The following is a 60,948-nucleotide window of genomic DNA, read 5'->3' as shown; positions in this document are numbered from 1 at the left end:
CGGCGCCGTTCTGTCCTCTTGTTCTCCCTCAACTAGATGTCTCCGCTCCAGGACGGTGTGGCAATCTCCCCCTACAAACTGGCAGGGTGTGCACCGGAAATGCGAACGCCGATTGGAGCTTGTTCACCTTGGTTGAGCCTGGCCCTCCGGTCCGTATTTGGGGAGGGGGCTGATCCCGGACGAGCCCCCAAAGAAATGAAGCCTTATTTACCTAGGGATCCATTAGCCACGCCATCCCCTGGACCTCGGAGGGAACAAAAGTACCAGGAAAGCAGAATCTTCTTTGGAGAAAAAGAGTTTATTGAGATCTGAGCACAGAGTCAAGGTCTGTACTCAGAGACAGCCTGCTGGTTAGTTCCTAGAAATACACTGGCTGTAAAGCAAGACACTTCAGCAGACTTTCTTATACCCCCAGACTTCCCCAATCGGCTAGCAAATATTGCTTGCTTAACACATTTTATTGCTTGCTAAATATTCCTGTCTTTCTGCTAAGCCAAGCACTCCCTCCCACCTCCTTGTACACGTGTTCGCTAGCTAAGCATTCCCTTCGTATCTCTTCTTATCTAAAGCAGAAGTAAAGCAGGAAACATCTTGCTAGTGGTTTTTAGTTGACAGCAGTTTTTGGCTAGGCAGGAAACGACCTTCTGACCTGTAACTAGCATCAGCAGTTTCAGATAGCTGGTTAGACAGGAAACGGCCTCCTGACCTGTCTGATTTAGACTTTGCAAATAACTGCATTTTTGGGTTTGAGCTTGTGTAACCATCCTAGCAGAGTGCCGGAATTTACTATGTGTAGATAATATTTGAGAGCAACAGAATAAAATATTGAGAGAAACCTTTCCCATCTCCCTTTACTACTTTGCATGCATTTAATTTGTGCAATGTCAGCTGACCTGCTGGCAAGTAGAAGAAGAAGAAGAGTTTGGATTTGATATCCCGCCTTTCACTCCCTTTAAGGAGTCTCAAAGCGGCTAACATTCTCCTTTCCCTTCCTCCCCCACAACAAACACTCTGTGAGGTGAGTGGGGCTGAGAGACTTCAAAGAAGTGTGACTGGCCCAAGGTCACCCAGCAGCTGCATGTGGAGGAGTGGAGACGCGAACCCGGTTCCCCAGATTACGAGACTACCGCTCTTAACCACTACACCACATGGCTCTCAATCAAGTAGGCGATCAATCGCGAAAATTAAATGCGCACAAGATGTGAGTTGACTGTAGTTGTAATTATAAGTATTCCAAAACCTCCTGAAGGACACAGGTTAGCCTCCTCTGATCTATAGGATTACTGTGTTACCTCCGCTTGCGGATAGGATCCGTTCCAGAGGTCCAGCCGTATCCCAAAGTTTCCGCAACTGAAGGCGCTGCTTCTGCAGCCTTTACCTTTTTATGATATCTATTAATTTCAATAAAAGATTTTAAGGGGGGGGGAGAAAAAGAAAACCCCAGAAAAGTATGCCACAGCAAAAAATGAAAATGAAATCTGTCACTATTTTATGTGCAGCAGCAAAATAGTAAGCTGTCCTGGAAGAGATGGGTGCGCTCTGATCTGAAAGCGGCAAATGAAGCATCAAGTGCATATGATCAACCAGGGAATTTCCTAAAGAAATAGTTCAGTAAACATTAAAAGCGTGTCACGAGAAAAAGAGCAAGAACTCTTGACTCCACCTGCCATCTGACCCACCCATCTCAGCCACCAATGGGTGCAGTTGGATAAGTCAGGCCCAGTGGCGTAGCGTGGGGGGTGCAGGGGGGCCGGCCGCACCGGGCGCAACATCTGGGGGGGGGCGCGCTCGCACTCTCAGCTCTCTGCCCCTACCTGGCTCACTCACTCTCTCTCACTGCAGTGTTGGCTGTGCGAATCCGATCCGAGCCGCCGGGTCGCCGCCCACGGTGGAGGGGAGGGTGCCAGGCGTGCGGTGCGGTGCAGAGAGAGAGCGAGGGACTATCTGGGGGAGGGACAGTGCAGCGGGGGGGGGGCGCAAAATACTTGCCTTGCCCCGGGTGCTGACAACCCACGCTATGCCACTGGTCAGTCCCACTGCCTCCTTGCTCTTTGGCTGTTTGCCTGAGCCAAAAAGTGGAACCAACAAGGAGGACATTGCAACACACCTGACAAAGAGGTCCGGGAACAAGACCCATCGTGTGAGAATCCCAGGGAGAGTGCTTGACCCAAGAGCACTCCGAAACCTGGAATACTGCATAGCGCCTGCTCTCCTGTAGCGCCGAGTGCATCCAAGATAATAATATAATAATAATACTATAATAATTTATTATTTGTACCCCACCCATCTGGCTGGGTTTCCCCAGCCACTCTGGGTGCCTTCCAACAAATATTAAAAATACATTAAAATGTCACACATTAAAAACTTCCCTGAACAGGGCTGCCTTCAGATGTCTTCTAAATGTCAGGTACAGTGGTACCTCTGGTTACGTACTTAATTCGTTCCAGATGTCCGCTCTTAACCTGAAACTGTTCTTAACCTGAGGTACCACTTTAGCTAATGGGGCCTGCCGCTGCACTGCCGCCGCCGCCCGATATCTGTTCTCATCCTGAAGCAAAGTTCTAAACCCGTGGTACTATTTCTGAGTTTGTAACCTGAAGCGTATGTAACCTGAAGCATATGTAACCCGAGGTACACTGTAGTTTATCTCTTTGACATCTGATGGGAGGGTGTTCCACAGGGCGGGTGCCACTACCGAGAAGGCCCTCTGCCTGGTTCCCTGTAGCTTTGCTTCTCACAATGAGGGAACTGCCAGAAGGCCCTCGGAGCTGGACCTCAGCGTCCGGGCAGAACGATGGGGGTGGAGACGCTTCTTCAGGTATACTGGGCCGAGGCCGTTAAAGATGGTGCTTTAATTCTCCTTTTGCTTGCCACACTTCAGTCCATCCTAGACCAGAGACGAGCAACCGTCCGCTGGCTTAGAGGTCACTATAACAATGGCCACACAAGGAGTTTGGGTAGAGCTGTCCACTCTCTGCCAAGCTCATCCGCAGAGCGTTAGCCAGTTGTGAAAACCACTTCCTCCTCCTCCACAGCAAGAGCAAAGCTGTGTCACACCTTGACAAGAAAATGTGGCTTCCTGGATGAGTAGTCCTCACACCTGAGAAGGCCAGTTTCGCCTATTCTTAGACAAGGAGGGGGGTGGATGGGGGAGAGTCAGAGAGCAACGCTGATCAGACTTGAGACAACGAGCATATAAATATGTTATCAAGTCCCTTTCCTCTGGCTCTGCACTAGAGAGGCGTGCCGGCTCGCATTCAGTCAGTGGAAAACCTCCTGCCACCTTCAGAACCAGCTTACAGCTGGAGAAGAGATGGGTGGCTTTTACACTGGACTGGGGCTGCTTCTCATATGGGGGATTTTCCAACCCACCACTTTGGCTGCCACTGATGGTAAGTAGCAAACCGCTGAAGCTATCCTCTGGCTGTCCTAACTGTATGGGTTCAACTTGATGAATTACACCACAATCCTTACCAGTTTTAGGTAAAGGTAAAGGGACCCCTGACCGTTAGGTCCAGTCGTGGACGACTCTGGGGTTGCGGTGCTCATCTCGCTTTATTGGCCGAGGGAGCCGGCGTACAGCTTCCGGGTCATGTGGCCAGCATGACTAAGCCACTTCTGGCGAACCAGAACAGCGCACGGAAATGCCGTTTACCTTCCCGCTGCAGTGGTACCTATTTATCAACTTGCACTGGCATGCTTTCGAACTGCTAGGTTGGCAGGAGCAGGGACCGAGCAACGGGAACTCACCCCATCACAGGGATTCGAACCGCCGACCTTCTGATCAGTAAGGCTCTGTGGTTTAGACCACAGTGCTACCCGCATCCCTGTTACCAGTTTTACTCAGAAGTAAATAAGGTAAATAAATAAGGTCTGTAATAGGACTTACCAGTTTTACTCTGAAATAAATAAGTCCTATTACAGACCCTCCAAGTGTCCCTATTTTCCAGGGACAGTCCCAGATTTACAGAAGTCGTTCCGGTTTCTGATTTGATCCTAGAATGTCCTGCTTTTCCTTAGGCCGTTCCAACTGGAGAATTGTTGGAGGGTTTGGAGTTATGTGTCACCCCGAGCCAAGGAGATAAGTAGCTGTAACAACCTTTAGAAGATATTTGAAGGCAGCCCTGTATAGGGAAGTTTTTTTAAAATGTTTTATCATGTTTTTATATGTGTCTGTTGGAAGCTGCCCAGAGTGGCTGGGACAACCCAGTCAGATGGGTGGCATACAAATAATAAAATTGTTTTTAATTTTATAAAAAATATGGGGTGTAAATAATAAAATTATTGTTGTTGTTGTGGAAAAAAGTAAAGGTACCCCTGCCCGTACGGGCCAGTCTTGACAGACTCTAGGGTTGTGCGCCCATCTCACTCAAAGAGGCCGCTGTCCGGAGACACTTCCAGGTCACGTGGCCAGCGTGACATCGCTGCTCTGGCGAGCCAGAGCCGCACACGGAAACGCCGTTTACCTTCCCATTAGTAAGCGGTCCCTATTTATCTACTTGCACCCGGGAGTGCTTTCGAACTGCTAGGTTGGCAGGCGCTGGGACCGAACAACGGGAGCGCACCCCCCCCCCCCGTGGGGATTCGAACTGCCGACCTTTCGATCGGCAAGCCCTAGGCGCTGAGGCTTTTACCCACAGCGCTACCCGCGTCCCGTTTGTTGTGGAAAAGGGTGTCCCTATTTTCAGTGGGGAAACGTTGGAGGGTATGCTAATAATTAAGTGGGACTTTCTCCCAAGTAATTGGGCTTAGGAGGTCAGCCTTGATGGATTAAATGTGGACATAAGTAAAAACAGTTTGAGAAACATAGAAATTTGCCTTCATCGGGTGCCGGTAACACAAGGAAGCTAGCTCAGACTGAGGCAGATCTTTGGTCCCTCTAGGATAGCATTGTCTACAGTGTCTAATGGGATTCAGGCATGGGGCAGTCCCAGCCCTCCTTGCAGGTTCCAGGAATTGAACCCGATACCTTCTGCCTGCAGTGCGCATGTTGTGCCACTGAGCTTCCCAAATAATGCGCTCCAGAATGGGCATGCACTCCAGGAAAGGGCCACCTAACCCAATGGCTGATCATCTGCCTTGCTCTGAGGTTAAATCCCTGGCTTCTCTAGCTGGGACAAAGAGAGACCCAATGAGTGCGGACAACACTGAGCAAAATGGACCAATGGTCTGTCTCCATATAACACAGTCTATTTTTTTTTATTTTTCCAATATAATTTTTATTCAGTTTACAAATTAATACAATTCATACAGTTTTTTAAATCCATTCTCTTTTTTGACTTCCCTCAACTTGGCTGGTACTCCTTCCCTTCTTATTTTCCTACACATTTCTGAAGTCTCGTCTAATTTGTAAATTAAATCTTGTTTCATTCCAATTCTAATCTTTCTTTTTTACAAAGCTTCATTAAAAGTTACAAGCGTTATTTGTTTTTCACTTAGATTATGCATATATTCTGAGAACTTTTCCCATTCTTCAGTAAATCTCTGATCTCGTCAATTTCGAATTCTTCCTGTCAATCTGTCGAGTTCTGCAAAGTCCATCATCTTCATTCTCCATTCTTCCAGTGTTGGTAGAACACAGTCTATTTTTAAGGGATGTCATCCATTATACGCTGAAAGGAAGTGAAACACATAGAATATGTTTTCCAGAACAGAAGGAAAGCTTCCCTTAAGTGTTATAGATGATAGATGATAGATGATAGATAGATAGATAAATAGATAGATAGATAAATAGATAGATAGATAGATAGATAGATGATGGATAGATAGATACACATGCATATATACAGAGGTGTGTTTTGGCTTTTGGATGGCCAGTACAACAAAGTCCCATACACAGACATAATTTGTATTAGTGGTCAACCTGAGGCGGAAGGCATCATAGCCTGCCCCTTATATACTCAAGAAATTGCTTTCTGAAACCTCTGTTCACACAAGCAAGCAGCTACACCCAGGTAAAAATGGTCCTCATTCTTTTGAGTGCCAATAATAGCTTCATAACACAGAGAGTGGACCTCTATTCTGCTGGCTTCAAGGGGAGGAAATCAGGAAAAAGGAGTTAGGTAAAATCGCTGGAAATCATTGCGGTGAGTTGGTGGTTTAATTTGAAATCAAGCTGGATTTCAGTCTGTTGGTGTCCTTCGTAACCTCTCTTACATTGCAGATGTTGGCTCAAATTATGGGTGTATGATCTCAATTACTTTATTGGTACCACTGCTGCAGGTTTCTCATAGACTTTGGCTAGAACAATAAACTTATATTGAATTGAATATATTAGGGAAAACGTTCTGACAGTAAGAGCTGTTTGACAGTGGAATGGACTGTGGAATGCAGACTCTCCTGCCTTTGAGGTTTTTAAGCAGAGGTTGGATGGCCAACTGTCAAGGAGGCTTTAGCTGAGATTCCCGCATTGCACGGGGTTGGACTAGATGGCCCCAGGGAATCCCTTCCAACTCTACAATTCCATGATTCTGTCAGGCCCAGCTCTACGATGAGGCAAAGTGAGGCAACTGCTTCAGGCTTGGGTCCGCCCTGTATCCCCTAAGCTAGAATCCAGTGGAAGACATTGTCCTTTGAAGTGTACTCGGAGTCAAGAGTGGATTTCATGCTCTTTCTTCAGCTCATAGTGGTGAGGAGGAATGGAAGTTCCCCCAGAATGTCTGCTTTGTATACATTATTTACACAATGGGCCCCACGTGATTGGCTAATTCCGGGATTCTCCTGTAGGCCAATCAGGTTGCAGATTCACTTCACCTGGAGCTGGATTGGGTGGCTCCTGTGGACCAATCAGACTGCTGCATTCTGGATCCTATTGTTCTAGGACCAATCAGACTGCTGCATTCTGAATCCTATTGGTCTAGGACCAATCAGACTGCTGCATTCTGGATCCTATTGTTCTAGGACCAATCAGACTACTGCATTCTGAATCCTATTGTTCTAGGGCCAATCAGACTGCTGAATTTTGGATCCTATTCAACTCAGTACATAGCATCCTTTCCACCCGTATTGGAGTAAGACACAACTACCAGTCCAACTGGCTTCTGTATGTACCTTGGGGGAGGGTGCCATCTTGTCCTTCACCTCAGGCTGCAAAAAGTCTTGAGCCGGCCCCGAATCCTATGGTTAAAATGACTAATAGGCGCCCTGAACCATTTGCTGGTCCTCAGCCAAAACAATATGTCTGCGCATGTGCTTTGCGTGTGTATAAGATGAACGGTTTTGAGGTCCCCTCCCCTTCTCTAACCTAGTAGTAGGCTGTGGTTCTCCTGCAGGACTGATGATCGGAAGAGAGAGAGAGAGAGAGAGAGAGATTAACCACACACCTCAGCCACATATTCTGAAACGAAAGCAGGCTTATCAAATAAAAAAGTCTCCGCAAGCTACTTCCTCATAAAGGGGTGACACATTTCTGCTAAGGCTTCAAACGGTTCTTTGAAAGCAGCGGGCAGCCTGGGATTTCCATTTTTCATCTGTTTTTGACGCTTATCTTTCGTTCATTCCCCCCTTTGCCCCAAAACTGCCTATTCTAAAGGGCACTCTTGATTAAATGAGTCACAAGAGAGTCATAGCGGAGTTGCAGGGTGAAGCTCAAAGCCATCTCTAAAGGGCATTTACAGGAAAATCCTAACACGTGTCTACTAAGACTGTTTATGTTGAGATAATTGCATTGTAATGGGTTGGGTTAGAAGTTTGGGACTACAATTCCCATCATCCTTGACCACTGGTCCTGCTAGCTAGGGATCATGGGAGTTGTAGGCCAAAAACATCTGGAGGGCCGAGGTTGATGAAGCTTGTTCTAAAGCCACAGTCACCACACCAATAACTATGACACTACTTCAAATAGCCATAACTTCCCCCAGAGAATTCTGGGAGCTGTAGTTTGTTAAGGGTGCTGAGAGTTGTTTGTCCCCTGCCAGAACTACAATTCCCAGAGTTCTCTGGGACAAGGGATTGTTACACCACCCTGGGAATTGTACTTCTGTGAGGGGGATGGGGGCCTCCTGATAACTCAGGATAGGCAAACTCCGACCCTCCAGATGCTTGGGACTACAATTCCCATCATCCCTAGCTAACAGGACCAGTGGTCAGGGATGATGGGAATTGTAGTCCCTAACTTCTGGAGGGCCGGAGTTTACCTATGCCTGTGATAACTTAACAAACTACAGCTCTCATAATCGTTTGGTGGGGAAAGCCATAACTGTTTAAAGTGGTATCGTAGTGCTTTGTATGCACGGCGTGTGAATGTGGCCTCAGTTTCTCATCCTTCCAATCTTCAGTTCAGTTCCTCAGAATTCCACACCCGTTTACAATTTATTAATTTTTAAGTCCTCGTGAAAACATGTCAGCATCTTAATGCAAATTTCCCCAGATGTACACATTTGCTGTAGTGATCAGGTGGGATTGCTATGAGGAATTATAACAAATATAGAGTAAGCCATCTGTGTCAGCAATGAAAGCGTTGCGTTGACTGGGTTGAAACTATTTTGATATGATTCTTGATCAATCCACACCTCTGCATCCCTGTTCCATTTCTCTTTCTTGACCAGTCACGTACACAGCCCAGTTGCTTCGCCAGGCAGGCATCCGGGGTCATCAAAGACAGTGGGCAGTTTCTTTGATGTAGTTTTTCTGATATGTTAATCTTAGGATGTTAATCTTAGGGCCAGGAAACAGATCTCACATGAAGGTGATAATGATCGCTGTCCTCCTGGCCACCCTTCTTCTTCTTCTTTTCTTCCAAAGCAGCTCTTTATTTTGTAAGCTGGAACAGAACTGAACTGAGGAGCTCAGTCAGCCTGCTTATATAGAGCTCCAGAACAATGTAACTGTTGCCATTTTCTAAAACTATCCAATCACTAAACGTCACTTTCGATCCTTCATTTGCATAACTATCTACAGTATCCCCCTGCTGGCCCAGGGTGAGAACTTCAGTACATAACAGGAAGAGAATGCCAGGACATGAAACTGTAAACCTAATGTGCTCAGAAGGCAGCAAAAAATAAAATAAAAAATCCACTTGTTGGAAATCTTTGTTTCCCTTGGAGCAAATAATTTTTGTACTCAAAGGTCTAGAAATGTTTGTGTGTCTGTGTGTGTTTAAATTGGCTTCACAGGTAACTTCCTATGACTGCTATCTTACACGCACAGAGTTTTAAATTGCAAGCTTGCTTCAAAATATTAGTTTAAAGAAGCCGTGTTGGGCCTGATCAACCTTAAACATGGCAAATATTGGGGGGGGGGGGAGTGTCCTTCTTTTTTGCACTTGGGCAAAAAAAATGAGAGGCACAAATACAAGATGGGTGACACCTGGTTTGACAGCAGTACATGTGAAAAGGATCTAGGAGTCTTGGTTGACCACAAACTTGACATGAGCCAACAGTGTGACGCGGCAGCTAAAAAAGCCAATGCAATTCTGGGCTGCATCAATAGGAGTATAGCATCTAGATCAAGGGAAGTAATAGTGCCACTGTATTCTGCTCTGGTCAGACCTCACCTGGAGTACTGTGTCCAGTTCTGGGCACCACAGTTCAAGAAGGACACTGACAAACTGGAACGTGTCCAGTGGAGGGCAACCAAAATGGTCAAAGGCCTGGAAACGATGCCTTATGAGGAACGGCTAAGGGAGCTGGGCATGTTTAGCCTGGAGAAGAGGAGGTTAAGGGGTGATATGATAGCCATGTTCAAATATATAAAAGGATGTCACATAGAGGAGGGAGAAAGGTTGTTTTCTGCTGCTCCAGAGAAGCGGACACGGAGCAATGGATCCAAACTACAAGAAAGAAGATTCCACCTAAACATTAGGAAGAACTTCCTGACAGTAAGAGCTGTTTGACAGTGGAATTTGCTGCCAAGGAGTGTGGTGGAGTCTCCTTCTTTGGAGGTCTTTAAGCAGAGGCTTGCCAACCATATGTCAGGAGTGCTCTGATGGTGTTTCCTGCTTGGCAGGGGGTTGGACTCGATGGCCCTTGTGGTCTCTTCCAACTCTATGATTCTATGATTCTTGAACTGTGGTGCCCAGAACTGGACACAGTACTCCAGGTGAGGTCTGACCAGAGCAGAATACAGTGGCACTATTACTTCCCTTGATCAAGTTTGTGGTCAACCAAGACTCCTAGATCCTTTTCACATGTACTGCTCTCAAGCCAGGTGTCACCCATCTTGTATTTGTGCCTCTCTCTTTTTTTGCCCAAGTGCAATACTTTACATTTCTCCCTTTTAAAATTCATCTTGTTTGTTTTTGCCCAGTTCTCTAATCTGTCAAGATCGTTTTGAAGTGTGATCCTGTCCTCTGGGGTGTTAACCACCCCTCCTAGTTTGGTGTCATCTGCAAATTTGATCAGGATGCCCTTGAGTCCATCATCCAAGTCGTTGATAAAGATGTTGAATAAGACCGGGCCCAAGACAGAACCCTGTGGCACCCCACTAGTCACTCTTCATTTACCCCATGCTTAATTAGTTTTAGTAGTTTAACTTTGTCCCCACGTGGGGTCTGTTGAAATGCTCAGAAGAAATCTGATTGGTTCTTACAAACACTCTGTAAAAGTTCTTTTGTGAATACAACGACCTGGGGACCTGGGCCGAGGGGTGGAGGCAGAGAGAGATTATTATACGCACCCTTCCCAGAGTCTTGCTGGTTCAAGCCTCTGTGTGCATTCTTATTAATCAGAGTTCAATCCTTCCTTTACTTGGTGAACGCCTCAATTTGCGTGTGCAGTTTTGCCCGTTATACACATTTTTCCCAAAGCAATTTCACCCAATATAATGTCTTTTCATACGCTGTTTTCGGCAATGAGTGCGCACTTACCCCAACGTTATACATTAACTGGCTGGAGGACTGCACTGTGCAACTTGGAGAAGTGTGAATTTCGAAGGATGGCTGTGTTTCGATTTGCATGTTGGTTTAGAAAGTGTGAATTAGGTAATTTCCCCTTTAAATGCAACTGAGTTGAATCTCTCTCCCATCCCTCAAGTTGTGATTTGTTGACTTAAACCCCAGTAATATTTCCTAGGGGAGCAGCAAAAGCGGGAGGAGCGATGGATGTATATGTATTATTGTCACACACAGACAGAGGCAAGCAAGAGCATTTTCAGAGTTCAGGGACGCATTCAGGCTAGACCAGGGGTCTGCAACCCACGGCTCCGGAGCCGCATGTGGCTCTTTTACACCTTTGCCGCGGCTCCGGGGCGGATGCTAGCGAGGGGAGGAGGCGCATTGTGCGCCCTGACACTCCCCACTGTGGCGGGCGCTGTACTGGCTGTGACGTCACATGGGGGCGGTGCGTGCGTTAGTCACGCACCGTCCCGACGTCACTTTCCTGCCCGCCCGCCCGCTACATTGTAAGGGGCATGTACGCTGGTCACTGCATTGAAAGGGGGCATGTAGGCTGGTCACTGTTTTGAAGGGGAGTGAAGAACACATACACACAAAAAGGTAACTTGTTAATTTAACGTTTATTTCTATGAGGAGGAGTAATTCTGAGCGGTCAAATAAAGAAATAATAAAAAAGTGACAAAAAAGTTATTTTTATAATGACGAGTTTTGCGGCTCCCAGTTTTTTTTTTTCCTTTGGAAACGGGTCCAAGTGGCTCTTTTTGTCTTAAAGGTTGCAGACCCCTGGGCTAGACACACAAGCTTGAGGAGGCTGTGGAACAGGACTGGTGAGGGCTGTGGCGTGGGGAGAGTCTTGGGGACTGACCAGAGAGATTTGGAAGGCTGCGTTTGTCCCCCAGACCTTGGAAATGCAACAACAAGGATCATCCAGTTTGCAACTAAAGGGTTAATTCTGTTAAATTAAATTATTATTTGTTATGTACTGAGTTGAATAGGATCCAAAATGCAGCAGTCTGATTGGTCCTAGAACAATAGGATTCAGAATGCAGCAATCTGATTGGTCCTAGAACAATGCAGCAGTATGATTGGTCTGCAGGAGCCACCCAATCCGGCTCCAGGTGGAAGTGAATCCACAATCTGATTGGCCTACAGCAGAATTCTGGAATTAGCAAATCACGTGCAGCCCATTGTGTAAATAATGTATATAAGCAGATACTTTGGGGAAGCTTTCATTCCTCCTCACCACTATGAGCTGAATAAAGAGCATGAAATCCACTCTCGACTCTGAGTATATTTCACTATTATTATTTGAAAGACATCTGAAGGCAGCCCTGTTTAGGGAAGTTTTTAATATGTAATGCTGTATTGTTTTTAGCACTCGGATGGGAGCCGCCCAGAGTGGCTGGGGAAACTCAGCCACATGAGCATGGTATAAATAATAAATTATTATAAATTATTATAAACAAGAGAGGGACTGGTAGAGACATTTCTTAGCAACCAGGCAGTGTGTTTACTGAGGTAGCATGTGATTGGCTGTGCTGTTCTGAGGGAGTTTCTCCCCCTCTGTATGACTGATTGACTGTCTTCCCGCTATAAACCAGGCCAGAAGTAAGAAAGGCTTCTCTGTTCCTTTCCTCTCAAATTATACGCTGTTTCATTCAGTTTCTTCAGTGAAGTGTTGGCAGGATTTATTTTCCTCCTGGACTCTGCTTGCGTTATTACAAATTTTGTACCTGTGGACTGCTGTTACTTTAGATCTAAAAACTGATTACATTTATGTATGAGTTTACACATCTGAGCATGGATTAAGTTTGCTTTATTTCTGTTGTGCCATATGGGTCACTTTAAGAAATAAATTTTGTATCTGTGGATTGCTGACACTTGTTACTCAAACCAATATTGTGCTTGTCCATATAATCTGCCTTGTAGCAGTCGTTGTTTACTGCAACTAATACTATGCTATAAGATCCACTATATTACATATGGTATGTACAGTTCTTTATGGTTTTTTATATTATTTTTGCTGTAAAAATGTGTGAGATTACGAAATTGTATTTATTTGCATTACCTAGCGCCTGTTCTACTGATGAAGCCTAGGATGGCGAAACAAGGCTAATATTCCAGAAATCCTTGTCTTAACCTCTGTGAAAGAATTCTGTGGAACTGTAACAACCCTTTATGTGGATTATTGGACTCTATGAACAGACAGGTAGAATAGACACTTCTGCAGTGTTGGATGGCAGGTTGAGAGGAGTTCCCTACCAGGACAGACTTTGCTCATGTGCTCAAGACATCGATTCCATAAAACATATTTTGTTGCACTGTGCAAAATACGAGCAAGCCAGGGCTGAACTGATATTACCCTTGCTGGTACCTTTCCCGGGAAAATCAGAGGCTCACTATGTCAGGTTCCTATTGGAAGACCAGACAAACGCCAGAACATTAGCAGTGGTGAAGTTTTTATCGGTGGTTGCAAGAACCAATGATCCCAATATTCTGAACAAAACGCTTGTTTAACCTGGAGGTAGGCTGTATGAATTGTGCATTGCTTTGTAACGACTTGTTGGGTCTCTGGACCGCAATAAAGATTGATGGTGATGACTTATACATGTATGAACTGACTAGAGAATGAACTGATCTGCTGGGTCTTCTGCTTTTTTCATTGAACTTTATGAAACTTCCGTTGAAATCTACAATTTGATACAATGAATAGTAAACAGTAGAATGGTGCCCCGCAAGACAAATGCCTCGCAAGACGGAAAACCCACTAGACGAAAGGGTTTTCCGTTTTGGAGGTGCTTCGCAAAACGAATTTGCTATGGGCTTGCTTCGCAAGACGAAAATGTCTTGGGAGTTCCTGCGATTTTTTCCCCGCTCCCCACCCCTTTTTTCTAAGGCACTAAGCTGCTAATAGCCTTTTAGCAGCTAATCCGCTAATCCCTTAAGCCTTTAATAGCCGCTAATAGCCGCTAAACCGCTAATCCGCTAATGGGGTTGCTTCGCAAGACAAAAAAACCGCTAGACGAAGAGACTCGCGGAACGGATTCTTTTCGTCTTGCGAGGCACCACTGTACCTTATTTATTTAAAAATGCAGCCGGTTACGTCTTGTGTGTTTATTACGCATTATTTGAATGGCTTTCCTAACATCCCATATCCCTGGTTCACATATGCACACTTCCTTTCTCTTTTGCAGAAGAGTGCCCCGTTCCACAGATAATCAAGTTTGCGAAATACACTGCTCCTGAAGGGTATGTCGTGGGCACACCTGCTCGTTACAATTGCCATAAAGGGTACCGCAGAAAACCAAGGAAAAGCAATCTTCTGACATGCAGGAACGTGGGCGGTACAGCTAAGTGGAACAGAACTGCTCCGCTCCCGATTTGTGTAGGTAAGAAGTTGTGATTCTGGGAGACAGAATGAATTTCTATACCTTGTCTTCCTCTTTGAAGTCAGCTGGAAGATCTGAGAAATGGAGAGGTGCATCTGCAGGTAAAAACTTCTGTTTTTGCATGTAACGCCACTTTGCAAAAAAGGAAAATGGCAGCCGATCGCAGCCATACTCGACCTCCTGGAACCAGTGATGGTGGCGAAGGTCCTTTGTGGGTGTCTGGAAGCATAGAATCATAGACTCATAGAATCATAGAGTTGGAAGAGACCACAAGGGCCATCGAGTCCAACCCCCTGCCAAGCAGGAAACACCATCAGAGCACTCCTGACATATGGTTGTCAAGCCTCTGCTTAAAGACCTCCAAAGAAGGAGACTCCACCACACTCCTTGGCAGCAAATTCCACTGTCGAACAGCTCTTACTGTCAGGAAGTTCTTCCTAATGTTTAGGTGGAATCTTCTTTCTTGTAGTTTGGATCCATTGCAGTTGGAGGGTGGTTAATGGATTGAAATTGAATCCCAACAAAATGGGGAGACAGGGGGCAGGGAAGTGTGAGGGACTTGCTGGTCCTGAATAGAGTAACTGTGCCCCTAAAGGACCAGTTGTGGAGCCTGGGGGTCATTTTGGACTCACAGCTGCCCATGGAGGTGCAGGTAAACTATGTTTCCAGGGCAGCTGTCTACCTGTTTCCCTTGTTGCGACAGCTGACACCCTGCCTGCCTGCACACTGTCTCGCCAGAGTACTCCATGCACTGGTTATCTCCCGCTTGGACTACTTCAATGCGCTCTACCTTTGAAAAGACCTCAGAAACTATCACGCATCTCAAATGCAGCTGCGAGATTGGTAGCAGCCATGGGGCTACATAACAACAATGCTAAAAAATCTACGTTGGCTCCCAGGATGTTTCCAAGCACAATTCTAAGTCTTGGTGCTGACCTTTAAGCCCTAAATGGCCTCTGTGCTGTCAACCTGAAGGAGCATCTCCACCCCCATTGTTCAGACACTGAGGTCCAGGACTTTCTGGCGGCTTCTTCACTGAGAGAAGCGAGGTTACAGGGAACCAGGCAGAGGGCCTTCTCGGTAGTGGCGCCTTCCCTGTTGAATGCCCTCTCATCAGATGTCAAGGAGATAGGTTAATAATAATAATTTATTTGTACCCCATCCATCTGACTGGGTTGCCCCAGCCATTACGAGCAGCTTCCAACATATATAAAAACATAACAAAACATTAAACCGTGAAAAAGCTTCCCAAAACAGGGCTGCCTTCAGATGTCTATGAAAAGTTATACAGAAGACATCTGAAAGCTGCCCTGTTCTGGGAAGCTTTCAAGGTTAGATGATGTTGTTGCTTTCCTGTGTTTCTGTTGGAAGCTTCCCAGAGTGGCGGTGGCAAGCCAGTCAGATGGGTGGGGTATAAAATAATAATAATAATAATAATAATAATAATAATAATAATAATAATAATTAATTCTGCCTGCTTTTGCTTCTGGCTCACCCACCATGGTTATGTGGCTCCTGCCAGGCTCACCACAATGGAAAGTGGACCCTGGACTGAAAACAGACATTGTTGCTTTGCTGTTCAACGCATGATGCGCCTAACAAGCCAGCACTTTTACAGTCATACCTCAGGTTAAATGTGCTTCAGGTTGAGCATTTTCAAGTTACGCTCCACAGCGGCCCAGAAGTAACGGAGAGCGTTACTTCTGGGTTTTGCTGTTTGCGCATGTGCAGATGCTCAAAACGACATCATGCGCATGCGCGGAAGTGGCAAAATGCGACCAACGCAGACGCGCAGACACGTGTTACGTTCTACTCAGGATGCGAACGGAGCTCCGGAATGGATCCCATTCGCATCCAGAGGTACCACTGTATATTGTTTGGAGTACCTTATTTTCTTCCTCGTTCTTCTACACAGCTGACCCGCGGCAGACTCTTCCTCCTACAGTACATTCTACAGCAGGAAACTGGAGCATAGCTTCCACCAGCCCCCAACCTACAAATCGGGCAGGTAAGACAGACGCTTCCATCTTCGTATCCTATAGCCTAAAGGTGAAGTCACTCTGCAAGTAGAGATGTAGCCGCACAGGAAACAAATAAAGGCAAAGAGTGAACTGGTGCCCTGTGTGCCACTCCAGTTAAGGGCATTATCCTTCTGAATACCATTGCTTTTCAGTTTCATTTGTTTTCTTTCTACGGCCTCTTTTCCCTTACATGAGTCACAAAGCGGCTTGCCTACAATAAGCAATCACGCAGAGCATCACCATTGCAACATAAATTAATGTATTTTTCTGTGTACAGTCATACCTCGAGTTACAGACGCTTCAGGTTGCGTTTTTTCAGGTTACGGACCCGCCGAAACCCTGAAGTCCCAGAACGGGTTACTTCCGAGTTTTGGGGGTCGATTGTGTGCAGAAGCACTAAATTGCGCTTTGCACATGCGTGGAAGCACTGAATCGCAACCCGCATGTGCGCAGACACGCCACTGTGGGTTGCGAACGTGCATCCCGCACGGATCACGTTCGCAACCTGAGCATCCACTGTATAAGACTATATTTCTCCCCCATTTTTTAAGTTTAAAATTGGGGGGGGGGCCTCATACATGGAATGTTTAGAATATTTATTTCTTAATTTGGGGCTCAAAAATAGGGGTCATCTTCAGTGGCGTAGCGTGGGTTGTCAGCACCCGGGGCACTGTCCCTCCCCCAGATAGCCCCTCGCTCTCTCTCCGCACTGCACCACACGCCTGGCACCCTCCCCTCCACAGTGGGCGGCGACCCGGCGGCTCAGATCGGATTCGCACAGCCAGCACTGCAGTGAGAGAGAGAGAGAGTGAGCCAGGTAGGGGCAGACAGCTGCAAATGCGAGCGCGCGCCCCCCCCCCCAGATGTTGTGCCTGGTGCGGCCGCCCCCCCCCCCGCACCACCCACGCTACACCACTGGTCATCTTATACATGGGGGCATCTTATACATGGAAAAATACGGTATATAAAACAATTAACAAATCACCAATGAAACAGCCACCTTCCATACAACATTAACAAAACAACTAAAAAAAAAAATAGATCAAACAGCACAACCACAAGAAAAGTTGTATTATAAAATTCACAAAGCATTGCAGCACTCATAATCCACAAAACAATTCACAATGCCTGTTGCTGGCAACCACAAGAGGGAAGAGGGCTCTTGTGCTTACATCCTGCCTGTTTCCCATGGGTATCCAGTTGGCCACTGTGAGAACAAGATGCTGGACTTGATGAGCCATTGGCCTGATCCAGCAGGCTCCTCTTCTGATGTTATATTAGGCCAGCAGGGGTGGAGAAATTTTGGGATGTTCAGAAGTAGCAGAACATCTCAGGGGGGGGGTGGCTGGGACTCCTAAGGCCTGGGGTGCTATTAATCCTGTACATGTCCCTGATCGTGCATTTAACACAAATGTAACCATGGAAAGAGGGGCGCAGGTGGCGCTGTGAGTTAAACCACAGAGCCTGGGACTTGCTGATCAGAAGGTCGGCGGTTCGAATCCCCTGACGGAGTGAGCTCCTGTTGCTTGGTCCCAGCTCCTACCAACCTAGCAGTTCGAAAGCATGTCAAAGTGCAAGTAGATAAATAGGTACCGCTCCGGTGGGAAGATAAACGGCGTTTCTGTGCGCTGCTCTGGTTTGCCAGAAGCGGCTTAGTCATGCTGGCCACATGAACTGGAAGCTGTATGCCGGCTCCCTCGGCCAGTAAAGTGAGATGAGCGCCGCAACCCCAGAGTCGGCCACGACTGGGCCTAATGGTCAGGGGTCCCTTTACCTTTACTTTAACCATGGAAGAGTGATCTCTTTGAGATCTTGGACCCAGAATTGTGGTGACAGTCCGGTCCTATCATTAGGTAAAGTTAGGCAACCACCTCAGGTGGCAGATACAGGATATACCTCTCTATTGGGTTGTTGCACCCCTAGACTAGACCTGCTGCATTTGATGCCGTAGAAGGTGCCAAACAGCTTTTAAAAAAGGTTTTTTTTATTAACAAATTCAACAAAACAAATCAACAATACAAATCATCTTCATTATTTCCCGCCCCCCATGTTTTTTGCTCCCACCTCCCCAACAAACCCTCCCCCCCCAAGACTTCCCTCAGCTCCTCTTTCTGATTTCTCAACTCATGTTGTTCTCTGCATATTATAAAATTGTATACATCCTTTTGTTATCTATCCACCATATTAACTCAATAAATTTGTGTATGTTTATTCAAAACCTGCCAAAGAGTCCAGTTCATTTTGTTGTCTGTGACTTTAAAGAAGAATGGGAACCTTTTGCAGTCTATTTAAAAAGGCAACAAAAGGTGCCAAACAACTTTTGAATCTCTGTCCTTGATGATCCCGCTTCTCATTTTCCCCTGCCTTGGTTTTCATACTACCTGTAAAACAACAGCGATAAAAATGGGTTCACGAAATTGAGAATAAAAATATGTGGCCCTTAAAAACAAACAAACAGCCCCTGCTTGTTCCTGGCTCCATCACTGACTGCCGGACTTCTTCACTTTCTTCTTCCGCCCTGTAGGCTTCTGCGGAGAACCAGAACCCCTCAGCAATGCCGATGTTAAAGTGACAATGTACCACGTGGGGCAGAAACTGCGCTATGAATGCCTGGAAGGCTATCGAGGAACCGTCCCCTTCTCTGAAGTCAGCACCTGTGAGGCTTCTGGTGGAAAAAACGTTTGGTCTAAGTTAAATCTCCATTGTAGCACACAACACGGACACAACAGGGACCCACCACAGGGTTCTGGTGCAGGTAAGATGAGGTTTAAGAGTAAACGTTGCATAGTAACAGGGCACTTTCCCCCGTACAGAATATCCTAAGGGTAAAGGTACCCCTGCCCGTACAGGCCAGTCGTGTCCGACTCTAGGGTTGTGCGCCCATCTCACTTAAGAGGCCGGGGGCCAGCGCTGTCCGGAGACACTTCCGGGTCACGTGGCCAGCGTGACGAAGCTGCTCTGGCGAGCCGGCACCAGCACAGCACACGGAAACACCGTTTACCTTCCCGCTAGAAAGCGGTCCCTATTTATCTACTTGCACTTAATTGTGCTTTCGAGCTGCTAGGTGGGCAGGAGCTGGGACCGAACGACGGGAGCTCACCCCGCCGCGGGGATTCGAACCGCCGACCATACGATCGGCAGGTCCTAGGCGCTGAGGTTTTACCCACAGCGCCACCTGCGTCCCTTACAGAATATCCTAGGTTCGAACTAATAACGACGATGGCCGCCATATTTGTTGTCCGCCTGTCTCCACCAACCTTCCCCAACTTGGTGGCCTACAAATGATTTCTGCTACAGCTCTCATCATACTTGACTACTGGCCGTGACGGTTGGGTCTGATGTGTCAGGAGTCTATGCCTGTTGGCTTCTGCCGCTGATTCTAGACTTCTTTCATCATCATTGTTATGTGTGCTGCTGTGGTTGCTCAAGAGCGAACAGGCAAGACCCCCACTGGTCTTTTCAAGGCTTTATTATCGGTGCAAAAACATTCACAGTGCAGAACGTCTCAATTCCATGTCTTTCTCAGTCACTGGCAGAATCTGGGAGTGGGCGGTCCTTAAACTTTCCCCAGCAGAGCAGTCTTTTGACCGCCATCCTACGCCTCCCCTCTCTGCGTGTAAACTGACAACGCAGAGAGGGCGTGGGAAAAGGGGGACCTGCCTCCCCCCCGCTTTGCTCAGGCTCGGTGTTGTGGCTCTCCCTTGCATCCTCCGAGCCCTGCATGCCTTCCCCACTGGAGACGTAGCTTCCCTGCTCCGCGAAGGAAGAGCTACGGTACTTCTCACAATCTTCAGAGGCTCCCTGCAACCCAACTGCCCTTCCACCTCTCGCCTCTGAGCTGATGGCAGTTCCTTGACAATCATGATTCCTTTATATGCTACCCATCCGACTGGGCTGCCCCAGCCACTCTGGGTGGCTTCCAAGAAATTATGAAGCCACATTAAAACACCGAACATGAAAAACCTCGAAATAAAGGGCTTAATTCAGATGTCTTTGGAAAGCTGTGTTAATTGTTTATTTCCTCGCCATCTGGCAGGAGGGCGTTCCACAGGGTGGGTGCTTTCCAGGCACAGCACAGGCAGAAGGGTGGACCATAGTTAAATAATGAAACTCGCTCCCCCAGGAGACAATGGTGGTCCCCAACTTCGATGGCTTTAAAAGTGGATTAGACAAATTCATGGGGAAGAAGGGCACTGATGGTTATTAGCCATGATGTCTATGCTCTGCCTAGAGGTGGCAATGCTGCTGCTGCTGCTTCTTCTTCTTCTTCTTCTTCTTCTTCTTCTTCTTCTATGGAAGCCGCCCAGAGTGGCTGGGGAAACCCAGCCAGATGGGCGGGGTACAAATAATAAATTATTATTATTATTATTATTATTATTATTATTATTATTATTATTCGGCAATGACTCGTAGCTGTGTAAGATTGTCTTCCATAAACCCGGTTTTAACAGCGAGTCCGTAAGTGGCTGTGGAGGACAATTCTGGATCCACACATCCTTCCACAGTGTGGACTTAGGTTTCTGGGCAGGAGTTGATCACGGTGAGGGTTTGCCAAGCGTGCCTTCCTCTTAGCACATTTCTCCCTTGTGTTCCGATTTCGAGCATCTTCAAAGTCCATGACACCTTTGGTGAAGGCTGTACTCCACTTGGAGTGCTTGCAGGCCAGTGTTTATACTACATTTTTTTTAGATTTGTCTTGAGAGACTCTTTAAACCTCTTTTGTCGACCACCAGCATTATGCTTTGTTGTTGTTTAGTCGTTTAGTCGTGTCCGACTCTTTGTGACACCATGGACCAGAGCACGCCAGGCACTCCTGTCTTCCACTGCCTCCCACACTTTAGTCAAACTCATGCTGGTAGCTTCAAGAACACTGTCCAACCATCTCGTCCTCTGTCGTCCCCTTCTCCTTGTGCCCTCCATCTTTCCCAACATCAGGGTCTTTTCCAGGGAGTCTTCTCTTCTCATAAGGTGGCCAAAGTATTAGAGCCTCAGCTTCAGGATCTGTCCTTCCAGTGAGCACTCAGGGCTGATTTCCTTCAGAATGGAGAGGTTTGGTCTTCTTGCAGTCCATGGGACTCTCAAGAGTCTCATCCAGCAGCATAATTCAATAGCATCAGTTCTTTAGCGATCAGCCTTCTTTATGGTCCAGCTCCCACTTCTATACATCACTACTGGGAAAACCATAGCTTTAACTATACGGACCTTTGTCGGCAAGGTGATTTCTATGCTTTTTAGGATGCTGTCTAGGTTTGTCATTGCTTTTCTCCCAAGAAGCAGGCATCTTTTAATTTCGTGGCTGCTGTCACCATCTGCAGTGATCATGGAGCCCAAGAAAGTAAAATCTCTCACTGCCTCCATTTCTTCCCCTTCTATTTGCCAGGAGGTGATGGGACCAGTGGCCATGATCTTAGTTAATTTTTTATGTTGAGCTTCAGACCATATTTTGCGCTCTCCTCTTTCACCCTCATTAAAAGGTTCTTTAATTCCTCCTCACTTTCTGTCATCAAGGTAATGTCATCTGCATATCTGAGGTTGTTGATATTTCTTCCGGCAATCTGAATTCCGGCTAGGGATTCATCCAGCCCAGCCTTTCGCATGATGAATTCTGCATATAAGTTAAATAAGCAGGGAGACAATATACAGCCTTGTCGTACTCCTTTCCCAATTTTGAACCAATCAGTTGTTCCATATCCGGTTCTAACTGTAGCGTCTTGTCCCACATAGAGATTTCTCAGGAGACAGATGAGGTGATCAGGCACTCCCATTTCTTTAAGAACTTGCCATAGTTTGCTGTGGTCGATACAGTCAAAGGCTTTTGCATAGTCAATGAAGCAGAATTAGATGTCTTTATGGAACTCTCTAGCTTTCTCCATAATCCAGCACATGTTTGCAATTTGGTCTCTGGTTCCTCTGCCCCTTCGAAATCCGGCTTGCACTTCTGGGAGTTCTCAGTCCACATACTGCTTAAGCCTGCCTTGTAGAATTTTAAGCATAACCTGGCTAGCGTGTGAAATGAGTGCAATTGTGCGGTAGTTGGAGCATTCTTTGGCACTGCCCTTCTTTGGGATTGGGATGTAGACTGACCTTCTCCAATCCTCTGGCCACTGCTGAATTTTCCAAACTTGCTGGCATATTGAGTGTAGCACCTTATGGACCTAGTAGGAATCTAAAGCCATTTGCACATAACAAATAGGAGCCTACACAACACAAAACACTGTCACTGTATGCAGGTTTTATTTCATTTGTTTTTTATCTTATATTTTGGAAAATGTACATCCAGTTTTTTCCCCCTTTAAATTTTTTTCAGTGGGGGGACAAGAGAGTGGGGCCCTAAGCTATGAGGAATGGCTAAGGGAGCTGGGCATGTTTAGCCTGGAGAAGAGGAGGTTAAGGGGTGATATGATAGCCATGTTCAAATATATAAAAGGATGTCACATAGAGGAGGGAGAAAGGTTGTTTTCTGCTGCTCCAGAGAAGCGGACACAGAGCAATGGATCCAAACTACAAGAAAGAAGATTCCACCTAAAGATTAGGAAGAACTTCCTGACAGTAAGAGCTGTTTGACAGTGGAATTTGCTGCCAAGGAGTGTGGTGGAGTCTCCTTCTTTGGAGGTCTTTAAGCAGAGGCTTGACAACCATATGTCAGGAGTGCTCTGATGGTGTTTCCTGCTTGGCAGGGGGTTGGACTCGATGGCCCTTGTGGTCTCTTCCAACTCTATGATTCTATGATTCTATAGCTTGTTTTAGCTTATACGTAAACCCCACTGTGGGATGGTTAAGAGTAAGCCTGCAGAATGCAGACCTGAACCCAGCCATTTCCTCACTCCCTGACTTCATGGTTTCCTTTTCGTTTTAAAGCTGCTCTCAGCCTTGCTGCAATGACCAAGTTCATCATCTTAGAAGGAATCCTCGCAGGAACTGTGGGGTAAGTGGCCGTATAAAATGCCTTTTGCACCTGAAAAGCTGTAACCTAAAACTGTAGTTACTGTCAGGGACTGGGCAGAGGAGAAATGGCGGAGGCCATCTCCCCAGCCTGACCCTTCCAGAGAAGAAGAAGAAGACAGGTCAGAATTACAGCAGGGGTTAGAGGGAGGCCACAGCTCAGAGGCAGATGAGGGGTGTGATAGGAATTTTGAGGTCTTAAAGGTAAAGGTACCCCTGCCCGTACGGGCCAGTCTTGACAGACTCTAGGGTTGTGCGCCCATCTCACTCAAGAGGCCGGGGGCCAGCGCTGTCCGGAGACACTTCCGGGTCACGTGGCCAGCGTGACGAAGCTGCTCTGGCGAGCCAGAACCGCACACGGAAACACGTTTACCTTCCCGCTAGTAAGCGGTCCCTATTTATCTACTTGCACCCGGGAGTGCTTTCGAACTGCTAGGTTGGCAGGCGCTGGGACCAAACGACGGGAGCGCACCCCGCCGCAGGGATTCGAACCGCCGACCTTTCGATCGGCAAGCCCTAGGTGCTGAGGCTTTTACCCACAGCGCCACCCGCGTCCCTTATACATCCCTTAGATATATGTTAAATGTTCATAAGTGTACCAACCAAGCACATACATAGATCAGCACAGGAAAACCACTTTTGGTTCCCAAACTGACCAGGTGTTTTCTCTGCAAGGAGGGAGGGGGTCAGGGAGCCTTCCCATTGTCTCGGGAATTGAGTAATCAGCATTTTAATGGGTGACAGACTATCAGGAAAGGCAATCAGGAAAGGCAACCAGATAGCCTGGCAGACAGGAAAAACGGCAGCACCTTTTCTGTGATGTAGATATGATGTTTTTGTGGGGGGGTGGGGGTCTTGGGTTACACCCCTTCTGTGATGTATGTATGTTGTATGGAAGGGTGGTCTTGAGCTCCAGGGCAGGGAATTTAAAATGTCTATACAGTGGTACCTCTAGATGCGAACGGAATTCGTTCCGGAGCCCCGTTCGCATCCTGAAGCGAACACAAACCGCGTCTGCGCGGGTCGCTATTCGCTGCTTCCGCGCATACGTGTGACGTCATTTTGACTGCGTGCGCATGCGCGAGCGGCGAAACCCAGAAGTAACGCGCTCTGTTACTTCCGGGTCGCCGCGGAGCGTAACCTGAAAACGCTCAACCTGAAGCACATTTAACCCCAGATATGACTATATAAGGCCTTGCGCGTCGTTGTTCTGGGTTCATCCTCCTTTCCTGCGTGTGAGGGGAGCACCCTGTTGCAACAGATCAATAAAGATCAGGCTTACTAGCTGCTTTGCTTCTCAATATTCTCTGGTTGGCCTCTGTTATTTTCTCCTACCAATAGGGAACCTACGTAAGGACTCTATATGGGCTCTTGGATACCCCATAAGGGGAAAAGGGCAGATTTTGGTTTACAACAGGGGAAAAGCTAGGAAATAATGGGAGAGGAGGAGGAGGAAGGAGCACCGGGGGGGGGGGCGACCGCTGGCAGACACAGTGTATTTAGAAAGCATTCCAGACCCCACCCTCTCCCAGAACATGGCAGGCCTTGAAAGTAGGAAAACAAAGAGCTAAAAGGCAGAGGGCATTTTTCAGCACCTGTAACGATGACTCATGCAGGGGGGGGGAGGGGGGTGCGGTGGGGGCGGATCACCCTGGGTGTCACCACGGGGGGGGGGGTTTACAAAATTCCGGGCGGCACTCAGCACGGGGCCTGCAGCGATCACACAGCGTTCCCGGACGTTTAACGGTCTATTGATTCCTGTTCCACCACTTCCCTGCTGCCACCAACCAGTTACTCTCTGGTAAACCACTGAGTCCAGACAGTAGTTAAAAGTGAACCAAAAAAACTGTTATTTTATTTATTTATTTTAAAGTAATATTTATTAAAAGTTTAGTAGTTACAGAAGAAAAAAGAAGCAATAAAAAAAATTAACAGGCAATACATCGAAAATAAAAAGAAAAAAGAACAAGAAAAAAGTAAAAAAAAACCATTACAACCAAACAACAACATAAAAAACAAAAACATTTAAAAACACATCCAATTTTTCCATATCTTTACCTTTCATTTACTTGTTTCCTCGACCTCCTCACACCTCCCTTTTTTGTATTCTAGTTCAATTAGCTATTTCAGCAAATCCTTTCCCTCTTTCTCAGTTTTTGTTTTATAATTTATCTTAACACAATCTAACTTTAAATTTTCCACTTTGGCCCATTAACAATCAGTTTCTACTTAATTCTTTATAACATTTCTGCTAAAACCGTATAACTTCATTCCAGCATTCTTCTAACATTCATTAATTTTGCAATATTTCTGTAAATATTTCCAGTCTTCTTCCACCAACTCTTCTCCCTGGTCTCGGATTCTGTCAGTCATTTCCGCCGAAAAAACCGTTTATTTTACAAGCATTAACAAGTTTATGCTTTCTCAGATAATATTCCTCTTAACTTTAGTATCTTTATCTTCCTAATACCTTCTGACTGATTATCTCAACTGTTTGACCAACGCCTCTTAACAAATTCTCTCACCCTCTCACACCAGACTAGCCCAACCCACTGACTTATCTTATCTGTCTCTTCCCACTCCAGACTGTCTTCTCTACAACTCTAACCCCCTAAAAAACCTCTGTGCTTAAACCTTATACACAGTTAACTCTGCCCCCTGGGTTCCCATGGGTTGGTCATTTTAAAATTAGTTAACCCTTTCCCTATGAACCCAGTATGATGTCACACACATGGGAGGGCAAAAGCCACACCTGGCGGCACTCAGCACAGGGCCTGCAGCGCACCTGAGCCACGCGTCTCTCCTGGGAGTGGCGCGGTGGCTTGAGCACTCGCAGGCTCTGCGCTGCCCCAAATGGTCCACCCGCCGCCTGCCCCTCAGCTGTAGGGCGGCTGAGTGGCAGGCAGACTCCTTGGAGGCCCTGTGGGCGGCTGGGGTGGCTGGCCCCGCCTCCATGGGTGACTGGCCCCGCCCCTGGTGCAGGGTGTGTGCGCCGCCCTAGGCACCCATTTGGCTTGCTCCGCCGCTGGACTCATGAGGAAGTGGGAGAGATGGAGCGGGCAGCAATTCAATCGGGGCAATGCCGTTACAGTGGTACCTTGGGTTAAGTACAGTGGTACCTTGGGTTACATACACTTCAGGTTACATACGCTTCAGGTTACATACGCTTCAGGTTACAGACTCCGCTAACCCAGAAATAGTACCTCGGGTTAAGAACTTTGCTTCAGGATGAGAACAGAAATCGTGCAGCAGGAGGCCCCATTAGCTAAAGTGGTGCTTCAGGTTAAGAACAGTTTCAGGTTAAGAACGGACCTCCGGAACGAATTAAGTACTTAACCCGAGGTACCACTGTACTTTTCCTTGTCTTGTCCGTTCCTGGCAACCTGCTGGTTCCTTTGCTGCCTGATAGTTAACGTTCTTAACCTAGCACCCTGAACCTACCTTAATTTGATAATGAAGGCTTTCAAAAGCCATAGGACTTGAGTTAGCTTGGTGGGACTATCTTTAGCTTGGGTTGAAGGTCATGGATGCAGCTTGCACAGGGGTCAGCAAACTTTTTCAGTAAGGTGCCGGTCCACCGTCCCTCAGACCTTGTGGGGGGCCGGACTATATTGGGGGGGGGATGAATGAATTCCTATGCCCCACAAATAACCCAGAGGTACATTTTAAATAAAAGGACACATTCTACTCATGTAAAAACACGCTGATTCCCGGACCGTCCGTGGGCTGGATTTAGAAGGCGGTTGGGCCAGATCCGGCCCCCGGGACTTAATTTGCCTGCCCACGGTCTTGCAACTTGACTGCAAGTGTTGGTTCAGTCGCTTATCTCGCTCTATCTGTTAACTTGGCTGCCACTTAGCAACTGTGGAACAAGTCTTAGTTGTGAGCAAAGGTGGAATTAGAAGAACCAATCAAAGTTGGGGAGAGAGTTCTGGGATGTTGGGAAGCAGTTTCTTCTGTGGTCAACGTCTTAGCTTCATCTTTCCAGACACGTGTGGGTTTTTTTACAGTGCCTCTGTGTGTGTGTGTGTGTGTGTGTGTGTGCATGCGCGCAATAACTTACCTTTTCCTTTCTTTTTAGATTCTATTCTTGCTGCTTGTAATAAGCATTTTTCTACAGTTTATGCCTGGACTAATCTTCCATCTGGATTTTCCTGGATTGTATATCCTGGCAGCCCAACTGGTCTCTAGTAATGTGAATCTAAAACCACAGAAGTTTATGCCTCCTGGAATTTCACTTTGGGTTGGTAGTTGATCTTCTTCTAAAGGACTGTGTAGTTAGGACAGCCTTGCTAATGTAGTAAACTTTTGACTAGAGACATTCTGGGCTTTAGGTGCCCCAACACAGCATTTAAAGGTAAAGGTAAAGGTACCCCTCCCCGTACGGGCCAGTCTTGCCAGACTCTAGGGTTGTGCGCTCATCTCACTCTATAGGCCGGGAGCAAGCGCTGTCCGCAGACACTTCCGGGTCACGTGGCCAGTGTGACGAAGCTGTTCTGGCGAGCCAGCGCAGCACACGGAACGCCGTTTACCTTCCCGCTGGTAAGCGGTCCCTATTTATCTACTTGCGCCCGGGGGTGCTTTCGAACTGCTAGATTGGCAGGCGCTGGGACCGAACGACGGGAGCGCACCCCGCCGCGGGGATTCGAACCGCCGACCATGCGATCAGCAAGTCCTAGGCGCTGAGGTTTTACCCACAGCGCCACCCGCGTCCCTAACACAGCATTTAGCAGCTGTTAATTTGTAGTTGATTTAATCTTGCCTATTGTTCTGCATAGACTTAAGTTTAAAAGTTCCATCTTCATATTCTGTTTTGTTTTCCATGTGAACAACATTTGCCCAAGATTCATTCATGCATAATATGATGTTGATTTCCCTATTATTATGACGCTCATATCGTTCACGCATTTGCTGGACTCCTGCTGGTGTGTTTTTGAAAAAATAAATTCCATACAGATTTTAGCCTCTTGCAATAACACACACACACACACACACACCCGCACACTGGGGAAAATTAAGAAATATAAATTATCTTGCCCCCCACCATATGAAAGCCAGTGTGACTTAGTGGTTAGAGTGCTGGACCAGGGCCCAGGAGACCAGGGTTCAAATTCCTGCTTGGCCACGAAGCTCACCTTGGGCATAGTCACTCTCTCTCACCCTGGCCTACCTCACAGGGTTGTTGTGTGGGTAAGATGGGAAGGAGAGAACTTTGTATATATCACCGTGAGCTTCTTGGAAGAAAGGCAGGATATAAATGTAACAATACATAAATCTGCAGTGACAACGGGGCCTTTCTCGTTGTGGCCCCAAAGCTGTAGAACTCCTCCCCAAGGGAAGTCCACCTTACTTGTTCCTTATTGGCTGTTAGATGCCAGGCAGCAGGGACACGAGTGGCACTGTGGGTTAAACCACAGAGCTTAGGACTTGCCGATCGGAAGGTTGGTGGTTCGAATCCCCGTGACAGGGTGAGCTCCCGTTGCTCGGTCCCTGCTCCTGCTAACCTAACAGTTGAAAAGCACTTCAAAGTGCAAGTAGATAAATAGGTACCACTCTGGCGGGAAGGTAAACGGTGTTTCTGTGCGCTGCTCTGGTTCGCCAGAAGCGGCTTAGTCCTGCTGGCCACATGACCCGGAAGCTGTACACCGGCTCCCTCGGCCAATAAAGCGAGATGAGCGCCGCAACCCCAGAGTCGGCCACAACTGGACCTAATGGTCAGGGGTCCCTTTACCTTTACCTGTATGCCAGGCAGCCATCCTCCCAAGGGCTTTTGCCTTGCCCTGATCCATCACCCACCAACGTTTCTATTGCCCTGTATTCCTAAAGGGAGCAGGGAGCCTATTCATCAAGGAGCTCAGTTACTGTGGGGCCACCCCTGCGAAGGACCGGTCCTTCTTACCAACCACATTTTCAGCCGAGATGAGCTAGAAAGCAAAACTGGGACATATTCATAGGGGGAAAGCCAGGCCCCGTGGGCTAGTACTAGTGGTGGAGAGGCCTTCAGCCCCGATGTGCCCTTTCAGGCTTTCCTATCTAGCCCCTAGGACTCTCCCCAGACTATGAGCCCTCCTTCCCAGGTCACACCTCTCACTGTCACCCTCCTTGGGTGCTTTTGTCTGGCTGAAATGTAACCTTGAATTCTTCAGACACCTCTCAGTTGCCTGGATGGACCAACAGGGTGTGTGCATGTCTGTACACACCTCCAATGTTGGTATGGCTGACATGTTGCTACTGCACTTGTTTGCTCTGCCCCAAGGTCCCCCCCCCTTCATTTTATTTTCTCTTTCTTTCTCCCCCCCTCTTTTCTCATTGTATCAACAAAGCATCAATAAAAAAAATTGTGCAAAAAATTAATATGTGCTGCTTGTGCATTGGAGCTTCAGTGTGTACAAAATAATTCCTGAATTGAGAGGCAAAAGGAACCATGGCAGGATCCGGATTAGAAACACAGTGGGGGCAAATGTTTAAAGCTCCCCTCCCCTCTATACCAGCTTCCTGATATGGATCAGCGGCAGCAGGCTGACAGGCGAACTAATGCCACTGTACTGGAAGAAGCAAAGATCACCAGTGTTGATGCAATGATTCTTCAACACCAGCTGCGTTGGACTGGTCATGTTGTTCGGATGCCTGATTATCATCTTCTGCAACAACTACCGTATTTTTCGCTCTATAAGACGCACCAGACCAAAAGACGCACCTAGTTTTTGGAGGAGGAAAACAAGAAAAAAAATATTCTGAATCTCAGAAGCCAGAACAGCAAGAGGGATCGCTGCACAGTGAAAGCAGCAATCCCTCTTGCTGTTCTGGCTTCTGGGATAGCTGCGCAGCCTGCATTCGCTCCATAAGACGCACACACATCTCCCCTTACTTTTTAGGAGGGAAAAAGTGAGTCTTATAGAGCAAAAAATACGGTACTCTATTCCAAACTTTAAAATGGAAAGCGTAATGCTGGTGGTTGACAAAAGAGGTTTAAAGACTGTTTCAAGGCAAATCTAAATAATAATAATAATAGTAACAACAACAACAATAAATTTATTATTTATACCCCGCCCATCTGGCTGAGTTTCCCTAGCCACTCTGGGTGGCTCCCAATCGAATGTTATAAACACCGACAACTTGGAAACACTTGCGTGCGGGCGCTCCAATTGGAGAACAGCCTTTGCCAAAGGTGTCATGAGCTTTGAAGATGCTCGAACTCAGGACGCAAGGGAGAAATGTGCTAAGAGGAAGGCACGCTTGGCAAACCCTCACCGGGATCAGCTCCCACCCAGAAACCTATGTCCCCACTGTGGAAGGACGTGTGGATCCCAGAATTGGCCTCCACAGTCACTTTCGGACTCACTGTTAAAACTGTGTTAATGGAAGACAATCTTACTCAGCTATGAGCGATTGCCAAAGAAAAAAACCAGGCTGACTACTTACAGAATAATAATAAAAAACCTTGTACTTAAGGTCAAACCTTGTGACTAACATAACATGTGACTAACATAACGTATACTTTGAAATCACTAGATTCGTGCAGGATGTCTCTGTGAACAAGGCTTTATTCCCGGGGACAATCGCTATCAAACAGAGAGATGTGATTCTGGTTATACAACACTGCCAGCTTCTCCTCCAACTCCCCCAGAGTGAGAGCCTGCACTGCGTTTTCGTCATTCCGGGCAATTATGGCCCAAGATCTCAGGTGATTGTTGTCTCTGACACAGCAGGCTGCAGACCATACATGGCTGGGCTTGTTGACCCTCCCTTTGGCGATGAAGCTATCCCCTGGCACTGCGCCCACCACGGCAAAGGTTTCCCTGCACCCCTCGGTCTTGCTTGCCATCGTCGACTGCTCGTAGTGGTTCCAGGCCCCGCCATTCAGCTTGATGTACTGCGGCACAATGTTGGTCAACGTGAAGGTGGAAGTCTTGGCGTCCCGGTCGGGCTGGTGGCCATTGGGGTTAAGGTGACCCCTGTTGAAATCGGTCAGGTTCTTGTAATCTAGCAAAACGGCCTGGCTGCCTTGAAGTGCTTCCTGCATGTCACCACCTACGTGCAGGAGAGATCCTTCCGTTTCCATTTCGGGCGGCAGTGCTAAATCCAAGAGCTTTAGAAAAAAGAGAGTCAGGGGTGCAGGCAAGGAAGAAGAGGAAGAAGAAGAAGAAGGAAGAAGAAGAAAGAAGAAGGAAGAAGAAGGAAGAAGGAAGAAGAAAGAAGAAGAAAGAAGGAAGAAGAAAGAAGAAGGAAGAAGGAAGAAGAAGGAAGAAGAAGAAGAAGAAAGAAGAAGGAAGAAGAAGAAGAAAGAAGAAGGAAGAAGAAGAAGAAAGAAGGAAGAAGAAGAAAGAAGAAGAAGAAGGAAGAAGAAGAAAGAAGAAGAAGAAAGAAGAAGAAGAAAGAAGAAGAAGAAGAGTTTGGATTTGATATCCTGCTTTATCACTACCTGAAGGAGTCTCCTTCAGCGGCTAACATTCTCCTTTCCCTTCCTCCCCCACAACAAACACTCTGTGAGGTGAGTGGGGCTGAGAGACTTCAGAGAAGTGTGACTGGCCCAAGGTCACCCAGCAGCTGCATGTGGAGGAGCTGAGATGTGAACCCGGTTCCCCAGATTACGAGACTACCGCTCTTAACCACTACACCACACTGGCTCCCCCTTCTGGATCTAGCCCATCTCCCCATCTTTACTTGGAAGCAAGCCCCACCAATGAATCCAAAATTCCTGTGTGGGATTTGATCCCATACTAGTAAATTGAGATTGCCCAATTACTTTGGATTTGGTGCTGTATGCAAGAAACACGCTTCCACCCTCTCCAAGAACATTTTTTGTGGTAAGGAAAGTGATCTGGAAAGTGAGGGATAACAATTGTTTGATGTGAGTCTATCACTCTTAACCACTACACCACACTGAGAAGACAAAGGGAGTAAATGAGAAGACAAACCTGCCCCCCCCCCCCCGCAGAACACTGCCTTCAACCACCTCGCTAGGCGCTCCCCACTTTCAGCAGTAAGATGTGTTGGGGTGCAATGCCTCCCCAGATCAGGGTTTCCTCTGGAACTTAGGCATTTTGCAATGTCTGAATTCCCTCTCAAATAGGCAAGCTGAATACTACTGCTACTACTACTAATAATAATAAATATATTTATACCCCGCCCATCTAGCTGGGTTTCCCAGTCACTCTGGGCACCCCCCCCCAACAGAATATTAAAAGCACAATAAAATATTAAACATTAGAAACTTTCCTAAGCAGGGCTGCCTTCAGATGTCTTCTAAAAGTCAGGTACAGTTACAGACGCTTCAGGTTACAGACTCTGCTCACCCAGAAATAGTACCTCGGGTTAAGAACTTTGCTTCAGGATGAGAACAGAAATCGCACGGCGGCAGCAGGAGGCCCCATTAGCTAAAGTGGTACCTCACGTCAAGGACAATTTCAGGTTAAGAACAGACCTCCAGAACGAACTAAGTTCTTAACCCGAGGTACCACTGTAGTTGTTTATTTCCTTGGCATCTGATGGGAGGGCGTTCCACAGGGCGGGTGCCACTACCGAGAAGGCCCTCTGCCCGGTTCCCTGTAACCTCACTTCTCACAGGGAGGGAACCGCCAGAAGGCTCTCAGAGCTGGACCTCAGTGTCTGGGCTGAACGATGGGGGTGGAGACGCTCCTTCAGGTATACTGGGCCGAGGCTTTAAAGGTCAGCACCAACACTTTGAATTGTGCTGAGAAACATACACAGGTGGGGACACTGAGTTTAAAGTAGCAGCTCTTGTCTGCTCAGACCTCTTACCTGGGGTTCAATCCTCCATGTGTTTGGCCTCTTAGCCTCCCCAGGGTTGTAGATGTACGCAGAGAACACTGGGATGCGGTTGTCTCGGTCGTACAGAGTGGCAAAACGATACTGGTTTTTGTACCGCTGGCAAATCCGAGCCGGGCGTGGGGGAACCAGCCCGATACTGGGAGGGGTTCCTCTGAAGAAAAACTGGGGGCAGGTGTCTTCAAAAGAGGTCACCACCTCAGCGCTCCCTGGCGAGTTCAGCTGACACACCGCGACGAGGAGGAGAATCGGCAACATCGTGCAGGCTCCTCAAAACCGAGCGGCTGTTTAGAGAGACGCTTGTTTAAATGTATAGTTTCATTAGCTGGAAACAACCCCTTAAGAGTCTAACACACTAACCTAGGTTTAGGGAACAGATATCGCTGAACTACAACTCCCATTAGCACCAGCAAGCGAAGCCAACGACCAGGGCTATCAGAAGTTGTCTTTTCCCCCACACCTGCTCTAACCACTAGCCCGCAATGGATCTCATTTCCTCCCACCTAGGGAGAGGGAAGGATCCGATAACTTCAAGTCCCTCCATTTCTCCAATCTTAAATTCAGGTCCCCACATTTTCTGCAGGAACTTTAGTGCCAATTTATCGTAAATAAACACATTTTGAATACATTTCTTTAAGCGTGCATATTTTGCAAGCTGTTTCTTCTAACAGAACGCATTTTGTGTGTTGATATCTTCACTTTATGCCTTCAGTTTTTTAATGCAAACTTTGCTTTCACATATGCAGTTTTGGGAACATTGCTTATCTGGAGCACAGCATCAGCAGAAATGTGATTTATGAAGGAGAGCTGTGTTCTGGTTCCCATGGTGTTTCGGGAAGTGTGGTAGAAGCAGCTCTAAATGCAAAGTGAGTTGGATTTCTCCCCCACCCTAATCTCCACTGCATATCTCTCTGCTTAAATAGTCAGGCAATTTATTTATTTCTTAAGAACAGACTGCTCCTCCAGACGCAGGTCTAGCACTGCTATCACTCTTCCCAGAAACCATGCAAAATTTAAAGATCCAATCATCCACCTAGCAACAGCAGCGAGGCTGGAATTCACCCAGCGTTGGAGAGCTCAATCTCATAGAATCATAGAGTTGGAAGAGACCACAAGGGCCATCGAGTCCAACCCCCTGCCAAGCAGGAAACACCATCAGAGCACTCCTGACATATGGTTGTCGAGCCTCTGCTTAAAGACCTCCAAAGAAGGAGACTCCACCACACTCCTTGGCAGCAAATTCCACTGTCAAACAGCTCTTACTGTCAGGAAGTTCTTCCTAATGTTTAGGTGGAATCTTCTTTCTTGTAGTTTGGATCCATTGCTCCGTGTCCGCTTCTCTGGAGCAGCAGAAAACAACCTTTCTCCCTCCTCTATGTGACATCCTTTTATATATTTGAACATGGCTATCATATCACCCCTTAATCTCACATCATTCTCTAAAGGGATGCTGGAACAATACAGGTCAGTTAGCATTTGCAGAAAGTTACGAAGTGCAAAAGACAACGTAGAAGGGTTAAATCTAAAAGATCATTTTCAGTTATTTGGTTCCCATTGGTCAAACTCGTTTTGCAACAACAGGGAGCAGTCCTTCAATCAGCTCTCCACCTAGACATTTTTTTGCCTTTAGCTTTAAATCTATAAATTAGCTTTGTTGGCCTTGCTGCATCTGGATAGCTCAGTTGGTTAGAGCGTGGCACTGATAAAACCAAGGTAACAGGTTGGATCCCCATACGGGACACCTGCGTGTTCCTGAATCACAGGGGGCTGAACTATAAATAATCCTCAGGGTCCCTTCCAACTCTACAATTCCATTACAGTCATACCTTGGAAGTCAAATGGAATCCATTCCGGAAGTCTGTTCAACTTCCAAAACGTTCAGAAACCAAAGCGCAGCTTTGATCGGCTGCAGGAAGCTCCTGCAGCCAGTCAGAAGCTGCGGAAGTCACACTGGACATTCGGCTTCCGAAAATCGTTCGAAAACTGGAACACTCACTTCTGGGTTTTGATTGTTCAGAAGCCAATTTGTTTGGGAGCCAATGCATTTGAGATCCAAGGTACAACTGAATTCCACTCTATGGTTCTGTTATCTTCTCCATGACTGTTTGACTGTTTCCTTCTTTCTGCTCATTTGCAAGCTGCACCAAGTTTTGAGTCAAGCCTGTGTCCCGTTCGTTTTTATGTGGGGTTTTTATCGTAAAAAAATTCAGTAAAAATTATCTTTTAAAAACAGGAGAGTGGAAGAAGGAAATTGTTTTAATAGAGAAGAAAATTCCTTTGTGTATATAATTTTTATTAAATTTTCTGTTTTATAGTTTAAAGTACTCATTTTTACATCCTTGAAATATGAATGACTTCCCTTCTTCCATAATAATAATAATAATAATAATAATTTATTATTTATACCCCGCCCATCTGGCTGGGTTTCCCCAGCCACTCTGGGCGGCTTCCAAAAGAATATTAAAATACTGCGATACATCAAACATTAAAAGCTTCCCTAAACAGGGCTGCCTTCAGATGTCTTCTAAAAGTCTGGTAGTTGTTGTTCTCTTTGACATGGTTCATTTTACATATGGTTCATTTTACATATCATATTTTACATATCATGGTTCATTTTACATATCATAAACCCCTGCATATTTTACAGAAACTATACCTTTCAGTATTCCATTGTTACATCCACCATACCTTATTTACACTGTTGAATTTAGCTTAATGCTGCCACTGTTTTCAGCTATACACAGTTCTTCCCCATATGTTCAATAAATGTTTTCCAATCTTCTCTAAACGTATGTTCTTCTTGTTCTCTTATTCTATATGTTAAGTCTGCAAGCTGCGCATATTCTGTCAACTTAAGCTGCCATTCTTCTTTGGTTGGGACCTCGCTCGTTTTCCATTTTTGGGCTAACAAAACATGGGCCACAGTAGTGGCATACATAAATAACCTTTTTTGACACCTGCAAATTTCAGTCTGAATTATCCCCAACAAAAAGGACCCTGGTTTTGGGGGGAGAGTACTTTTAAACATCTTTTTTTCCAATTCATTATGGATCATTTCCCAATACTCTTTTACCCTTTTACAAGCCCACCACATATGAAAGAACGGTCCCTACACCTCTTTGCAACTCCAGCAATTATCTGATTCAGTCTTATACATCTTAGCAAGCCTACTTGGAATTAAATGCCATCTGTAAATCATTTTCAAGTAGTTTTCCTTTACCTTCTGGAAGGCTGACACTTGTGTCAGTTGACTTGTTCTCCTCCAGGCAGGGCACAAGAATATAAGCAACGTGCAACCCTGAGATTGACTGCTTAAATAAGGTTCCCAAAGGAAAAACGATAGCAGGCTATCTAGCCCCTGATTAACTTCCTCCAACTGTTGTTTGAATACAGTTTCCAATCTATGTGGGTGCCCAAATTAGAATGTGCTTTTTCTTCTTCTCATGCAGGGATTTCTCAAGGTTAGGCAACGATCCTTTTACTGTAAAGGCGTTATCAAACTGCTTGTGGGATAAAACTCCCTGGCCAGCTTCTGTCGCCGATTTTGTGAGAAAGTGCCCAGATGAGTTGAAAGCCGGTGACCAGATATTTATGGCCAGACTCGATTCTTCTCAAGTCTTCCGCCTTATCTTGACCCTGAACGGGTAGGGTGACAAGCACAATCAGATACAGTATTTGTCATGGCCAGCTGCAAAAAGGGTGAGGATGCTGAGTGTTTTCTTATTGGTCAGGGCTTTCGGGCAGAGAACAGTGCGTTAGGAGTGGATGTGGGGAAACTCTCATTCTAACACATTTGCACAGCAGCACAACCCATTACCAGGAAAAGACAAAATTATTCTCAGCACTGTATTTTTCCACGAAAGCAAACCAAAGCTTCATAGAATCATAGAGTTGGAAGGGACCCTGAGGGTCATCTAGTCCAACCCCCCGGCAATGCAGGAATCTCAGCTAAAGCATCCATGGCAGATGGCCATCCAACCTCTGCTTAAAGACCTCCAAGGAAGGGGAGTCCTGTTAGGATATTGATGTTCCGTTCCACCTTAAGAACAGGCGTGTGGAATTGTTGTATGTCACATGTCTGTTTACAGTCCAACACAGCTTGCTGGGAACTTCGGTTTGTGTATAGCTTTTGCTTTAGCTGCTTGCTTTGACATGAAAGGGGAGAGTCATGTTTTTCCTTTGTCCTGAATAAACTGCTTGTAAATACGCTTTAAAGGTAAAGGGACCCCTGACCATTAGGTCCAGTCGCGGACGACTCTGGGGTTGCGGCGCTCATCTCACTTTATTGGCCGAGGGAGCCGGCGTACAGCTTCTGGGTCATGTGGCCAGCATGACTAAGCCACTTCTGGCGAACCGGAGCAGCGCATGGAAATGCCGTTTACCTTCCCGCCGAAGCGGTACCTATTTATCTACAGTGGTGCCCCGCAAGACGAATGCCTCGCAAGACAGAAAACCCGCTAGACGAAAGGGTTTTCCGTTTTGGAGGTGCTTCGCAAAACGAATTTGCTATGGGCTTGCTTCGCAAGACGAAAATGCCTTGCGATTCCTGGGTTTCCCCCCCCTCCCCCCCTTTTTCCCAAGCCCCTAAGCCGCTTATCAGCTGATCTAAGCCGCTAATAGCCTTTTAGCAGCTAATCCGCTAATCCCTTAAACCTTTAATAGCCGCTAATAGCCTTTTAGCAGCTAATCCGCTAATCCCTTAAGCCTTTAATAGCCGCTAACAGCCGCTAAACCGCTAATAGTGCTAATAGCGCTAATCCACTAATGGGCTTGCTTCGCAAGACGAAAAAAACCGCAAGACGAAGAGACTCGCGGAACGGATTCTTTTTGTCTTGCGAGGCACCACTGTACTTGCACTTTGTGCTTTCGAACTGCTAGGTTGGCAGGAGCTGGGACCGAGCAACGGGAGCTCACCCTGTCGCGGGGATTCGAACCGCCAACCTTCTGATCAGCAAGCCCTAGGCTCTGTGGTTTAACCCACAGCGCCACCCGCAAATACACTTTACATATGCCTCTTTCTGCCCTTCCATTGCGAGGAGTTATTTACTCTGCTGATTAGAGTGTGCTCCAGCTCCTGAAGAGTTCTGAAGCTGCAGGTCACTGTTTCATGCTGTGTCAAGGACCGGAGATCGCCCAGCTACCGGCTGGTGGTCTGGAGCCAGCTAGGGGCCTGCAAATTGCCCCCGTTTCCTTGGACGCATCCCGACAAGTCCACCACCTCTCGAGGGAGACCGTTCCCCCGTCGAAGAGCTCTTACTGTTAGAAGGTTCTTCCTGATGTCTTGTCGGAATCTCCTTTCTTGTAACTTGAAGCCATGGGTTCAAGTCCTACCTTCCAGAGCAGGAGAAAACAAGCTTGCTCCCTCTTCCATGTGAGAGCCCTTGAGATATTTGAAGATGGTTCTCATATCTCCTCTCAGTCTCCTTTTTTATCCAGGCGAAACATACCCAGCTCCTTCAACCATTCCTCATAAGGCTTGGTTTTCATCTTGGTTGCCCTCCTCTGCACACATTCCAGCTTGTCAACATCCTTCTTAAATTGTGGTGCCCAGAACTGGACCCAGAATTCCAGGTGTGGTCTGACCAAGGCAGAATAGAGTGGGTCTATTCCTTCCATCGATTGGGACACTTCACTTCTGTTAATGCAGCCCACAAATCCTCAATAGCTTTTTTAAAAATACAGCCTTTGTAGCTGTGGCCGCTCATTTGCGTGCCTTCGCCACCATGAACACACACGTCACTGGCAAGACTGCCAATTGATTAAAAAAAAACAAGCAGGTGGTGCTTTTCATGGAATCAGGGAAAGTATCATTCTCTTCAGTTTGGTTTCCAGAAGAATCAAGCAGGAGTCGGACTCAGAAGTGGACAATAGTTGCCAACCTTAATCATAGGAAAATACAAAGCTACCTTATAGAAGAAGAAGAAGAAGAAGAAGAAGAAGAAGAAGAGGAATTTATACTAACCGAATATTAAAAACACAATACAGCATCAAACATTAAAAACTTTCCTAAACAGGGCTGCCTTCAGATGTCTTTTAAAAGCCAGATAATTGTTTAGTTCTTTTACATCTGTTGGGAGGGCGTTCCACAGGGCAGGTGCCACCACCGAGAAGGCCCTCTGCCTGGTTCCCTGTAACCTCGCTTCTCGAAGGGAGGGAACTGCCAGAAGGCCCTCAGAGCTGGACCAGAACGATGGGGGAGGAGACGCTCCTTCAGATATACTGGACCGAGGCCATTTAGGGCTTTAAAGGTCAGACCAACACTTTGAATTGTGTTTGGAAATGTACTGGGAACCAATGCAGGTCTCTCAGGACCAGTGTTATATGGTCTCGGCGGCCGCCCCCAGTCACCAGTCTGGGTGCCGCATTCTGAATTAATTGCAGTTTTTGCGTCACCTTCAAAGGTAGCCCCACGTAGAGCACATTGCAGTAGTCTAAGCGGAGATAACTAGAGCATGCACCACTCTGGCGAGACGCTCTGCGGGCAGGGAGGGTCTCATCCTTTGCACCAGATGGAGCTGGTAAACAGCTGCCCTGGACACAGAATTGACCTGTGCCTCCATGGACAGCTGTGAGTCCAGAATGACTCCCAGGCTGTGCACCTGGTCCTTCAGGGGCACAGTTACCCCATTCATTACCAGGGAGTCCTCCACACCAGCCCACCTCCTGTCCCCCCAAAACAGTACTTCTGTCCTGTCAGGATTCAACCTTGTATTGTGTCTTACCATCTACCTCAGCAGTCTTGACACTGGCAGGCAGCACCTTCTCCAGGGTTTCCTGCAGGGCTGTCTCTTCCAAAGACCTGTCATAGATGAGTGGAACTTGCCAGACGCTCTACCGTTGAGCTCCAACCCTTCCCCAGCTAGGATCTGCAATAAGTTGCAAGGATTTCTTATTCTGGCTGCACTGCACCTGCCAACTGAACAGCACCTAATAAGCAAAGCAAAATTACATGCCTCTAGATCAGCAATAAATGTTCTGTGCCTGGACGCAGTGAGAATTTGCCTGGGACAGTAAAATGTTACAAAAACAAAAATGATTTCTCAGTTTCCTTTTCCCACACTTGATGAATGGGTTGTGTTGTGTTTTTTTTAGTTTTTTTTTAAAGTCATTTGCCTATAGTGAAGAGCATGCCAAGCAAAACTGCAGGAACTCTGGCTAATCTGAGTCAAAGGCTGTTAGCCTGCTAGTGACTTCTCAAAAACCCAAAGCTCAAAGTTTCCCACTCAGGTTCAGAATAGTTTCCCCCTTTTCTGTTTCCACAACTGGGTCATTTGTGGTGACTTATGCCAGGCAGAGTTTGAATGTGAAAAAATGAACTCTGTAACCAGAGCCTATGTGTTTATGAACATTACCATGTATCTAAGACCTCAAAATTCCTACCACAGGGAACACTCCACAAGAGAGGATGTTCAAAAAGGGGTTGAGGGGTTGCCAGCTCTGCAGGCGAGGGGCGACGCAACTGGGCTCCTGAGCCCCACAGGGGTGCTGCAGAAAGAAGGCAGTTGGTCAAGGGAGCCATGGAGTCAAAAAGGCTGAAAACCTCTGATCCAGGAGAAAAGGAACCGGTAGGACAAGTTTTCTTTGGAAGACAATGGTCTTAGCTGGCCACAGACGTGAGCTCACCAGCACCTCAAACAATAAGCTAGCTTGTAATAGCCACAACTAATAGATGGTGCTCTGGATAAAATAATATAACAATAATAATAATTTATTATTTGTACCCCGCCCATCTGGCTGGGTTTCCCCAGCAACTCTGGGCGGCTTCCAACAAAGTTGAAAAATACACTAAAATGTCACATATTTAAAACTTCCCTGAACAGGGCTGCCTTCAGATGTCTTCTGAATGTCAGGTAGTTGTTTATCGCTTTGACATCTGGTGGGAGGGCGTTCCACAGGGTGGGCGCCACTACCGAGAAGGCCCTCTGCCTGGTTCCCTGTACCTTGGCCTCTCGCAGTGAGGGAACAGCCAGAAGGCCCTTGGAGCTGGACCTCAAAAAGTGGGGGCAGATATTTTCCCAGCCCTCCCTCCACTGGCTGGATGATCCTTCGTGGAAGAACAATAGCCTGAGTTGTTGTGGGAGTTGTTGCAGGAATTTTTGTATAGCTTGGGTGGGGGGGGGTTGCCCCTCCAGCAGATAACATGCACATGCAGCCTTCTACCAAAATCAGCACAATCACTTTTGGGACTTTTGTGATTTGTCCCCACAGAACACTTCATCACAGTTTCTTCCTATCTATTCAAAGGGCCTTTCTTGCACGATACCAAATGTAACAATTCACTGATAAATGTATCTATCTACTGTACTAGTTCACAGGGAAAACTTCAGAAATTCATATAGACATGTGATCTCAGCTACTCAGCAGCCCCTCTGCCTGAGTGATAATTCCTTGCATCCTGATGCCTGAGTGCCAGACAGGTAGCCCTTCCAGAAAGAACAAACCCAGATGAAGACAAAAGGGTGTGATTAACTTGGCTGGGAAACAGGGAAATATAAATATCTCTTTGATGCCCGACTCTTCATGACCCCATGGACCAGAGCACACCAGGCCCTCCTGTCTTCCACTGCCTCCCGCAGTTTGGTCAAACTCATGCTGGTAGCTTCGAGAACACTGTCCAACCATCTCGTCCTCTGCCATCCCCTTCTCCTTGTGCCCTCCATCTTTCCCAACATCAGGGTCTTTTCCAGGGAGTCTTCTCTTCTCATGAGGGGGCCAAAGTCTTGGAGCCTCAGCTTCAGGATCTGTCCTTCCAGTGAGCACTCAGGGCTGATTTCCTTCAGAATGGAGAGGTTGGATCTTCTTGCAGTCCATGGGACTCTCAAGAGTCTCCTCCAGCACCAGAATTCAAAAGCATCAATTCTTCGGCGATCAGCTTTCTTTATGGTCCAGCTCTCACTTCCATACATCACTACTGGGAAAACCATGGCTTTAACTATATGGACCTTTGTTGGCAAGGTGATGTCTCTGCTTTTTAGGATGCTGTCTAGGTTTCTCATTGTTTTTCTCCCAAGAACAATCTGCAGTGATCATGGAGCCCAAGAAAGTAAAATCTCTCACTGCCTCCATTTCTTCCCCTTTTATCTGCAGGAGGTGATGGGACCAGTGGCCATGATCTTCTTGAGGTCTTAGATATATGTTAAATGTTCGTAAGTGGACCAACCAAGCACGTACATAGATCAGCACGGGAAGACCAACCTGAAACCATTTTTTATTCCCAAACTGACCTCAATTTATTGTCTGCAAGATCAAAGTGGGGAACCTCCCCATTGTCTCTTTCCTCACAAATCCTGTCTTAAGGGCACATTTAAGATATGAATGGGGTGTGAGCCTGACCTGGCTCAGGAACTAAGTATTTATCACTACAAAAGACTGGCAAGGCTCGCCTAGGCAATCCAATCAAGTGACCATCAAACAGGTAACCTGGCAGACAGGAGGTAAACAAAGCACTCAGATATCAAAGAGAAGAACTACCAGCAGACTTTAAGAAGACATCTGAAGGCAGCCCTCTTTAGGGAAGCTTTTAATGTTTAACAGACCACTGTATTTTAATACTCTGTTGGAAGCCGCCCAGAGTGGCTGGGGAAACCCAGCCAGATGGGTGGGGTATAAATAATAAATAATAAATAATAAATAATAAATAATAAATAATAAATAATAAATAATAATGCATTCTATTCTATTCTCAGATTTCTGCTGTAGACACCCCTTCTGTGATGTATGTATGATGTTTCTGGTGCTGGTCTTGATCTACAGGCTGGCAATTTCAAAAGTCTATATAAGGGCTTGCACACCATTGTTCTGGGTTCCTCCTCCCTCCTGCGTGTGGTGAGTGGGGACCCTGTTGCAACAGTTTAATAAAGATCAGGCTTACTAGCTGCTTTGCTTCTCAATATTCTCTGGTTGGCCTCTGTTATTTTCTCCTACTGACAGAGAACCTACAAAAGGACTCTATATGGGCTCTTGGAAAAAGCTAAGGGAAAAGGGCAATTTTTGTTTACAACACCAGTACTTCTGGATTCGGCATGGTCCGCAACCCAAAAATGCACAACCCGCAGCGTTCATAACCCGAGGTATGACTGTACCAAGGCGTTCGCAAACCAAGGCACGACTGTACAAAAACCAGCTGTCGTTTGAATCTGCCTCTGGCACTAACCAGTCTGTGGATGTTACTTTTTAAAAAAATTATTACATTTACACTCCATGTTTCCTCTAAGGACCTCAGGAAGGCATACCTAGGCACCCACCCTCTCATTCCCTCCCCCAACCACTCTGTGAGGTAGGCTACACTTACAGAGTGAAGTGGAAATGTCATTGTTGGAAGAAAGTCGCTGTCAGCTTATACAATCATAGAGCTGTAGAGTTGGGAGGGGTCCTGAGTCCAACCCGCTGCAATGGAGAAATCTCAGCTAAAGCATCCATGACAGATAGCCACCCAACCTCTGCTTAAAAACCCCTGACAAAGGACAGTCCACCAGCTTTGGGGAGGGGGGGGAGGGTTTGTTCCACTGTTCAACAGCTCTTACTGTCAGAAAGTTTTTTCTGATGTTTAGTGACAACCTCCCTTCTTGTAACTTGAAGCAGGAGAAAACACGGTTGCTCCATCTCCCATGTGACAGCTCTTAAGATATTTGAAGATGGCTCTCATGTCTCTTCGCTGTCTCCTTTCTCTTTGACATCTGGTGGGAGGGTGTTCCACAGGGAGGGAGCCACTACTGAGAAGGGCCTCTGCCTGGTTCCCTGTAACTTGGCTTCTCGCAGTGAGGGAATTGCCAGAAGGCCCTCGGTGCTGGACCTTGGTGTCCGGGTAGAACGATGGGGGTGGAGACATTCCTTCAGATACACTGGACTGAGGCCGTTTAGGGCTTTAAAGGTCAGCAGCAACACTTTGAATTGTGCTCGGAAAAGTACTGGGAGCCAGTGTAGGTCTTTCAAGACCAGTGTTATGTGGTCTCGGGGGCCGCTCCCAGTCACCAGTCTAGCTGCCACATTCTGGATTAGTTGTAGTTTTTGGTTCACCTTCAAAGGTAGCCCCACATAGAGCGCTGTAAAAACATGCTGATTCCCAGACCATCTGCGGGACTGATTGAGAAGGCGAATGGACCGCATCCGGCCCCCAGGCCTTAGGTTGACTACCCCCTGCCTTTCAGCATCTTTATCACCTTCCTTTCCACACATTCTAGCTTGTCAATATCCCTTCTTCAACTGTGGTGCCCAAAACAGCTCTTATCGTCAGAAAGCTTTTAGTAAATATACTCAGGAGCTGATAACGCCAAGGTTGCAGGTTCGATCCCCATACGGGACAGCTGTATATTCCTGCATTGCATAGGGTTGGACTAGATGATCCTAAGGTTCCCTTCCAACTTGATTCTGTGATTCTATGTTTGTTTTGAGCTTATTATACTCAGACTTCCAAGTAAGTACACCTAGCAGTACTAGCTAGGCATCTAGGTCCTATCCATGCTTACTCAGATTTGAGTCTAATTAAATCCATGGTGATTTAGCACAGAATCATAACTTTATCCAACATTTGTTAACTCAAGAGGAAGATTCCACTATGTTGAGTCCAACTTACTCCCGAGTAACCGTGCACACTGTTGCACAGTGGAGCCCAAATCCTTGCATATATAGCTGTGATGAAGAGCGCTGGTTTAAACTAGTAAAGGTAAAGGGACCCCTGACCATTAGGTCCAGTCGTGGCCGACTCTGGGGTTGCGGCACTCATCTCGCTTTATTGGCCGAGGGAGCCAGCGTAAGCCGCATCTGGCCGTTTACCTTCCCGCCAGAGCGGTACCTATTAATCTACTTGCACTTAGATGTGCTTTCGAACTGCTGGGTTGGCAGGAGCAGGGACCGAGCAACGGGAGCTCACCCCGTCACGGGGATTCGAACTGCTGACCTTCAGCAAGTCCTAGGCTCTGTGGTTTAACCCACAGCAGCCACCCGCGTCCCATTAAACTAATGGGTACCTAATTGCATGATCGGATTGTTAATTGCTCAGTACACAAGTGTGTCTGTATTTTGCAAAGCTTCGGGAGAAGAAAGGGTTAAGGGCTTCAAGTAGCCCTTTGGGAGTTCTGGGGGAAACCCCTGTAAAGTGCGCTATTTGCATAAAATTCCCCTGAAGGGTTTGTTCCACTATGGGGGGGAGGCATTTATAGCTGAAATTCCAATTTAGGAAAATAAAGACGCTGCAGACTCGACTGATATTTAAAAACACTGTATTTGTGGGGGGAGTGATATTTGTGGACAGGGCAGGGGCTTGGGGAGCAGCAATGTTCCCAAATGGTTTTTGAGAAGAGCTCTTCACCCCCCCCCTTGCTCTTCCCGAGTTGGTACAATCCGCTTCTTTTTTAACCGCAGCTGCTGAGCGGCTCTTGTCTTTGGGGAAGATTTGCAGTTGAGGGAGGATATTTTTTGTGGGTTGGAGGGTTTTGCTTGCTGTTTAACTTTGGGAACCTTACGCAGTTTCGTGTTAAATCTAAAAAAGAGGAAGCTTTTGGGGTTCCCCCTCCAAGTCAAGTTCTTACTGCGGGTTTCTCCAATCCTCCTTTTTAAGAAAAGCAGCATGCAAAATGATTATAAATGACATTATTGGTGAAAATAATTAAAATACCTAGCTAAGAAAACAAAAGGAAAGTCTCTTCTCAGCTGCTGTTAATCTGCATTCAGCTGTTCCAGGCCTGATCAGATCTCCTAGGAATTCCTATATATAATTTTGATAAAACTTAAGAAAAGTTAACCAAAATACGTTTTAACACCAAGAAGGCTAGGCAGAACAGCAAGAAGTGTTTATATGGCAGATTTGCAGTTTTAAAAACTGTATTTCACAGGTGTTTCTGGCTAAATTTGGTTTTTAATAAGAATACAAAATATAAATTGCATTTTTCAGACCAGGTTCCCTCCCCTCCCACACACATTGTATTAGGTCTTTGTTTTCACCTCAGGAAGCAGGTGGAGGACAGGAAAATTGTGCCTGTTATCAAGAGTAGAGTTGTACCTTTTTAAAGACCTACCAGCCTTGGTAAAATAGGTTAAAAGTACCAACTGACCTTTAAAAAAACAACAAAAATACAATCAAGAAGGCTTTGTTGCAAGGGTTATACTGTATTTCTAACAGCCACTATTTTTGTGAAATGTTCAGAGCTAGATCACAATTGTATGTCTATTATCATTAAGACCAGACATGTTATTGTTTGCTAATGTGCCAACTGAATAAAGGCAATCAAGTTAAGAGAACAAGTACAACAATGTGACAACATAATATTGTATATAAACAGCAGAATTTATCACCTGGTATAATAAACCAGACGCGGGTGGCGCTGTGGGTTAAAGCCTCAGTGCCTAGGGCTTGCCGATCGAAAGGTTGGCGGTTCAAATCCCCGCGGCGGGGTGCGCTCCTGCTGTTCGGTCCCAGCGCCTGCCAACCTAGCAGTTCGAAAGCACCTCCGGGTGCAAGTAGATAAATAGGGACCGCTTACCAGTGGGAAGGTAAACGGTGTTTCCGTGTGCGGCTCTGGCTCGCCAGAGCAGCGATGTCACGCTGGCCACGTGACCCGGAACTGTCTTCGGACAGCGCTGGCCCTTGGCCTCTTTGAGTGAGATGGGCGCACAACCCTAGAGTCTGTCAAGACTGGCCCGTACGGGCAGGGGTACCTTTACCTTTACCTTTACCTTTATAATAAACCAGAAATGGTAGTTGAGGGAAGTCAACAGGGAGCGGGGGGACTGGATAATGTATGTTTAGCAATGATACTGGATATTTGTTTTGTGAAGAAAATAATAAAAATTATTTTAAAAAAGAAATCAAGTTAATTACTTGTAGAAGAGAATTTTGTTTGTTTTGTGCTGGGGGAGGCACTCCTGTAAAGAACTATGGCCCATGCATAAAGATAAACAAAATGTCATGATCAGCAAATTCACTCTACTAGCCTTGACAACTTCAAATTGCACTTTAAAATGCAAGACAGTAAAGAAATGGGGAATTAAAGTACAATATAATTATATAAAGTGTTCGGTGTGCGCAGTAGAGTAAAACCCAAATTAAGCTAAAATTGAAATGGGCACACTCTTAGGACTTTGAAATGTTAACACACGCTATTTATGCTTTGCAGTTTCCTTGCAGCTAAAGCACGTAATAAAGTATTGTATACTACATTCGGGTAAAAGTCCTTATAAGAGATACTACCTGATCAGTAGGTTGTTGAGCTAGACGAAATATGGCTTGGGATTTTTTGTGTGCCTTGCTATGCTTTGAAGAACATTGCAATTCATATTGGTTTATATTCTCCATTCCATAGCAGTTTCCCAACAAATTTTTGTACTTGTTATCTACTGCCCCCAGATGGCAAAAGATTTAATCTGTCGGGGGAAATGCCTACAGATTTTTCATGCCCCCTTTTTTGTGTGGAAAAAGAATGATAAAGTTGAGAATTTTTGAATGTTGTCAAAACTTTCAAGTCTTCTCTAGCTTGCTCTTTATCCAACCTGTCCCTTACTTTTCCGTCCTAAATGAGCCTAAAATTATTGTGGCAGACTACATTTCTGTAACAGATTCTGGATTCTTACTGAGTTGCTCTTTCTTACTGGGACCCAGTGCAGCTGAGATTAAAACCAGTTAAGAACATCCAATAAAAATCTAAAAATACCAGTATACAGTTAAAGGGATGCGGGTGGCGCTGTGGGTAAAAGCCTCAGCACCTAGGGCTTGCCGATTGAAAGGTCGGCGGTTCGAATCCCCGCGGCGGAGTGCGCTCCCGTCGTTCGGTCCCAGCGCCTGCCAACCTAGCAGTTCGAAAGCACTCCCGGGTGCAAGTAGATAAATAGGGACCGCTTACCAGCGGGAAGGTAAACGGCGTTTCCGTGTGCGGCTCTGGCTCACCAGAGCAGCGATGTCACGCTGGCCACGTGACCCAGAAGTGTCTCCGGACAGCGCTGGCCCCCGGCCTCTTGAGTGAGATGGGCGCACAACCCTAGAGTCTGTCAAGACTGGCCCGTACGGGCAGGGGTACCTTTACCTTTTATACAGTTAAAAGGCAGGGCTTGTAGATTCCACCCCACTAAGAGGTCACAATGCAGAGCAGATAATAAAAAGGTTACAATGCCCCCCCCCCCTTCAAATTAAGGGCCGAATGCATTTTGCTTTGACAAATAAAAATAAAATATTGGTATGAAAATTTATCCTAGGTATCGTTCTGGGTATGTTTATTTTTGCTTTGTTTTATTTGGCATCTGCTGTTATACTTTAATTTTTATTACAAGCGTGGGAGAGAAGTAGTTAAAATGGGTCCAGGTATGGCCTCTCTTGGGAGAGCATTCCACAAGCAGAATAATGCCACTTGGATTTCTTGTGTTCCTAAATTGGATAAATTTGCATATACATGCAAATGGCACATACTTGTTTTTAAATTTTATTTATTACATTTAAAAATGAAACAGTTATAAAATGAGAGAATAAAACCATATATGCTCTAAAAATTACTATTACTTTATTTTTATGCTGCCCATCTGGCTGGGATGCCCCAGCCACTCTGGACAGCTCACAACAAAATACTAAAAAAAAAAGAGTAAACATTCTTTATTACATTTCAAAGACCCTCAGAACAGTTTCAAAAGCGAAATACATTAGAAGTAAACAGGTTCTGGATAATACACAGCGACTGCTTAATTCATAGAATCATAGAGTTGGAAGAGACCACAAGGGCCATCGAGTCCAACCCCCTGCCAAGCAGGAAACACCATCAGAGCACTCCTGACATATGGTTGTCAAGCCTCTGCTTAAAGACCTCCAAAGAAGGAGACTCCACCACACTCCTTGGCAGCAAATTCCACTGTCGAACAGCTCTTACTGTCAGGAAGTTCTTCCTAATGTTTAGGTGGAATCTTCTTTCTTGTAGTTTGGATCCATTGCTCCGTGTCCGCTTCTCTGGAGCAGCAGAAAACAACCTTTCTCCCTCCTCTATGTGACATCCTTTTATATATTTGAACATGGCTATCATATCACCCCTTAACCTCCTCTTCTCCAGGCTAAACATGCCCAGCTCCCTTATCCGTTCCTCATAAGGCATCGTTTCCAGGCCTTTGACCATTTTGGTTGCCCTTCTCTGGACACGTTCCAGTTTGTCAGTGTCCTTCTTGAACTGTGGTGCCCAGAACTGGACACAGTACTCCAGGTGAGGTCTGACCAGAGCAGAATACAGTGGCACTATTACTTCCCTTGATCTAGATGCTATACTCCTATTGATGCAGCCCAGAATTGCATTGGCTTTTTTAGCTGCCGCATCACACTGTTGGCTCATGTCAAGTTCAACCAAGACTCCTAGATCCTTTTCACATGTACTGCTCTCAAGCCAGGTGTCACCCATCTTGTATTTGTGCCTCTCATTTTTTTTGCCCAAGTGCAATACTTTACATTTCTCCCTGTTAAAGTTCATCTTGTTTGTTTTTGCCCAGTTCTCTAGTCTGTCAAGGTTGTTTTGAAGTGTGATCCTGTCCTCTGGGGTGTTAGCCACCCCTCCCAGTTTGGTGTCATCTGCCAATTTGATCAGGATGCCCTTGAGTCCATCATCCAAGTCGTTGATAAAGATGTTGAATAAGACCAAGACAGAACCCTGTGGCACCCCACTAGTCACTCTTCTCCAGGATGAAGAGGAACCATTGATGAACACCCTTTGGGTTCTTACTGCCTCTCAGAGAAATTTTGCCACAGCCAGAGTAATACCATCTGTCTTATTCTCAAGGACAAACTTGAGGTTGGTTTCGTAATTTCCAGGTGTTACGGTAAAATCTAGGGGGCGAGGCTGCTCTCCCACCTAGCTCGTCGGACAGGGTCCGTGGGTCCCTTCGGAAGAAAGGAGCGCAGCCGGAGACAGGAGCAAGGAGACAAGGATCCAAGTTTATTGCGCAACAGGTTCAAGGCAAGATTGAACCCCGAGGAAGGGGTGACATGATTTAAAACTTCCCTCCATTTCCCATGATACAGCACAGAAGCATCATCAACACATCACAGTTACATCATGATTACATCAAGAAAGGGGTGGGTTGCACGGGATTAACATATGGAGGAGGGAGGGGGGATATGCAGAGCTTGGGATATGCACAGATAAGTACATCCTGAGTACCCGTGATGAGAGAACAATAGAGTCCAAGTTTGCATAGTCTGTCACCTGGCACTGCCCGGAGGAAGGGCTTGGCAGGGTGATTTGGCAGGGTTAGGGTCTTACTGACTGTACGTGACATCTTGCTTGGGGAATTATGGAGGACACCGGAGGAGTCTTGAAGTTGTAGAGAAATTGAGCAAATTGGCACCGAAAGCAAGAGAATCGGTGCTACGGTTGATTTTCTATGAATTTTTATAGATTTTAGTCCTTTTTGACAGACAGCCCGATTCGGAAATAGCTAGATACATTGTAACAATTTTGAGAGGGTTAAAAGGTTTACGAGGTTTTGGTTCCATTGTTCTCGCAGCAGGGAGTCGTCAGTGGCTTGTCAAAGGTTAAATGAGGTGTGCAACAGCTTGAGCTGAGCTAGCTCTGCAAGGTGAATGCATTATTTTGATTGGGCAGTGTAGTGGTTCTAGGGGTTGCTCGTGCGTCAGCCGGTGCAAACACCTGGCTGGATTGCCTGAGTGAACCTTTTCTGTCCGGACAGCCACTCACCCGTGGCTGTCTCAATCACTGGCAGAATCTGTCAGTGGGCATTTCTTAAACTTCTTCCAGCAAAGAAGCTCTTTGACGCCTAGTGTTCTCCTACTTTCTCTGCACGAAAGCCTTCTGCGCAAGGAGGGCGTAGGCAGTGGAGGACCTCTACTCTCCCCGCTGGTCCCCGGCAAGGAGTCATGGGACCGCTTCGCCGCTTCCCCCATCTGCCCCCCTTATTCTTGTAGGTCTTCTGTCCACGGAATCGGCTCATCGCCCACACACGTGAGGCATCGGAAGCAGCCTGGGCTGCGCTACTGGGATCAGCTCTCGACGTTTGAGCTGCCCCCCCCTCGGTGGTAACGTATAGAAATCTTTGTTGGGGAGTGCGTGCTTTGTCGAGAGCGTCTGTTTCTTGGGTGGATAGTGGACTGCTTAAATTTATCCTCGGCGAATATTATTGTATTGCTGCGCAGCGCAGGGGTTGGGGTAGCTTTCTCTGCAGCACAGCAGATTGGGGGGCTGTGACGCTGTTGTATACTACTTGCCCAGCGGACATCGGGTGGTTAGGAACAGCGGTTTGCGTGGGGTCGGCTTGATCTCTGTTCAGCACGTTCATTTAAAAGGAAGCGGCACTGTTGCTAAGTGACCAGCCGGTCCCGGTCGCCATCTTAGAGGACCACGTGGCTTGTGTTGCGGCCGCCATCTTACGATAGGCGACCACCCTTGCGAAGGCTTCCTTTTCAGTTTTCGTGTGGTCTGTTGTAGAACAGTTGCTTGTAGAACAGCTATTTACTTTCCGTGTTTTTAGTTTCCTTTCCTGCATTTTCCTGCCCTCAGCCTCGCCACAGTTTGGCCAGATTGCGGTTCGCTTCTCCCCGGGGAGAAGCCTCGGTCCAGTATACCCGTAGGAGCGGCCTCGGTCCAGTATACCTGAAGGAGTGTCTCCACCCCCATCAATCTACCCGGACACTGAGGTCCAGCACCAAGGGCCTTCTGGCGGTTCCCTCACTGCGAGAAGCCAAGTTACAGGGAACCAGGCAGAGGGCCTTCTCGGTAGTGGCACCCTCCCTGTGGAACGCCCTCCCACCAGATGTCAAAGAGAACAACAATTACCAGACTTTTAGAAGACATCTGAAGGCAGCCCTGTTTAGGGAAGCTTTTAATGTTTGATGTATCACAGTATTTTAATATTCTTTTGGAAGCCGCCCAGAGTGGCTGGGGAAACAGCCAGATGGGCGGGGTATAAATAATAAATTATTATTATTATTATTATTATTATTATTATTATTATTATTATTATTATTATTTCTGTCAGCTTGATCGCGGTTGCTTAGTTACCAGCTGGTTCCGGCGCCATTTAAAACGACCACGTGGTCTCGCAGCTGCCATTTTAGCATAGGCATCGGTGCATGGGAATTGATTTCCCGCAAGCCTCCCGTTTAGTCATTTGGTGCAGATAGGTTTCCCAGTTAGCTTGATTGCGTTTTCGGGGTGTTTCCCGTTGTAGCCTGCAGTTTGCGTTGCTAAGCCAAGGGCCCGCCCCCGGCTACCATTTGCAACCGCACACGTGGCTTTAAGGCGGCCGCCATTTTACGATAGGCAGCTAAGCTTGTGAAGTGTCTCCCTGTTTAAGGCCAGGCAGGCAGCCTTTTGCAAACACAGCAGTTCTTATTTGACTTGATAGCTCATTTGGTTGATTTAAGGGATTAAGGCCCCCACGGAGCTCAGATTTTACAAAGATTTACAGATTTTACATTGGTTGGAATTTTAATTGTAGCACACTAAGAGTTTTAAGAGGCTTATTTCTAATTGTTTATAAGACTTTATAATTTCTGGCAATATAATTCATTTGGCTGTTTTAGTTAAAGGGCTTAGGTGCCCCAAGGAGCTTTGCCTGACCTAAGCAACTCATTGATTCCAACAATTTTTACCTTGCGTTTTAATTAGTTAGGTCCTGTAGAGCTTCAGTATATAAAGGGCTTCAATAGCGTTTTCCCTCTCACTGTGTGAAGCGTGGTGTTACATTTGATTGCGCTTTATTTGGTTAGCTTCGTGATACACTAGTTCCTGCTTTTGAAGCAGGACTGCCTTCTTTTTCCACTTAAATAACTATAAATAGATGATAATAATAGTAACAAAATAAATAAATAAATAAATAAATAGATTAAATAACTACCCTTTTAACTGGATTGCTTTGCTTATTCCTTATTAAAGTTTTAATTGTAGTTAATTAAGTATTTAAAATTATATATATATATATAAAGTTTGCTGGTGCCTGTTTATTATAGATTCAGCAGGCAATCACTTTAAGGGATTAGCATTAAGCAACAATAAATAAATTGAATAAATAAAATAAATAAATATTTAGGAAGTGAGATAGCTTGCCGTTACCACTTGTGAGTGAAATTTTGCCACATCGGGAGTTAGATTGCTTGCCTTTACCACTATTGACTGAAAAATTTTGCTGCATCATATTCATTAAATAGTCATTAAATATAAAACCAGTTATAGTTGATACCAGGGCAGATAATACTGACCTATTGTCATATTGACTGCTGCTAAATACTATCAGTGCAGACAATACTGACCTACTGTCAATTGCTTGCTGCTAAATACAATTACCTGGGTGGGCAATTTCGGTTTTACCAAAGCTTACCGGTTCAGGCAAGACTGAACTACGGTAATATTGCTTGCTGCTCTTGCATACTGAATTTATTGAACTAGTCAAGAGTCTTGATTGCAGTTATGTCGGCTCAAGAAAACCAGGTAAATTCCGCCGTAGCTGGGGGGGCACAGGGCAACCAGGAGGAGTCCCAGCCCTTTGTAATACCAAGTAACCCACAGGCATTGGCACAGTTTTTCACGACTTTTCAGGAATTTTATAGGCAAAGGTCTGCAGGCCAACTGACAGCGGCACCAGTGGCAGCAGCTCCAGCGGCACCAGTGGCAACGGCTTCAGCGGCACCAGTGGTATCGGCATCAGCAGCACCGGTGGCAGTGACACCGGTGGCAGTTGCACCAGTGGCAGCGGCAGCACCGCCAACGGCATCAATGGCATTTACCCAAGAGTTCATCCCAGATACACAACTTAATGAGGTGGTACTCCCCAGCACTTCCGCGGCCACCGCTGCAGTGTTGAGTGCATCCAATGGCTTGGTAGCCCGGCCCAAAAAGAATACCCGATCACAGTCTGTCACCTCGGGCAAGGCAAAAGGGGGACAGAGGGGTGGCAGGAAGGGCAGGGCTGGTACTCAAGGAGCTAGAACAGCTAATCCTCAAATAGATCCAGGTGTCCCTAGTCTTTTTCAGAACCCTCCACCGCAGGCGGCACCGGCCGAGGGCGCATCAGATTCCTCTTCAGACAGGGAGGCCCAGGGACTGCAGGTGGCGCAGGCACTCAGCGTACCGGTTCAAGCCACGCCGGATGGCCACTCAGGGAAGAGGAAGGAAAAGAGAAAGCACACATCGAAGAAGAGTAGGCGGTCGGAATCGGAGGATGATTCAGGTACCTCTTCTTCATCCGACTCGGATAGCGATGCTCCTGTGGAGGAGTACTGGGGCCACGGGGAAGACTGTGTGGGTCTTCCTTTATGGGTTCATGAAAGAAGGGCCAATTCCTACCGCAAGTCATTTAACGGGTCCCTTGAATGGAAGGACAGCGCATTAGTTCAGGATGTTAAAACTTCCACTAATCTATCTACAGATTTCATTGTAGGTAATCATTTATCTCAGAGAAAGAGGAATAAGATCCTCAACGGGGAATTTATAGATATATTCAGACTGTTACCTCCAGCTAAGCTGACGGGTAAAGGGGAAAAGAGGCGCAGATATGGAAAACGCAGGTACAGAGCACCTAGAGCTGAACGCACTTTCGAAAACTGGTTGGACGGGTTCCAGGTGTTCATGGGTGTGGTCAGCGCAGCTTACCCAAAACGGGCAATGCACCTAATTGCTTATATGGCCCACGTTAGGAGGGCGCAAGATTTGGCGGGGGATATTGCTGCTCTAAATTATGATGAAGATTTTTGCAGAAATGCTTCACTGTTATCTTCCATGCGCTGGGATCTGAGGGACCAAAACTATTGGTCAGAGCACGTGGATCCTTTTGTAGACAAGAAGCCCCAGGAGTCGTCAAAATCCTGGAGGACCGTTACGAAACAGAGGCGACTGTGTTGGGAATTCAACAAAGGGGTTTGTGTGCAGCCGGTCTTTAAGTACAGCCACGAGTGCGAAAAATGCCTCGGTAACCACCCAGCCACTGCCTGCATGAAAGGGAGGCAGCCCTTTTGGGGTGGGAGAGGTTCGTACAACCAGGGATCCAGAGGTGGCCATGGAGCTCCACTTGGACTTCAGGGAAACAGGCAGTAATTTCAGTCTGGGCCTGGCCTGTTCCCCCATCAAGCTGACCCCGTTAAAAAACCTTTTAGATCTGTATCCCAACAGGACAGCAGCAGCGTATTTATGGGAAGGCTTTAGTACCGGCTTTAGAATCCCAGTAGCTTTCCCCCCCAGTTCAGGTGATCCACCAAATCAAAAATCAGTGAGGGAGATGCCTGAGGTTGCCCGTAAGAAAATTAGTAAAGAAATTAAAGCAGGAAGGGTAGCTGGCCCCTTTTTAGTTCCTCCAATAGTAGGTCTTCACATATCCCCGTTAGGCATAGTCCCTAAGAAAGTGCTGGGTGAGTTTTGCATGATTCACAACCTTTCTTACCCAAAGGGAGGGTCCGTCAATGATGCAATACCGCAGGAACTTTGCACTGTGAGATATGCCACTTTTGACCAAGCAGTCAAGCTTATTCGCAAATTCGGTAGGGGTGCGCTGATAGCAAAATGTGAGATTGAGTCGGCCTTTAGGCTCCTGCCAGTTCATCTGGAAGATTTCCGGTGCCTTGGTTTCAAATTTGAAGGGGCTTATTTTGTTGACAAAGCAATGCCCATGGGTTGCTCAGTGGCCTGTGCAGCCTTTGAGGCATTCAGTACCTTCCTGGACTGGGCGCTTTGCTTTAGAACTGGTTCCGAGGGCACGTCACACTACCTGGACGACTTTATCCTTGTGGCTGATAGCAGGCTTAAGTGCTCAGAGCTCCTCAAAGCCTTCACATCATTAGCGGGGGAGCTGGGAGTTCCTCTAGCCGCCAACAAAACGGAGGGCCCAGCTACAACCATGGTTTACTTAGGTATTGAGTTGGACACTGTCGCTCAGACCTCAAAACTTCCCAGAGAGAAATTGATCGCGCTCGGTGACCTCATCCGGCAGCTGCTTCCCCTAAGAAAAGTTACCCTCAGGCAGATCCAGTCACTGCTAGGCCATTTAAATTTTGCTTGTTGTGTGGTTTCCCCTGGCCGCCCTTTCTGCGGCCGCCTTGCGAAAGCTGGACCATAAAGAAGGCTAATCGCCGAAGAATGGATGCTTTTGAATTCTGGTGCTGGAGGAGACTCTTGAGAGTCCCATGAACTGCAAGAAGATCCAACCTCTCCATTCTGAAGGAAATCAGCCCTGAGTGCTCACTGCAAGGACAGATCCTGAAGCTGAGGCTCCAATAATTTGGCCACCACATGAGAAGTTTTTATGATGGATGCAAATTAAAAAGTGGGTAAAAAAAAAAAAATTATTGATCCAGCCAAATTGTGGTCATGTTTTAATCACAACTGTGTGCTAAGGCTAATCCAGGCTAGAGCCAAAGAGATGGAAACTGAATTCCTGATAACAAAAACAAAAGTCAGTTTTACATAATGTTGAAGGTATTTTAAATGGAGCAGCAAAGACTAGATTTGGCTCCAAAGCAACATATACTAAACAGAAAGCGATGCCATGTTCCTGGAGAATATAAAGGGTTTAGAACAGGAGTGGAAGGGAGAGCTCAGCAGTAGCAGAAAATATCAGAGAACACAGCTGCTTACACCTGCAGCACTGCAAATATTTATTTATCATTTCATAAAGTTCATACACTGGTTGTTAAAAAAGCCACCTCAAAGTGATTTACAAAAGAACAATAAAATCACCAGTAAAATCAGTAGAAAAATAACTCCTTCAAACATTCAAAAGACAAAATCAATCAACTAAAAACATTATTATTATTATTATTACCAGTATAGTCTACAAAATGCTGGAATAAGAGGGATGCACCCTGTACATTCAACATACTGGAGTCAAGATTCCCAAGACTGAGACTAGAGCTGGTAATATAAAATTCCTTCTGTTTGCACAATTGATGGTCTAGAATACGCTGCAGAGCGGATATCAAGTTCCCAAAAATAAATGTTTCATGGCACTTGCTGGAAGTGGATTCTTCTGATTGTTGCCGTCAGAATGCCCACAAGTCCCTTCCCAAGAATAACACTCCTTCACATCGTGGAAAAATAGTGTTTGAAATGTCTGTCACCGATTCCGCGTTCAGAGCAACTGCTTCACACAAACACGGCAGAAACTTCATCAGCGATGCCTAGGAAGCAATGAGATCAACGTTAACCACTGGATCACTGGACAAATCCTTTACGAAGGAAAGCATTATTGCAACATCATCTCTTACTCCTTGGCTCCCATGCTGTACCAATATTACTGTACCAATATTACGAGAGCCAATGTGGTGTAGTGGTTAAGAGCGGTAGTCTCGTAATCTGGTGAACCAGGTTCGATTCCTCCCTCCTCCACCTGCAGCTGCTGGGTGACCTTGGGCCAGTCACACTTCTTTGAAGTCTCTCAGCCTCACTCACCTCACAGTGTTTGTTGTGGGGGAGGAAGGGAAAGGAGAATGTTAGCCACTTTGAGACTCCTGAAGGGGAGTGAAAGGCGGGATATCAAATCCAAACTCTTCTTCTTCTACTGAACACCCTTTCATTTTAGATCACAAATACTTCCAGGAAGGAATGGGAGAGGGTCCCAGCAGAGACGCTGATGTTCTGAGTAGCTTTGATCACTGCATTAGAAGTGAGTGATGGCTGGCTTCGGAGGAATAAGTAGTGCTTTAGCTGTCTCTATACTTGAGCTTACTTTCCCCCAGCTTTTTTACTCAGAAGTAACTAAGTTGCTCAAGGGACGCGGGTGGTGCTGTAGGTTAAGCCACAGAGCCTAGGGCTTGCCGATCAGAAGGTCGGTGGTTTGAATCCCCACGACGGGGTGAGCTCCCGTTGCTCGGTCCCTGCTCCTGCCAACCTAGCAGTTCGAAAGCACATCAAAGTGCAAGTAGATAAATAGGTACCCCTCCGGCGGGAAGGTAAACGGCGTTTCCGTGTGCTGCTCTGGTTCACCAGAAGCGGCTTAACCATGCTGGCCACATGACCCGGAAATTATATGCCGGCTCCCTCGACCAGTAAAGTGAGATGAGCGCCGCAACCCCAGAGTCATCCGCGACTGGACCTAATGGTCAGGGGTCCCTTTACCTAACTAAGTTGCTCATGAACCATTTGCTTTTATGGGGTATTTTGTTGAAACATTCCAGAAGGCCTACAGGTGCCATTTTGATAATCAAAATAACCCTAAGCTAATTGGCTGTTGTTGCACAAATGAGCTCATATACCTTTATATTCTCTTTCTTTGATAATATACTAATGGGCTTGCCTTGATGCTGCACTTAGCTTCATCCTGGGACGGTAACGTTCAGAGGAGGAATGTAAAATCAATCTACCTGAAGTTTCAAATAGCCTCTCAAAATAGGGCCATGGAAGAAAGCATACGGAGGCCTAAATGTGAAGGATCAACTGCAGTGCCTTTTCTTCAACTTACCACAGATATTGGACCCTATCTTAATGCGAACGTAGCCATCTATTCCCCACGAAGTGCCCCAGGAATTTCGAACAATCCAATAAGGAATGCTACCTGTAAAATAATTTCGGTAAGTTAAGTTTTGTTTTGTTTAGGACATCTTCGGCAAACTTTAATGCCTTTCGCTGGACAGACACGGAGGGACTTAAAAGCAGAGCCACAGCACAGAATCCGGATTCTTTACGAAGAATCTGGGTTAGCTAGCACAGAAGTGCAGAAGTGTTGGTGCTGACCTTTAAAGCCCTAAACGGCCTCGGTCCAGTATACCTGAAGGAGCGTCTCCACCCCCATCGTTCTGCCCAGACACTGAGGTCCAGCGCCAAGGGCCTTCTGGCGGTTCCCTCACTGCAAGAGGCCAAGTTACAGGGTACCAGGCAGAGGGCCTTCTCGGTAGTGGCACCTGCCCTGTGGAACGCCCTCCCATCAGATGTCAAAGCAATAAACAACTACCTGACATTCAGAAGACATCTTAAGGCAGCCCTGTGCAGGGAAGTTTTTAACTTGTGATATTTTACTGTATTTTTGGTTTCTATGGAAGCCACCCAGAGTGGCTGGGTAGGCCCAGCCAGATGGGCAGGGTAAAAATAATAAATTATTATTATTATTATTATTATTATTATTATTATTATTATTAATTGATGCAATTCACCAGGGGTTCTTAACCTGGGGATCCATCTTGGGCAGGTTGGCTGAAGGCTGGCTGCAATGCTATGGGGCCAAACCCCTTTTTAAATGACCATGCTGTAATGTCTGGACCACCTCCATGCACACTGAAGGTGTGAATAGGTGAAAAAGAATATTTATTAAAGCTACGGCAGTCTCTGCTGGGTCTCAGTTCTCAAACGGAACACAGACCCTGGGTGATTGTTTGGGACCCAGGCTTTTGCCACCACTTGGCAGAGAGAGGGGGAGGCACCCAACTTTTGTAAGTTTGTCGCACAATGAAATCTTTAATAAAACTGTTTAAAAAGAAAAAGGAAATGCATGCCACAATGCCACCCCAAACTTTTGTCACTTTACTCCTGCAATTTTCTGAGGTAACGGTTTCAAATGGACACCCCCCCCCCCCGGAACCAATTAACACAGAAATGAGCATTAAAGTTCTACTCTGTTCCACTAGATTGTGGCTTTCTTGTCTTGTGAAAGCTCAGATAAAATGCTGAAATTAATGACTGGGCAAACGTCAGCTGAATGGAATAAACCACCACGTGAACGCAGACGTGGCTGGGATGGCACTAATACAGTGGTGCCTCGCAAGACGAAAAGAATCTATTCCGCGAGTCTCTTCGTCTAGCAGTTTTTTCGTCTTGCGAAGCAACCCTATTAGCGGATTAGCACTATTAGCGGTTTAGCGGCTATTAGCGGCTTAAGGGATTAGCGGATTAGCTGCTAAAAGGCTATTAGCAGCTTAGTGCCTTAGAAAAAGGGGGTGGGGAGCGGGAAAAAATCACAAGAATCGCAAGACATTTTCGTCTTGCAAAGCAAGCCATTAGAGAAATTCGTCCTGCGAAGCGCATTGAAAAACGGAAAACCCTCTCGTCTAGCGGGTTTTCCGTCTTGCGAGGCATTCGTCTTGTGGGGCACCACTGTATTGGGATGGCACTAATACCAGGAACAGCTGGTAGGCAGGAAAAGAGGGAGATCCCTGGCCGCACCTTCGTTAAATAGGGCAGGCCACGCCCCCAGAGCCAGCTGATTGGCTGGTCAGGGGGTGACATGGCCGGGGATTCCCCCAGTCGCGTGGGGGGGCCATGACGCCCGCAATCCCACCTCCTCTGCAGGGTGGAAGTGGCTTTCTCTAAACTGCTATGTTAATAATCATTCGTCTTTTCTTTCTTTTCTTTTTCATCTTTTTTTTTCTTACTCTGCCGTGATGTTTTTTCTTCTGTATTGAATTTTTCTATACTTACCTTTGTTGTAAATGATCATTTACATCTGTATTTTAAACCAATAAAGATTTACCATGAAAAAAAAAATGGGAAAAAAATGGTGGTTGAAAACTCACCTGTCGTGTCATAACCAGTAACTATAACAGCGTGATTTGCTGCTCCACTGGAGCAGTGATACTGGATGATGCCCCCAAGATAATCTTGCCAGCTGAGTGCATCTACAATTACTGGCAGAGGCCCATATTTAACAAGCATCTTCATCATTTCGTCTTCATGGCCACTGCAAGGTAAGAAGAATAGTCCCAGTCCCTCAGGGTCAGAATTCAGTCTAGCATCAAAATAGTTCGAAACCAACCAACTGCTGAGCACCTTTTGTTTGGCAGGTATCTGGTCCCTTAGGTTGCAGAAGTCAGTCTATAGTACAGGAAATAAACTTGCTGTACTAAGCAGAAGTTATTCAGAGTAGTATTGGTATGTTGGGGCCACCATACGTCTGAGGTTTCCTGGACACATTCAAGACTTGTCCATCAAAAACAGTGTCTGAGCAGAACTGTTGAAATTATCTGGGGAAACCTGAGCCTATGGAAACCCTTTTCAGAAGTGCCCAGGCAACATTTGTGTCCAGATTTTCACTTTCTGAAATATGGCAACCCTATTTATGTTACTTTACAGCTACTGAAACTGGCAAT

The 60,948-nt window shown here is 46.4% G+C and overlaps 3 protein-coding genes across 5 annotated transcripts in view; 1 reads left to right on the top strand and 2 right to left on the bottom strand.

Annotated features, from left to right (window-relative positions):
* Window positions 1–3,220: 3,220 nt before the first annotated feature.
* IL2RA (interleukin 2 receptor subunit alpha) lies at window positions 3,221–28,145 on the top strand. Of its 2 annotated transcripts, XM_083402459.1 has the most exons (6): window positions 3,221–3,392; window positions 14,026–14,220; window positions 16,136–16,228; window positions 18,766–18,996; window positions 23,100–23,166; window positions 27,265–28,145. In XM_083402459.1, exons 1-6 carry the CDS (start codon window positions 3,314–3,316, stop codon window positions 27,284–27,286), a joined length of 687 nt encoding a protein of 228 aa, XP_083258585.1. In that variant the 5' UTR covers window positions 3,221–3,313; the 3' UTR covers window positions 27,287–28,145. The 2 variants fall into 2 exon arrangements, with proteins under 2 accessions (XP_083258585.1, XP_083258586.1); XM_083402460.1 differs by lacking the exon at window positions 3,221–3,392 and having other exon boundaries at window positions 14,215–14,321.
* A 2,564-nt stretch (window positions 28,146–30,709) lies between these two features.
* On the bottom strand, window positions 30,710–39,941 carry LOC310659206 (endonuclease domain-containing 1 protein-like). Of its 2 annotated transcripts, none has more exons than XM_083402430.1 (3): window positions 39,702–39,941; window positions 32,946–33,256; window positions 30,710–31,272 (listed from the first exon to the last, which is right to left on the bottom strand). In XM_083402430.1, exons 2-3 carry the CDS (start codon window positions 33,228–33,230, stop codon window positions 30,727–30,729), a joined length of 831 nt encoding a protein of 276 aa, XP_083258556.1. In that variant the 5' UTR covers window positions 33,231–33,256; window positions 39,702–39,941; the 3' UTR covers window positions 30,710–30,726. The 2 variants fall into 2 exon arrangements, with proteins under 2 accessions (XP_083258556.1, XP_083258555.1); XM_083402429.1 differs by lacking the exon at window positions 39,702–39,941 and adding an exon at window positions 36,193–36,674.
* Window positions 39,942–56,759: 16,818 nt separating this feature from the next.
* The window catches only part of CTSO (cathepsin O), a 19,716-nt gene continuing 15,527 nt past the window's right edge, over window positions 56,760–60,948 (bottom strand). The window contains exons 6-8 of the mRNA XM_083402402.1: window positions 60,376–60,539; window positions 58,332–58,424; window positions 56,760–57,051 (exon numbers count right to left, since the gene is read on the bottom strand). Of these exons, the coding sequence (XP_083258528.1) occupies window positions 57,017–57,051; window positions 58,332–58,424; window positions 60,376–60,539 (292 nt within the window). The 3' untranslated portion in view covers window positions 56,760–57,016. The remainder of the gene's footprint in view (window positions 57,052–58,331; window positions 58,425–60,375; window positions 60,540–60,948) is intronic.

This window comes from Podarcis tiliguerta (assembly GCF_965153285.1).
Source record: "Podarcis tiliguerta genome assembly, chromosome: 10".
NCBI classification, from domain to species: Eukaryota; Metazoa; Chordata; class Lepidosauria; order Squamata; family Lacertidae; genus Podarcis; species Podarcis tiliguerta.
Note: the sequence above shows the minus strand (reverse complement) of the source record. Positions and strands in the feature narration are given on the sequence as shown.

Bases quoted from the DNA above. Each gene is read 5' to 3' on its own strand.
- IL2RA (XM_083402459.1), top strand. From the start codon at position 3,314: ATGGGTGGCTTTTACACTGGACTGGGGCTGCTTCTCATATGGGGGATT. The intron at 3,393-14,025 runs GTAAGTAGCAAA...TCTCTTTTGCAG, and splicing joins CACTTTGGCTGCCACTGATG to AAGAGTGCCCCGTTCCACAG. The intron at 18,997-23,099 runs GTAAGATGAGGT...TTCGTTTTAAAG, and splicing joins ACCACAGGGTTCTGGTGCAG to CTGCTCTCAGCCTTGCTGCA.
- LOC310659206 (XM_083402430.1), bottom strand. From the start codon at position 33,230: ATGTTGCCGATTCTCCTCCTCGTCGCGGTGTGTCAGCTGAACTCGCCA. The intron at 31,273-32,945 runs GTAAGAGGTCTG...TTTTTTCTAAAG, and splicing joins CATGGAGGATTGAACCCCAG to CTCTTGGATTTAGCACTGCC.